The sequence below is a fragment of the Polypterus senegalus genome, chromosome 4, assembly GCF_016835505.1.
Source record: "Polypterus senegalus isolate Bchr_013 chromosome 4, ASM1683550v1, whole genome shotgun sequence".
In the NCBI taxonomy this organism is placed as follows: Eukaryota; Metazoa; Chordata; class Cladistia; order Polypteriformes; family Polypteridae; genus Polypterus; species Polypterus senegalus.
Window position 1 is genome coordinate 97,522,641 of NC_053157.1, and position 72,089 is coordinate 97,594,729.

The following is a 72,089-nucleotide window of genomic DNA, read 5'->3' on the forward strand; positions in this document are numbered from 1 at the left end:
GAAACAATTGTGTGACAGCTTTGCTATTAAGAAATTGAGTACCATGTTTACCATCCACAGACGAATGGATTGACTGAACGATTTAACAAGACTTTAAAACAGATGATCAGGCAAGTCGTTCATGATGATCTGACATGTTGGGACTTCATCCTGCCTTTTGTTATGTTCGTGGTGCAGGAATCGCCACAGGCATCCACTAGCTTGAGTCCTTTCGAGTTGTTATTTGGCTGGCGCCCGCGAGGCATCCTGGATGTTGTACGAGAGGAATGGATAGGAAATGAGAAAACAGCTCAGAGACCGAGGTTTGCAGATCGGGTAATTTCGTTGTAAGATAGAATTACTAAGGTTTCTTCTATTGCTGTGGAGCATCAGCGACGTGAGCAGGAAACTCAAAAATGTCTTTACGATAGGTGCTGTAAGCTCCGTGAATTCAAACCTGGTGATCGTGTTTTGGTACTGATTCCGTCTGACCCGCACAAATTCTTAGCTAAATGGCCATTATTGAGGAGCATATGGGACCGGTGAATTACAAGGTTAGAATACCTGGCCAGTGCAAGACATTTCAGATTTTACATGTAAATCTCTTGAAGGAATGGCATGACCTGCAGGGGGATTACACTTCCTTGGCTGCTGTTTCTCAGACCAATGTTGCCATTGGTAACGATTTGACTGACTTGCAAATGACAGAATTGTTATCTTTGATTGAACGGAACACTGATGTTTTTTCTGACTTGCCAGGCGTGACTAGCCTTGCAGAACATAAAATCACTACTGAACCCGGTGTTCAGGTACAGATGCGGCCATTTCGGATCCCAGAAGCATGACGAAATATTGTGTGTGAAGAAGTCAAGAACATGCATTGGGTGTAATTCAGGAAAATAAAAGTGACAGGTGTAGTCCGGTCGCATTAGTCCCAAAGCAAGACGGTTTGGTTCACTTCTGTATTGATTTCAGGCGTTTGAATAAGGTCTCTAAATTTGATGCTTATCCAATGCCCTGAGTTGATGAACTGTTGGAAAAACTGGGTCAGGCGACCTATATCTCCACGCTAGATCTCACAAAAGGTTATTGGCAGGTGCCTCTAGAAGCTGACAGTTGTGAGAAAACAGCACTTGCAATGCCTGACGGACTTTATGAATTTACGAGACTCCCGTTTAGTTTTCATTGGGCACCTCTAACTTTCCAGCGTATGATAGATCAGATCTTGTGTCCTTAATCTGAATATTCTAGGGCATACCTTGATTAAGTCATGATTTTCAGCAATGATTGGCATATGCATTTAGAACGTCTTCAGGCTGTTCTTGATAGCTTGAGACAGGCAGGCTTGACAGCTAACCCTAAGAAGTGTAAATTGGGCATGTCTGAGACTCATTATTTGGGTTATTCCGTGGACAGGGGTTTACTTTGGCCACAGTTTAGAAAATTAGAAGAGATGCTCGCTTACTCACGACCAAAAACGCAGAAACAGATACAAGCTTTACTGGGGCTTGCTGGTTATTACAGAAGATTCATCCCTAACTTTGCAAATAAGGCTGCTCCTCTTTCAGAACTTACTAGAGGCAGAAAAAAACGGCCTATTTTATGGACAGACATTTGTGAATGTTCCTTTTGTGATTTGAAAACTGCTTTGTCTTCTTATTCGATTTTGCGGAATCCCGATTTCTCTAAGGATTTTGTTCTACAGACGGACGCAAGTGCATTTGGTGTAGGTGCCGTCCTAACCCAGGTATTTGATGGGGAAGAGCGCCATATCACATATTTAAGTAGGAAATTGCTTCCTAGGGAACACAGTTATTCGACTATTGAGAAAGAATGCTTGGTGATTAAATGGGCTGTAGAAGAGCTTCGTTATTATTTATGGGGTCGAAATTTCACATTAGTGACAGATCATGCTCCACTTAAATGTTTATACTGTCAGAATGATACAAACTCTCATCTCATGAGATGGTTTTTGGGTTTGCAGCCTTACAGTATTACAGTCAGGGATCGACCTGGCTCTGAGCACGTTAACGCAGACGTATTGTCACACCCTTTTGAACCTGGGTTGGAGAGTTGCTTGATTCACGAAAATGTGAAAAAAGCTGAGGGAGGGGGTGTGAGCTGAGGGGCTGATCACACCCTCAGAAAATACAGAAGTTCCTGGGAAAACCCCTGAAAAACATTGACAGACTACCGTCACATTGCTCCTTACCTTACTCGCGGCTCTGTCGCGTGATAAGCTTCTCGTGTGGTATTCCGCTTTCTTAAAAACCTGTACGGCACCTGCCAGATTGGGAATTGATTGTTTGCTTTCTCTCTCTCTCTCTGACATTCTCTGCTCCTGGCGGAACTGTCATCTCTGACTCATGGAACATGTTTAAACTTTCGAAAAAGAGACAAATGTTTGTTTGCTGTGTTTAAATAAAGTTCCTGTTTCTACAACCTCCTGTGTTTCTGTGCAAATCTGTGACCCAAGCGTGAAATACTGTACAGATTCACCAACACACGTTTTTTTTTATTGTGGTATATATTCAATTAGTGTCATTGCAGAGGGCTTTAAGTATTTTGAAGTGCATGACACTAGTTTCTTAGTGTCTCACTGGCTCTTTAATAACAACTTGTTTTCTTTTGAATATTTTTAGTTCTGTGTCTCCAAAATACACCACTGATCCGTTTGGTTATGTTACAGACGCCCAGAACCCAAGTGTGTGCAGAGATGCCAGTGCACAGGGCATCACTGGCTGCACCAGTCATGATTCAGGTGTGTCATATTAAAGGGATTGAATAGTTATAGACCTTGAGGTTTTATTATAAAGCACACATTGGAATATAGTGAAATTGTCTTTACATCTCTTTACTATGCCCTATCATTTTATCCCATTATTTTTCTTATTGTTATTCTGAAGATACATAGCTGTACCTGTCATTCCCTCCCAAGGACCACGGGTTATCAGTTAGAATATCTGCATGTCTCATTGATTTTGCAACTTGGATAAAGAAGCACCATCTCCAGCTCAATCTTGCAAAGGTGGACCTTCTTGATATCAGAGCTTATAAGTCATTTCAGCACCTTATCTCTGTTCAGCTGTGCCCATTATCTCTAACACATTTCAAGTCTATATGTAAACTTAGGGTAGTGATTGTTAACCAGTTGACGTCAAGGAAGATGGACTTGCAGATTCAATCTATACAACATCATCAAGCTCAGAATATATCTGACTGAGTATTTATCACAATTTTTGGTTAAGGCTTTTTTGTCACATCTTGAGTACTGCAACTCTTGGCTGGCAGAAATACTGACATGCATCACCAAGGCTCTGCATATAATTCAAAATACAGTCATATGTTTGGTGTTTAACCACCCTTGGCGGGCACATTTCACTCCCTGTAGAACCACTCAATAAGTTCAAATCCTTGATGCTTGCTTCCAGAGCAGTCAACAGGTCAGCACCTATGGAATATGGACACACCTGTGAGGTCCTATGCTCTTTCTCGACCACTTAGGTCTGGTGGTGCAACCTCCGGCATCAAATCTCAATCCAGACTCTTCATGTGTACTAGCTGGAGGAATGAGCTGCTCACCTCCATACAAAACGTCTGATTCTGTCAATGTGCTTAAGAAACGTTTGGAGGCTCTTGTTTAGTGATTTTCTGTGTTATATGTTTGTTTGTCGTCTAACTTGTGTCCTGTCTTCTGTGTCAATATATTTGAAGTTATCATATTTCTGTTTTTATCAATATGCTAGATAGATAGATAGATACTTTATTAATCCCAAGGGGAAATTCAGATACCATAATCCAGCAGCAGCATACTGATACAAAAAACAATATTAAACAGTAATAAAAATGCAAAAAACAGACAATAACTTTGAATAATGTTAACGTTTGCCCCCCACCAGGTGGAATTGAAGAGCCGCATAGTGTGGGGGAGGAACGATCTCCTCAGTCTGTCAGTGGAGCAGGACAGTGACAGCAGTCTGCCGCTGAAGCTGCTCCTCTGCCTGGAGATGACACTATTCAGTGGATGCAGTGGATTCCCCATGATTGACAGGAGCCTGTTCAACGCCTGTTGCTCTGCCACGGATTTCAACCTGTCCAGCTCCGTGCCTACAATAGAGCCTGCCTTCCTCACAAGTTTGTCCAGCCGTGAGACGTCCTTCTTCTTTATGCTGCCTCCCCAGCACACCACCGTGTAGAAGAGGGCACTCGCCACAACCGTCTGGTAGAACATCTGCAGCATCTTATTGCAGATGTCGAAGCACGCCAACATTCTAAGGAAGTATAGTCGGCTCTGACCTTTCTTACGCAGAGCATCAGTAAGCTGCATTATACTGTTTCTTAAAACAAGTGTGCTTCAGTTGTTTTGATATACTGTAATTCTAATGGCCAGATACCCCCTTCTACATAGGAAAAGTGAGGAAAATAAAGTGGGAGGTTTTAATTTAATTAAATTATTTAATTAAATGCAAATCTGCAAATTACTTGAGTGATCGATTCATCTTTTCTATATAGGTATGAGCTCTCTTATGTGTGTTTTAAGTTTATTACTAGTTTGTATTTTCTACTACCAGCTACCCAACATAATCATTTAGACTAAAAATATGGGTATACACAGTAATACATTTAAAAATTGATTCATATAGCTATATCCATAACAAAATACTTATTAATGATATATTGTTTGCCCAAGTGGATGTAACAAATAATATTTTAGGTTTAAGTTTTCAAGTCCTGATACAGCAACATGGGACATTACTGGCAATTAGCTGCCTACTCTCCAGGACATGTATAAAACATACTTTGTACAAACACTTGTTTTGAAAAGGCAAACAGTATTATTGCAAATTTCATATATTCTGAACAGATACTTTTCTCACTCCTCCAAATGATATAAGACTATTAGCAACCACACCAGTAAATTCAGAAATGGTTTCCATCCACAAGTTATAAAGTTAGTGAACAGTCAACTGTAATAACAAATACTGTATGTGTTCTTGCATCCATAGACATTTATGTGGCAGACGACCGGGGACCTTGCCCCACCAGGACGCCTGGAGAAGGGAAGAACCGGGAGAGGGATAATTTCTTCTCCGGGGTGCAAGAAGGCAGCAAGGCCACAAATACGGAGCTTGGAAGTTCAACCCAATGGGGGGCCATGGCCACCGCCAGGGGGCACCTGGATGGTTCCAGAGTCATGGACTGCAGCACTTCCGCCACACCAGGAAGTGCTGTCGGAACAGGAACCAGGTACACCCAGAGTGCTTTTGGGATCCCATGCAGCACTACGCCACACCAGGAAGTGCTGCAGGATGGTCATCAGGGAGCAGCTGGAGCACATCTGGGTGCATTATAAAAGGACCGCCTCACTCCAAACAGGGAGCCAGAGTCAGGTGAAAGAGGACAAGGCTTGTGAGGAGTGGAGTAGAGGCGGCAGAAGAGAAGAAAAGGAAGCAGAAGAGAAGAAAAGGAAGAAATAAAGAAAATGACTGTGAGATTTACTGGTTATTTGTGCATTGTTTGGTGCTGTGTGCATGAAGTGAAAAGAAATTGAGTGTGCTTTTTAGACATCTGGCTGTCTCAGTGTCTGTCTTTATCCGGCCATCTTTTACAATATACAGTATATATATATACACCTGCGGTGGGCTGGCGCCCTGCCAGGTGTTTGTTTCCTGACTTGCGCCCTGTGTTGGCTGGGATTGGCTCCAGCAGACCCCCATCACCCTGTAGTTAGGATATAGTGGGTTGGGTAATGGATGGATATATATACGAAGCATCTATTTAAATGTTGCATTCTATGTTTACTGTATGTTTTTAATAATAATATGTAACAAAACAGACAAAGACAAAAGAAAGGTTTGGGGATCCTCCTTGTATGGAGGAAGGAGGAGGTGGAGGATCTTTGGAGCTGTAACAGGAAGTGATGTCAGGATCTGGACTGTGATTGGAAGTACTGTCTGTGGAGAAACTGAAGGACAGATCTTCATTGGCATTCTATAGGTTGAGCTTTTGTGCCCACAAGTTGCACAAAAATTAGCCTGAGCAGAGAACTGGAGGAAGAATTAGGTGGGTGAGCCAGTGCAGTGGAGAGGAAACAGATAGGTCAGTGGCCGAGCAGGGTGGTTAGGGGAATGGCTCTCCAAGGGCAAATTACAAGGGCAAAGACTTTGTGCCAGCAAAGCAGTGGGTCCAGATGGAGTATCGCCACGACTGCTGAAAGTCTGTGCGTTGCAGCTGGGGAGTCCTCTACAGTGCATCTTGAACCTGTGCCTGGAACAGCGGAGAGTCCCGAGGCTTTGGAAAACATCTTGCATCACGCCAGTCCCAAAGGTATCACGTACTAGTGAGCTGAACGACTTCCGGCCTGCCGCTCTGACGTCACATGTGATGAAGACCATGGAGCGGCCGCTGCTTCACCACCTGAGGCCACAGGTCTGCCACGCCCTCGACCCTCTGCAGTTCGCATACCAGGAGAAGGTGGCAGTGGAGGATGCCATCATCTATATGCTACACTGTACATCTATATGCTGTAAGAATTATGTTTCTGGACTTCTCTAGCACCTTCAACACCATCCAACCTCTGCTCCTTAGGGACAAGCTGACAGAGATGGGAGTAGATTCATACCTGGTGGCATGGATCGCGGACTATCTTAAAGACAGACCTCAGTATGTGCGTCTTGGGAACTGCAGGTCTGATATTGTGGTCAACAACACTGGAGCACCGCAGTGCACTGTACTGTCTCTAGTCCTGTTCAGTCTATATACATCAGAATTTCCATTACAACTCGGAGTCCTGACACATGCAAAAGTTTGCTGACGACACTGCTATCATGGGCTGCATCAGGAGTGGGCAGGAGGAGGAGTATAGGAACGAAATCAAGGACTTTGTTAAATGGTGCAACTCAAACTACCTACAACTGAACACCAGCAAAACCAAGGAGCTAGTGGTGGATTTTAGGAGGACCAGGCCTCTCATGGACCCCATGATCATCAGAGGTCACTGTGTACAGAGGGTGCAGACCTATAGATACCTGGGAGTGCAGCTGGATGATATATTGGAATGGATTGCCAATACTGATACTCTGTGTAAGAAAGGACAGAGCCGACTATACTTCCTTAGAAGGCTGGCGTCTTCAAACATCTGCAATAAGATACTGCAGATGTTCTATCAGACGGTTGTGGCGCCCTTTTCTACGCGGTGGTGTGCTGGGGAGGCAGCATAAAGAAGAGGATGCCTCACGCCTGGACAAACTGGTGAGGAAGGCAGGCTCTATTATAGGCATGGAGCTAAACAGTTTGACATCTGTGGCAGAGCGATGGGCACTGTCAATAATGGAGAATCCACTGCATCCACTGAACAGTATCATCTCCAGACAGAGGAGCAGCTTCAGCGACAGACTGCAATCACTGTTCTGCTCCATTGACATTTATCTATTTATCTCTATTTATCTGTCTACTCCAAATGAGTATTACAGAGAAGCATAGTGTGATCAAGGGCTCCAAAAAGTCCTGCAGACGCAGACAGAGGCAACATAAGCACCCCAGTGGGCACTGCCTGAACTGACTGGGGACAGAGCCAGGTAGTGTGACTAAGGATGTCGGAGTCACCACTGGTAGCAAGAGATAGGATGAGAAAGGTGACTTGGGATGGCAGCATTTAAAGGAAAGAAATGTAATTTGAACCTGAAGTCTGCATAGTTTTCTGGTTGATTTTAAGAGCACTGGATTTTATCCATTTATTTATTTCAATTATTTATTACAAAGCACTGCACTGTTTGCATTTTAGATTTTTGAACCCTTGATGGTGTAACAAGGCACTATATAAGTGCCCAACCCAACACAGATTCACACTGGAGGCACGTATAAAATAAAAAGACTTTTATTTTTCTTCACCTGTTGGGCAAGTCTTCCCCGTAATCCCCACAGGCACAACACAGTCCCAAGTGTGAAAAAACACACCACACACTTTCCTTTCCTCTTTCTCTTCCACCACCACTCCTCCTCCAAGCTTTGTCCTCCTCCTCCCGACTCTGGTCAATGAGTGGTGGTTGCTGGCTCCTTTTATTAGGTACCCGGAAGTGCTCCAGGTACTTCATTGCCGACATCTGGCTGCACTTCCAGGTATGGCAAAACTAGTGCCCAAAAAGGGCTAGCAGCTCCTGCTGTAGCACCCCCTGCCGGCGCCTGCGGAACCCAACAGGGCTGCACCAAACTCCAACCTCCATGAAGCCCTGCAGGAGTCCGAGGCACCGCTGCAACCCAGGGTGGCTGCCATCTAGTGTCCAGGGGGAGATACTGGGTTTCCCATTTTTGCTCCCCTGTAACATATGCTGCAGGGGCATTCCGGCCAGTCATGAGCCCCGGTCATCCATCACAACGGTTATAAATAAAAGTACTTTTGCCCTGCTTCTTGTTGGTTTCTGTGTCCTCATTGTCCTGGATCATCTCAGTTCATGGACTTGATGGCAGCTGTAGCCAACCCATACCATCAGTGTTCCTCCTAAGAAAAAAAGATTTGCACTGTTGCTAAGGTTGTGTCATTATGACAACTGTACCCCTGACATGGGTATGATATTTGTACTGTTAAAACAAGCTGCATGCTATAATAAGTATGTAGCCAGGGGTGCAGTTGTCATTTCCTCTGGAATTCTGCCCCAGCAACAACTCATGCCTTTATTTCTGAAAATGTGCTACTGTGTATTTTATCATGTTATCAAATCACCTAGTGACATTAACTTAAGATATGTACCAACTACCCCCTTAAGTTATTTTCTTGGAAAAAAATGTCAAAACCAGCTACTGTATGCAACTATTACCTGTAACCTTTCACCTACTTCACTGTCCGTATTGCACCCCTTATATTAAATCCTAGAGACCTATTACTAGTGGAGGACTACTTGCCTTAAGGCAACAGTTTTTTAGAGAGGAAATGGAAAACAAAGGACAGCAAAGAATGGGGTAACCAATAAAATCAGAAAGTATCAATATGGAAGGATACAAAGTTTTTTTTAAGGATTCCAGTCTTGACTGGATTAATTATGCATAGCACCATTTTTTTAAATGTGGCACAAGTGTCATTGTGATGTGTGACCACTAAGAACTGTCTCCCTGCAACACACCTAACATGGCGGCACCCACAAGGAAAATAAGAGGGTGCTGTGGTAGAACGTGAACCATTTTAAACAATGTCAAAAAAATAATAACGAAAAGAAGGAACAGTTGGAAAGAAAAAAAATGTGTACACCAGATTATGACAAGTAACAACTAAACAGGGACAATAATTCATTTACCTTTTGTGTAAATATTATATTTATTTACAGCAAACAAGCACACAAAATAAATATGGAGAGATAGTTTCAAGGTTAAAGTAACATGAGTTTATTATCTTCTTGTGAAGTAAGCTGCATGTCATCTTGATAACATTTTGTATTTTAACTCTTTGAGGGCTGAATATTTTTTCCAAAGAAACGATGGTTTCACATTGAAATCAACATAAAACGTCTGTTGCTGCATGCTGTGGCTGCCAATTTGCTAAGAATGTGCAGCAGGCTATCTTTGTATGGCTGGGACTTCAGCAGCGGCAGTCACGGTCGCAGTGCATTACAATCTGATTTTTAAGTGGCAGTCCTCCCTGGCGAACATTGTCAGTAGCACAACTAGCTGGGGACCGATCAGCTGAAGCCCGTGAGCACATGGAATCTCAGTCAAACCAATGAATCTAACTTTCCTTCTAGTAATGAGAGTCCAACATAACGGATGGTTTTGTCACAGTTTACAGTTGATTACCATCGTCAACTCCTCATTTTGACAAAAGTCGACATCAGCCCTGAAAGAGTTAATGCATAGAATAAAGAACATATGGGAGGGAGCACAAAGATAAGATTAATTACCAAATTAAAAACTAATCCAAAATAGATCTTCACCAAAAAAATAAACTCTCTGTTTCTCACCTTTTGTATGTCTTTTTTCAATCTGTCAGACTTACTTCCATCCTCCCATCAGTCAGGTCCTAGCCTCACCTTCTACTCCAAGCTCCTGAAAGTCTGGCTAGAGAAGATTTTCAAACCACTGACGATTACTTCTGCGATCAGGAAAGTCCTCTGCAATTTCTGGGGCTATACTTCAGTAACCCAACTCCAATTATTCTTGCAATTATTTTCCCCAGTTCACATTTAAAAGGTCAATCAACTCACAGGCTGCTGAGCATTCTAAAACACGGTGAAGGGCACTAAATATTATAATTTATTTTTGGCATATCAGAAAACATTAAATTTCCTATAATTTCCTGTTGCTGTTCTCTTAATTTATGACTCTGGAGTAATTGCTTCTAGGGCATTCTGTACTTCTCTCTGGTTTCATTCATTTATTGACACCATACAGCACATCATTACTGCCAGTTTGATTTTTCCTTATTGTCAGGGCCTATTAAGACTCTACATCTGTCTTGAAGCAATCTCTACAGTCTACTGTCTGTGTATATATTTTCCTCTACTGCCGATTTACAGAGCACAAGAGGACAATACAAACATGCATACAAGTATTATGTTTGTTTGGTAGCAGTCGTACTACACCAAACTTTAATTTGTTTTTCTGACAATAGCAGACGTTGCACATTTAGACTTTAAACATTAGACTTTAGCATTTTCATTTTAACAATCCTGCATCTAGGTTTTTATACATTTTCTGAGGCCTGTGAAGTCCAAAGGTTGTAAAGTTTCTCATAGTGTAATTAAAATAACAACCCAACCAGGGAACTTCTGGTGGGTCGAGCACTAATAAGGCCATATTGTTTTTCTTCTAACATATGAAGATTGTCACAAAATTGATGGTTATCCATGCTTGTGAGATGAGTTTCTAGTAGGTACACACACAGATTCTAGTATATAATATATGAATATATGTGTGAATGCATAATACAAAAATGATATATACTATCATACTCTTGGGAGAAAAAAATCTCTTTCATTCTCAGGCATCTCTTCATGATAAGAACATTTCTGATCTTACATTTGAACTGTTTCCATTAATTACTTTACCATTAAGAAGTAAAAGAGCAATACATATAATTAATATCATCATTACCACTGCACATTCTCACAATCTTATGCTGATTATTATAAAGAAGAATAAAACAGATACTCCACTGGCTATTTATTGTACATATATGTTCTGACCTGACTACTCACACTTAGTGGGTTGTCAATTCAGTTATTTTGTTTAAAACAGTGCTACTTAGATAGATAGATAGATAGATAGATAGATAGATAGATAGATAGATAGATAGATAGATAGATAGATTAAATAGTAATAAAAAAACATGTAAAAGGAGACAATAACTTTAAGTAATGTTAGCATTTACTCCCCCGGGTGGAATTGAAGAGTCGCATAGTGTGGGGGAGGGACGATCTCCTCAGTCTGTCAGTGGAGCAAGACAGTGACAAAAGTCTGTCACTGAAGCTACTCCTCTGCCTGGAAATGACACTGTTCAGTGGATGCAGTGGATTCTTCATGTTTGACAGGAGTTTGCTTAATGCCCGTCGCTCTGCCACAGATGTTAAACTGTCCAACTTTACTCCTACAATAGAGCCTGCCTTCTTAACAAGTTTGTCCAGGCGTGAGGCATCCTTCATCTTTATGCTGCCTCCCCAGCACAACACCGCGTAGAAGAGGGCACACTCGCCACAACCGTTGTAGAAGGAAAATTTTTCATTAGCATGAGAGGATAGCAAATTAACATATAGAGCCATAAAAAGTAGTTAAAAGCGTCTAAAACATTAGATTAAGCATAAATTAGAATATTAAGCAAATAAGATAGGTCTAGCAAATAGTTAACTAAAAAATTAGTTATATTGCATTATTTTTTAGGCTTACATTAAAATTTCCAAAGTAAGAAAAGAACAGCTAATTGATACACTAGTTTTGGACAGGATAAGAGTTTGAGAACACCTGTGATTCAAGGCTAGGAAGCGATAGCACAGAGAAGCTGCCTCTGAAAGCAGCAGGGTTGCTGAATCAGCAGAAAGGCAGCAACAGGCTTTTGCTATAAGCAGGGTCACGCTGACCTAATGCGTGAAGAGAAAATCTTAGTAAATTCAGGCATTAGCAAAAATACTATAAGAATATATTAGCAATTAACTTTAGTGTAGAAATTAAGACAAATCAAGCATGCCAAACAATGATCAAATGAAAGCACATACTACACTTCTTTTTAATTAAAGCTTAAGCTTCAGGTCACTATTGTAAAAAGTTTGGAAGGCTTTAGAGAGAAAACGATGAGAGGAAACCCATATATGAAATTGAAGCCTTGGCCAGTGTTGTGATGTGAGATTTTGCATATAACTTGATAAATGTTTTGTATGTCTTTATTTATAATTTAGGCAAACCAAGTGGTGAGAGGTATTTTTACGACTGTCTCTTTGTAATTTTATGACAGGATTTGGGGGGATGTGTCTTAAACCAGTTTGATGAGTATTTCTCTGCTAAAGTCTTTGTCTCATTCCCCATACAAAGCCAGGTTAGCTTAACATATGGTCTTGGGGGGGTTGAGGTGTTAAAATGTACTATTTCTCTCATTGGTCTGAGATATGGCTGTTTGGAATTGGCTTGTCTCAGAGGCCTTTAAGTACCATGATGTCCTATTGGTTCTAGGAATTGGAGAGAACTTATAAATTTGCTTGCTCAACCACATTCTCTCTCTCTAACCAACATATGATGAAGAAGCATCTCTCTTGCTAACCTGTGACGATGAAGACAACACAATGAAGAGCACAGCTCAGCAGCCATATTGAACAGACATGTGGCTGAAAGCTGAGCACCAATGATGCCTTAACTAGAGACATTTTAAGTAACTGCAAGTCTGTGTGCCACCTGAATTACACATCACCATTTAATCAGGTTGTATGGTTGCCAATATTCAAATGTACTTTGCATTTTGTTATTATTTATGAATACTATCAGTAATACATTATTTTATGTGTGACTTAACTCCTGCTTGTCTTTTTACTACATCTAATTGTCTGAGGTTATAGATATAGAGGGGAAGGTGGGGTTAAGTTATACACAGTACAATAATACCTTATAAACAGTGGTAAGTCTGTGAGTTTAGGCATTCTAAGGCTACATATTAATAATACAATAGGGGAAAGTAGAGCAATACATATATTACTCTACCAAGATAAAACAGCCAGTTAGAGAAAATGGGAACAACATAGAAAGATTACAAATTCCATAAGGGGTCAGTAATAGGAAAAGTAAGGAGATAATAAGGGTTCCCATGGAAACTCAAGGTCTGGCCAGACAGGAGTAAAAGGGAGTCAGAGGAGACGGGCAAAAGAGCTCATTAGAGCAAGGTCAGAAAAGATAGGAAATTACATAGAGTAGCCCAAAGATAGTAAGAGGAAGCCTTCTACCCAGTCTTGGACCAATCAAAATAAGCCAAACAGACACCAAGAGGAACAATGGACAGTAAAACCAGGTGCAGAATGAGCTAATTGAACGCAGCCAAAATGATAAGAAATTGTTATAAAAACTTCAATTTTTGTAATGATCAGGGCTCAATCTCATTCGGCCGAATTGGGTTGAGTCCGTGTGGTTGATTTATTGTAATAAAGCCTTAAAACTCTGTCTGTCTATCTCGAGTCCTAATAGCCTTTATTTTTAGGTAAAAAGCCTTCTGATGATGAATTTTTCGCCACGACACCGTCTGGTAGAACATCTGCAGCATCTTATTGCAGATGTTGAAGGACACCAACCTTCTAAGAAAGTACAGTCGGCTCTGACCTTTCTTACACAGAACATCAGTGTTGGCAGTCCAGTCTGATTTGTCATCTAGCTGCAATCCCAGATATTTATAGGTCTGCACCCTCTGCACACAGTCACCTCTGATGATCACAGGGTCCATGAGGGGCCTGGGCCTCCTAAAATCCACCACCAGCTCCTTGGTCTTGCTGGTGTTAAGGTGTAAGTGGTTTGATTAGCTTCCTGTACTCCTCCTCCTGCCCACTCCTGATGCAGCCCACAATAGCAGTGTCATCAGTGAACTTTTGCACGTGGCAGGACTCCGAGTCGTATTGGAAGTCTGATAAATATAGGCTGAACAGGACCGGAGAAAGTACAGTCCCCTGCGGCGCTCCTGTGTTGCTGACCACAATGTCAGACCTGCAGTTCCCAAGACAAACATATTGAGGTCTGTCTGTAAGATAGTCCACGATTTATACCACCAGGTGTGAGTCTACTCCCATCTCAGTCAGCTTGTCTCTAAGGAGCAGAGGTTGGATGGTGTTGAAGGCGCTAGAGAAGTCCAAAAACATAATTCTTACAGCACCACTGCCTCTGTCCAAGTGGGAGAGGGATCGGTGTAGCATATAGATGATGGCATCCTCCGCTCCCACCTTCTCTTGGTATGCGAACTGCAGAGGGTCGAGGGCGTGGCGGACCTGTGGCCTCAGGTGGTGAAGCAGCAGCTGCTCCATGGTCTTCATCAGATGTGACATCAGAGAAACAGGCTGGAAGTCATTCAGCTCACTAGGACTAGGAGGGTGATACAAGATATTTTCCAAAGCCTTGGGACTCTCCCCTGTTCCAGGCTCAGGTTGAAGATGCGCTGTAAAGGACTCCCCAGTTGTAATGCACAGGCCTTCAGCAGTCATGGCAATGCACCATCTGGACCCGCTGCTTTGCTGGCACGAAGTCTTCTCAGCTCTCTGCTCATTTGGGCTGTTGTAATTGTGGGTGGGGATGTCTCACCTATGCTGGTATCAACAGAAGGATGGTTGGAGGATGCAGTACTCCAAGGTGAGAGTGGGTTAGGGTGATCAAACCTATTAAAGAAGTTGTTCATTTTGTTTGCTCTCTCCACTTCTGTCTCAATGGTGGCACCCTGCTTCGAGCTGCAGCCAGTGATAATCTTCACTTCCTTCATGCTGTTATTCTGCAACTTCTACTCCAGCTTTCTCCTGTACTGTTCTTCCGCCGCCCTGAGCTGGACATGGAGTTCCCTCTGCACACGCTTGAGCTCATGCTGATCACGTCTTTAAAAGTCCTTTTCTTCTGGTTCAAAAGGACTTTGATGTCACTTGTAATCCATGTCTTGTTGTTAGCATAGCAGCGTACTGTTCTTACTGGAACTACAATGTCCATACAGAAGTTGATGTAATCAGTTGTGCAGTCAACAGCTTCTTCAATGTTCTCACTATGTGACCCCAGCAGGATATCCCAGTCTGTAGTTCCAAAGCAGTCTCTCAGAGCCTGCTCTGCCTCAGGGGACCACTTCCTGAATGATCGTGTGGTTGTAGGTAGCACCTTCACTCTTGGTTTGTAGTGAGGCTGAAGCAGAACCAGGTTATGATCTGCTTTCCCAAACCTATGTTTTAAGGTGCATAGTTGTGTTTTCTTAGCTTGTCAAACCAGCTGCCAGTTTCAAAGGACTCTGTTACATACAATAACCTGCGCTTATTAACAATCTACATTTATTAACAATTCACTGGCAATAAAACTGAAGTTATTTTTTTCAGCTGCAAATTAAGTTGTATATATGTCTTTTTCTATATGTGATATGCTGAAAAACTTTATTTTTTATATGTATTATGATGAAAACTCTATTTTATTTCTTTTTTTAATTGTTCATTACAAGAATAAATATTTGAGCAGTGTAGAAGTGGTTTAAAGTACATATGTACTGTTTTCAGAGAGGGAAATGAAGTATTTCTGTATGGATTTCAGTACACTTTTGTAAGTTTTTTTTTAAACAGATGGTAGACAATTAGGATTAATTAACATTAAAGTTTTCTGAAGTAAACTAATAATTTTTGAAGCATTTAAAACGCAAGAGAAATTTACAGAAATAAAAAGCACCAAGAAAAGTATGGTTAACAATTGTGTATATTGTAGAACAAAATGAAAAAAAAATCTTTTTATTTTCAGCCTGTTGTTTTCAAAAAGATGATAGTGAAAATAGCCACGTTCACATTACACTTAAAGTGGGGAGTTTAGCAGATGAGTTCAATGTACACTGGAAACTTGTAGAAGTTCAGTTTCTGTAGGTATTTCTTTGCAATTCTATTTTTTCCCTTTTGATAAGTTCTGTTCCCTATAAGGTTATTAGAAAGTAACTTCACTTTTTGACGCCATTAATAGACAGCAGCCACTACTGCAATAATAGGATGGTGTCACCTATTTAAAATAAGCATTTGAAGAACTTTCTTCAGTACCTCCTCATAAAAAGACTAATTTTGTCTCAACCAATAACATGCATAAAAGCAGTCATCTAAAAGTATATGCATTTCAGTCAAATTGGCAAACATTTTACATATATTATGCAATTATTTGTTCAAGTCTATTCCATGAAAGATTAGCCCAGTGGCTCTCATCCATGAATTAGATTAGGTGTGTTTGAAAATTTTATGTTATGTTATATAATATTTTATGGGCAGACATTTACTTTTATTCACAATTTCAAATCCAGAGCTAAATTAAAAGGATAACAAATTAGAACATAGCAGAATGGATGCAACCAAAATCAGAAACATTGTGTTTATACTATAACATGATTTACATCCTCATTGAACACACTTCACTACTTTCTTGTTCAGGTAACCTAGAAAACAAACCATTGATTGTACCAAAACATGTAATATTGTCCTATCCTAACCCATATGTAATTTTATTTCACCCAGCTAGGGTCAGAGATGAGCTCCAATGGAGGAAAACTAACTTAAAAATAAGTTCTTGCAGATTTTCACGCAGTTTTCTGAAGCCGATTGTAAAGTATTTTAGAGCTAAAAAAATCTTCAGTAAAAGGTCAAATGTACAGTATCTCCAAAGCAGAGTGTTTCTTCTTGTGTACATTAACCTTCGTGATTCAAACATTTTGCAGGGTGTATCACTAGCAAATCTTTCCTTGAGAAGCAAGTAAACAATATAATAGTTTTGTTACTGTACTGATTGGCAAAGAATCTCACATAAGCTTTCTCATGGTAGACATAATGAGTACATTTGAATGAAATATATTAAAAGGTCTGGAAATTACTTACTAAGATGTCTATTGCACTTTAATTTTTACAATTAATCATTCTTTAGTTTAAGTACTGTCTTTTATAATGAGTAACATTAGAAACAAAAATGCAATTTTCAAAGAATTTTATGTAAGTTTCCAATTACATAATTTCTCATCAACTGCTGCAGCACAATGCTATTTTACTGCTGAATGTTTTTTTCAACATCATAAAATTTAATACAGTCCATTTTGTCCTATATTGAAATTTAATATAAAATTCTGGCATGCAACTGTATTACGTGGCCTCTGTTAAAAATTTTGACCATTTGCAGAAGTAAAAGAAGAAGATGTCAGATGGGAATTCATATGTCAAAAAGTGTCTTGACAAGGATGGAATTATCTATTTGCCCCAACATATGAACCACCTGTCAGTCTCCAGCCTCCAGGCACTTTATAATGAAATACTAGACTGCTGATAACAGTTTCTGTCTATCAAATATAGTTAATATCAGGCAGTATGCATAATAAATATTTATATTCAAAATTATGAAATTTACAATTCCTTTTAAATGATGCACACACACACGATATATATATATATATATATATATATATATATATATATATATTTGCTGTCTTTATATGAAAAAATATATATAAATATATATACTATACTAATCTCATTAGGAAACCCCCATTTATTAGCCCAATAGTTAAAGGATAATAATAGTCATTTTTCAAGATATTTCCTAACAATCATAATATGTATTAATTTTCCATATTAAATTATATTCTAAATTTTGCATAGCATTTTGTATAAATTGAAAAAATACCAAGCTTGCTCTTCCGCCTTATAATGGAGGTAAAGGACACCAAGGTCCAACATTAAAACAAAAGCCTTTAGAATTAACGAATACTTTCATTTTTCAAACCAAGAATGTTACCAGGTGCACATTTCTGTGCATGGTTGGTCAAATGACACCTGCCTCCTGTCTCTGATGGCTTATGATGTGGACGGACTGGAAAGGGAGGTACAGGAAACAGAGTGACTGCTTTTTCTGGGTTCTGATCTTTTTGGTTTAAAGTGAAAAGAAAGAAGTGTAAGTCTCTAGGACTCTCGCATATCCTTCCTTCTACATCCTCTTAAAATTCTTTCCTTTGACTTACCCTGCATGTTTGATGATAAACATATTACATATACCTACGGGTGTAAAATAAAAATGATAAAAAAATAAGTGCTTAAAACTTTATTATTGACTTTGTAGGATGAGAATGGGCATCCCAGATGAGATGGAGAAAAATACACCAGATTGATGACAAATTGGCCAGTAATAACTTTTTGTCCTGATGACTGGAGATAATGGATGGACCAGTGGAAGCTGAGATTCAGGAGAGGTTCCATCCCCCATATGCAAGGTGGTAGTGGTCCTCATGGGAACCCAGTTGGGATGCTTGGGATATGGTATCTGGAAGTGCAACCCTGTTGGGGTTCCTATGTTCCAACAGAGGGTACTGTCAGGGGTAGAACCTCCATACTTTTACTATGGCCCATAAGTGCATTACACTGGAAGCATTCCCGGGTCTAACATAAAATGAAGCCCGTTCAAACACATAGACAAGTCAAAGTCGCGAGGCAGCAGGTGAAACTCAATGAAGATAGAGAGGGAGGAAGAATTGGCAGTTTATTGTGTTCAATTATTGTATACTGTCATTTTGGCTTGTTACTGGGAGGATTGTGAAGAGGTGCCTGGGAAAGGAATAAAAATTATTTATTTTGCCTTAATTCTTTTGCATTTATATATTGCTTTTCTCACTACTCAAAGTGCTCAGCAATTAAAGGCCTTGCTCAATGGCCCAACAGAGCAGAGTCCCTATTAGCATTTATGGGATTCGAACCGGCCACCTCCCGATTGCCAGTGCAGATCCGTAGCCTCAGAGCCACCACTCCACCCTAGAGCCACCACTCTGACCCTTATCAACGTTTAATGTTTTAAGAATGGCTATTCGCAAGGCTTTATATTATACAGAGACAAGCTTTACTTTGGGGGATATAGACTGAAAAATGGACAGAAAAAGATTAGATGACAAATGAGAAGACAAAGAAAGCCAGTGAGACTTTAGAAAAGACTTAATTTGAAGAATACAGAAAAAAATAAAGAGGATGGAATAGAGAACTCAGACCTTAATGACTGGAAGTCATCAAAAATGCTGCCAAGTGTCTTGATATAGCACTGCCTCCAGAACAAAAAAGAAATACAGTGTCCTTCAATGAGCATATGTAATTAGTGGACCCAACTTTAATGACAGCCGTTTCAATATCAGAGAAGAAAAATGAGAGGAGTAAGAGAAATATGGAGAAAAAATTGTCTTCAATTGGGAACCAACATGGAGAAATATTAAGGAGTCCCAGCCAGCACCAAATTGACCTAAGCATGCGATACAGTACTGATAAGGTAACACCCCCATCTAACATTAATCATGCATTAATGTGTAATGTTTAACCTTTTTTTACTATTCCAAAACAGTCTTAAAAATAAACATCATATCAAAATTAAACTTGAGGATCCAATCCTTTTTTTGATTTACAAAACAAATCCTTCACAAGTTATTATAATCAGTTTAAATTCTTGAATATTACATCTTGCCTGAAGAAGGGGCCTGAGTTGCCGCGAAAGCTTGCATATTGTAATCCTTTTAGTTAGCCAATAAAAGGTGTCATTTTGCTTGGCTTTTCTGAATATCAACAAGTAAAACACTTTCTCTTGTCTCTGTGTCCCACTTTTTTACTCTATCTTCTCACATTTCCACATCAGACTTTTCTTGGTAAGAAAAATATATAATTAAATGCCACTAATGGAACAAATTGTCATGCATTCAATGACATTTATTTATTTATTAATGCACTAGTGAATTGTACTTTATAACTTCATTTTTGCGTAAAAAAATGCATTAGGAAAGACAAGGAGCAATTCTCAGTCCACTTTAATCTGTTACTTAATAAAGGTTTGTCAAAATGTTAAATTTTGGGTCTAATATTTACAATCTGCCATTGTTTTTTAGCGGTGCTACATGAATGGGGACAGCTTAATGTGTTTTGTGCTGAGTCGCGTCTTTTGTAGCATTGTCCCATTTATATAGTGTATGGTGCGCCTCTGTAAATGTTGCCCCCTGGAAACAAAGGGGGAAAAAAGAACGCTGGAGTACCATGACCCTACAAGGTAATTTTCCTGTCCACCCGTCAAGTCTATCCAGATTATTTCTTATTTAAACGAGATGAGGGAAATAAGGAGAAGGAAAAATAAACAGAACACAACATTGAACGCATCATGAGAGACAGAGAAACACACGATCTGGGTTGTCACATATCTATCCACAGCTTGCTGCTCTCAATGCCGGACCTGTAACAATCTTGCCATCCTCACAGAACTCTGGGGTTTAGTAGTATCAGGACATGTCGATGACCATATGGTGAGATTGTTTCTTTTTTATTTTGAAAGAGGAGCAAACAATCAACTGCTTCCATCTTGCAGTTACTGCTGGACAGTTTTTAAACGGTTCAAGGTAATCTCCATTAATGATCCTCTGAACAATTTCCTGGACCTTACATACGTTTCTTGTACGTCATATCTGTTTTATGTTTAGTATAGGGTCAAAGGAGGGTTTGCACTGTATTTTTCATTGCTGCACCGTTTATTACAATATTCTGCCATTCATTTGTGAGGCTGGGGGTGTTAGGGGAGGGGAGAGGTGAGATATTTATACTGTTTGGCATTTTGTTTCACTTCTTTTTCATTAATATATATATATTCACTTTATTATTTTGCATACTGTTTGTCCTTTTGCTTATTTTTTATCACTGATGGGGGAAGTAATTGGAAGTAGTACGGTTTGCCTAAGTCTGACTCTCCTCAGGTTGTCAGGCCACAGGTCTTTGCGATGTAGTTGCTGGTCCAGACAATTGAGCTGTTTCATTTGTCCAGTTTGGACAGTTGTCTCTGACTGCTCTCACAAGGTGGAGTGGTGGCTCTGTGGCTAGGGATATGCACTGGCAATTGGAAGGTTGCTGGTTCAAATCCCGTAATGGCCAAAAGGGACTCTGCTCTATTGGGCCCTTGAGAAAGGCCTTTAACCTGTAATTGCTTTGTCCTGAGTATGATGTTAATCTGCATCCATCCCTGCATGTAGGCCCTCCAACCTGCAGGGAAAAACTTGAGGGCTGGTGGCAGAAATGGCACTCCAACCACCATAAAAAAAAAAACTCACACTGTTCCACTCCATCTGAACTAGTGTGGTGCTGAGGTGTCACCTGTTGCATGGCTGCACTCGGGTCCTAATCTGGATCCTGAGTTGGTTTGCTGCAATGCGCTGTATCAGCGTGTGCTCCTAACCTCTCTCTCCTCCTCTCACTCTTACAAACAAAGTGTTGACAAACAAATGGTACGTAAGCTGTAGGGGCTATTGTGTGTGAAAAATCCCAAGAGAACAACAGTTACAGAATACTCAAACTATTCCATCTGGCACCAGCAATCATGCCATGGTTGAAATTAGCAAGATCACAATTTTCCTCATTCTGGTCTTTGATGTGAACATTAACTGAAGTGCATGATTTTATGCATTGTGATGCTGTCACTTAATTGGATGATTAAATAAATGCATGGAAAACCAGGTATGCAGGTATTTTCCATAATTAGATCAGTGAGTCTATATATAGGATATAGTGTATATGTATATTTTAATGGCACTGACTCATCCACCAGCCACTTCAACGCTGCGTCAGCATCAGTAAGAATTCATAGCTTCAGTGCCATGGGAGTCTATAAACAGGCAAACATGCTACAGTCACAAGATTTCCATTCTAGTGCGGCTAAAATGATCTGAGTAAGTGTAGGATGACAGGAAATGCAAGAAACGCAAGAAATTTTGAACAAATACCTAAAATAGTACTACACCATGAAAAAAGCTTCTAATGACAAAATTTTGACATGGAGTGCCAGATCATTGTAGACACACAACACACATGAATTGCATGTGGGCCAAATAATGATATATCGTTTATCCTATGCAACTCAAGGACCTCACATGCAGATAAAGAAAACTTGAGCTGGGAAAACTTTTTGCCAAGGTTGAGCTCTGGCAGTGGGGGGAATGGGATAGCAGGGTGCTTGCTGCTTGTGCTGATCAACACATTTACAAAACAAAAAGATGCTGATGGAGAGGTGCGAAGGAATTTAAGGTGGGCCGGGATTACAAGTTTTTTTGTAGGCTTCAGGGATAGTGAGCTAACCAAAAGAGCAGCAAAACCTATGTGTAAATAAATTGGTCAGTACTGGTAAGTATAGTGCAGCAACACTTTAGTTTCAGACACGGGTCGAGGAGAAGACATAAGATCCCACCTGGCAAAATACCTGTTTTGATTTGGGAAAATGGTTCAAGGGATTAGAACATAAGTAGGCAAAGAATCAGAGAGAAGAGGTCCGTTACTTAAATAAAATTTACTTATTCAATTATAACATATAAATACATATGAATGGGTTATAGAAATAAATATATATGCTTAAAGAGACAAACTTATACTTACAGTAACATACATACATACAGTAACATACATCAAAAGACCCAGAGCCATCATCCTAGACCAGTAGACTGAGGGAGCCCGCATGTCAGTCTCGTCAGAGGATCAACCCATGTGCCTTTTATCAGATAAGACCGGGCGGTTGCGCCTTTCCCCACGGTTGAGCATCCAAAGAAACTGAGGGCGGAACCTTCCCTTATATACTAATTAGATGTCCTTGCCCAAAAGCGGCCTACGTGGAAGCAGTGTATGCAGAAGTGATCAGTTTCTCACACCCCCTCCTTCCACGGGACACGGCGCTATGTTTTTCTTCTACTCGGCCTTGAGACTAGTGCCTGATACCAGAAGACACAGTAATATGCTTACATGTGAAAAAAGCTTCTCGAAGTGAAAAACAACTCCTTACATAGCCATGGCTGTATCTTTAGAACATTCCCGGCTGTTTCTCCCAAAACATTATTAATGCAGCTGGGTTTCGCGCTGAGCGACCAACGCCCATCTGCTCTCTTGATCCCCCCCTCTCTTTAGAAAAATCCTTTCATTACAATACCAAATGCTTCAGAGATCCAAAATGAACTTGTTGCTATTAAAGAGTCTCAAATCTGACTTCTAGGACCTTGAAGGTCAGCTGTGGTGGCAGCCTATGGGAAAAGACAGGCAAAAGACCATTTCCTCTGCAAAAAAGAGATTCTGCAGTGGGCCATCTTGGGCAGATTCGTCTACCAAGATAAAACTGAGTACAACTGGCTAAGACACAGTAATGTACAGGGGCTTCAAGGTTTTCTTGGTATGGCATCTTGGCATAAACAGTTGTGAGAGTATTTTCAGATATGACAGCACCGCTGCACAAAATCAAAAACCAAGGCAGTGAAAACTTGTGAAATCCAGTGTGTGAGACCATGCCCTTCCAAATTAAGAGGTCCTTACCATCATACACATTTAGCCTGGACACAGATAAAAGTAACCAGGGACCTGGAGCAGTCCTGTCCCAGATGAAAGGAAAGACAAAGTGGGTGTTCAGCTGTTTTATCTTGGTAGAGTAATATATATTGCTCTACTGTCCCCTATTGTATTATTAATATGTAGCCTTAGAATACCTAATCTCACAGTCTTACCACTGTATATAACTTATCCCCACCTTCCCTTCTATATCTATAACCTCAGGCAATTAGATGTAGTAAAAAGACAAGCAGGAGTTAAGTTACACATAAAATAATGTATTACTGATAATATTCATAAATAATAACAAAATGCAAAGTACATTTGAATATTGGCAACCATACAACCTGATAAAATGGTGATGTGTAATTCAGGTGGCACACAGACTTGTAGTTACTTAAAATGTCTCTAGTTAAGGCATCATTGGTGCTCAGCTTTCAGCCACATGCCTGTTCAATATGGCTGCTGAGCTGTGCTCTTCATTGTGTTGTCTTCATCCTCACAGGTTAGCAAGAGAGATGCTTCTTCATCATATGTCAGTTAGAGAGAGAATGTGGTTGAGCAAGTACATTTATAGATGTTCTCTCCAATTCCTAGAACCAATAGGACATCATGGTACTTAAAGGCCTCTGAGACAAGCCAATTCCAAACAGCCATACCTCAGACCAATGGGAGAAATAGTACATTTAACACCTCAACCCCCAAGACCATATGTTAAGCTAACCTGGCTTTGTGTGGGAGATCAAACTGGTTTAAGACACATCCCCCCAAATCCTGTCATAAAATTACAAAGAGACAGTCGTAAAAAGGGGGATGGGGGAAGGCAAACATGAATACCTCTCACCACTTGGTTTACCTAAATTATAAATAAAGACATACAAAACATTTATCAAGTTATATGCAAAATCCTACATCACAACACTATTACACCTGCTGCCTTAGCTGATTGGAACAGTTCTACTGTGTAATACACCCCAAACTCTTATCAGTGGTCTCTAGTCTGAGGCATTACCAGCCCTACTTTTTTGAGATTCAATTTACCCTGGACACAGAACACAGCTTTCCCACCTGGCTGCTAAATTTCAGCGAACCAGAGGACAGGTGGCGAGTTGGATGGAAGCACTGCAGGGGAATGATTTTGTCTTTAAGCACAGAGTCACATACCACACTAGTAGTAAAGGTGCGTCACTATTATACATCATAAAATTTTGACAGGTGTATGTCCCGCCCCCCTGGCATTTCCGGTACCCACCCTATGCCACCTGGCTAATCGGTCATTTCCCTCCCCCCACGCACTGGTCTCTGTCCGTTGTCGGGACGATGTTTGACCGCAGTCGGTCCTTTTGTCAGTCGTGCGTAAGGAAAATGGTCGGCCGATCTTCTCGGGGTGGTCGGCTTTGTAAGCCGAAATGGACCTTTGGTAACCTGTAAGGTGTCAAAAAGGTAAGTCAACAATGGGGCTGAGCAGACATCCTTCTCCTATATGCGTACAGAGCCATTGTGTATACAGAGAGTGCAGAGAGCATGAGTGACCGACCCAGCAAGAGGATGTACAAGAAAGTTTAAGAGAGAATCTATTACACACCCAAGGAGCCTGGCAGTACAACCTAAACACATCTTGGGCACACCGTTACCTCGCTCCACCTTCCAAAACCATGCCCTTTATAAAGGAAAGCATAATGTAGTGGATAACAAGGTGTGTTAAAACAATAACTTTCAGAGATGATGTACAAGAAAAGTTTTTGACAGAATCTATTACACAGCCATGGAAACCTGTCTGTATACCCCAAACACATCATGGGCACCCTGTTACCTCACCCCACCTTCCAAAACCATACCCTTTATAAAGCAAAGCCTAATGTAGTAGATACCAAATGTGTGTTAAAACAATAACTTTCAGAGATGATGTGCAAGAAAGTTTTAGAGAGAATCTATTAAACACCCAAGGAGCCTGTCAGTACTGCCCAAACACATCATGGGCACACCGTTACCTCACCCCACCTTCCAAAACTATGCCTTTTATAAAGCAAAGCATAATGTAGTGGATACCAAGGTGTGTTAAAACAATAACTTTCAGAGATGATGTATAAGAAAAGTTTTAGAGAGAATCTGTTACACAGCCAAGGAAACCTGGCTGTACAGCCCAAACATAGGCACCCCGTTACCTCGTCCACCTTGCAAAAACCATGCCCTTAATTAAGTAAATCATAAAGTAGTAGATACCAAAGTGTCTTAAAAGTTTTATTGAAGCAAATTTCCAAACATAGCAAAATAAGACATGCTCTTCACTTTCAGAGTTACACTTTGTTTGCTATACATTAAAATTGTTTAAAAGTATGAATAAAAGCATGAGAAACAGCAGTAAAATATTCAAACAAGCTTATTTGTATACAGATTAGCAAATCACTTGAAAAGAAACAAAAACACAAGAAATGTAATACATGTATGAGAACACAAATCAAAATTGCAAACCAGGTCCAAACCCATAAGTGAGTCGGTAATACACCTAAAATAAAATGTTTAAGCCACCACATACTTTATATATTTGTATTTCACTAAATTATGCAAGCCTATTTTCTCTGTTTGAAACAGAGCCGACCACATAAAGCTGGTCTTCACAGGCCTAATCAGTTGTGCGTAAGCATCAATGGGTAACTCTCCCTGTTCAAATTCAGCTATAATATCATCCACATCATTTTTGATAGCTTTACAAAAAAAAGGGAGATTATAAATTTTTAACAAAGCACGCACACAGGACACAAGTCTATACTTTCTAGCCCTTTGGAGCATAAATAAGCTATGTTTATATGCAATAAATGATTTAGATAACCAAATATTACAAATGTGTCCATCTGGTATCCATTTGTTCTCTTGACATTCAGCACATTTTTCCCCTAAATGTTCAACAGAGCTAAACACATAAGCCCAGACGACTGAGCGACAAATTATGGTCATAATGAATCTTTTTCTAGAAGATATAATATAAAGAGAAAACCTTCTATAGGTTGTATTACGTGTCATGCTGGACAGGGACCTGGTTTTCCTTGTTCTAGCTGCCGAGTCTTGGTTCCTCTGACAACAAAAACAAAACAAAATACAACAGTTAGTCGACAGAAAATATAACACAAACAGGTCTTGTTTAGCACGGATAATGAATTTTGTTTAGGTTTCTGTAAATCGATGTTGGCTTTAAAAAATAACTGCAATGGTGATTAGAGACAAGTTCAAAAGCTTCTGTCCAAATCTTGGGCTTTGTTGCACGGTGCATCTTTTGTATAAGCTGAAAAGTGTTTACTACAGCAACAAACTGCTTCAGACAGTTAAGAATATGAATTTTATTCAGTTTCACAATTCTTAATCCACACAAGGGTTTAACCATAGAAAACACCGTTTGTATTAATCTTTTAATACTGATCTGTTGACAGATGCTGGAAACACAAGGGTGCATTTCCTCAGAATCAGATTCTAGTAAAAGACAAGTGTGCCCATTTTGAGATTCGTCACCCAAACGGCATGCTAAACAAGACCCTGTTAATACATCTCTTACACAGGTGCTGACCATGTAAGCTACAACAGACTTTACACAATGCTTCATTAAAATCAATCCGGCACTGTGACTGCGATGGCTGACAAGTGTTTGGGAAATTACACACAGGTCTTGAGACTTCAGACTTGAAGTTGAACAATCTTTTACAACGTGTTTAAAGACCTCACCAGCCATCTTAAAGTCAGCCTAATATGGGAAAAAAGAAAAGTTATATTCCCACACGAAAAATACATATTCCTAACAAGCTATCAGTAAAACATAAGAGAATTCTGGACAATATTTCAGAAGCCAACTGGATAGCTATCTTAACAGAATCGTCATTACTGTTGGAGCAGATATAAGCCACATGTCTTAAAAGGCACAAAAATGTATTACGTGTCATTACAGGAACAGTATTCCCTATTGATCTATAGATATTTCTAGTCACGCGTGAAATAGCCATTATGGTTTTTAAATCGGCCCTTTTGTCCGAAAAAAGAAAACACTCCACTAAGCCAGGCATTCTTTCAGCAAGCCTTTCAATGTCACGAATTAATTCTTTAACTTCTGGTTTTAAATCATCTTTCTTTTTATCGATAAGACCTTTCAAAGTTGCTGAAAATACTTCTTTCGCATATTACTTGGCCTCCCCTCATGCAATCTGTCAAGTTAAAACAAAATAAAATGAGAACCTATTTTGTACCACCATGCAAATAGACTTAACAAAAATTTCATAAAGTCCAGATACACCATGTCGAAGGTCGTGCCATCTAGGTCAGGTGTGTCAGTCTTTTTCTCGTCAAAGGTCGTGCTGCATCCAGCAGGTGCTTCAGTCTTTTTCACGGACTGGCGAGTTTCTCTTTTTGGCATCTCCTTTAAAGAAAAAGTAAAATAGGTGTGAAAGTCAAGAAAAGCAATAAATCTGTGAAAGCCAAGAACATTTTTAAAAAGGTATACATTCAAAATTACCTGTTTAGATTTATCTGGTTTAGCTTAATTTTCTACAGACTGGTATTCTTCTAAAATTATGACACCAGCCTGCTTTTGTTGTAGGTTTTGTTGTTGCAGAATCCTTGTCTTTGATTCTTTGTAGTAAAAGAAAACAGATAATGGTGTGTCTCTGCGATGGACCAGCACGCTCCGATGCCGCGATGCACCAGTAAAAACGCTTGATTGGCCAAGCCACACACGAACACGGGTAAGCTGGGGGCAGCAAGCTCCGATGCCGCGATGCAACAACGAGAACGCTCGACTGGCCAAGCCACACACGGACACGGGTAAGCTGGGGGCAGCATCCTCCGATGCCACAATGGACCAGCGAGACCGCCCAACTGGCTAAGCGACACAGGGACTATGGTTAGCATGGCTGGTTAAAACCTTGCCAAGTGGTGGTCTCAGCCAACCTCCTTCACATCGGTGAAAAAGAATTGTTAGCTGTAAAACAAGCGTTGGTGTCTCCTTTCTGACTTTAAAAGCGGCAGACACTGCCAGCTTGCTAGGTCTCGGTCATAAGGAGATGGCCACCTGCGCTTACCACAACATATCTAATTCTTGTTATTGAGGAGGCCAGGGGCGTTGGGTCCAATTACCCCTCTTTAAATATGCTTTGTGTGAAGCTTTTACAATGCCCGGGCCAATCAAAACGTTTAAAGATAAGATTTTTTTTAGATAACCCGCCAACATAATTTTAACCAATTAACTTACACAGTCCTCATGTTAAGCTAGCCAATGGAGTTACACCATACTGGTTCAGGCATGCGCTGACTGCATCGAGTGCTTCCCATGTTCATAACAGCCAATCAGGATACAGACAGGGCGGCGGGAATGTGAAAAGTCTATGGGTGAAAGACAACATGGCGCATTTTAACAAAAATGTATGAAGTGCTATGTCCATAGAAAATTGTATTAGCATAAAAAATTAAACAGTAACAGACAAAAATATTGTAACGCATACAATGCATTAATATATACATGTGTAATTAGTGAAAAAATCTACTGGTTTGCTCCCTAACGGGGTATAAGGACATTTGTATGTACAATGTTAATTTTAAATACAGCCACTACAATGGTGTTATTATTATTATTTTTAACAATGATTTTCAGCACGTGAGAAATTGCTTGAATCCTGATTAACGACTGCCTCGCCCAAAAAGAGCACCACAAAGCCACCAAGACGTATTTCAACCACCTTATTAGGAACTGTGACGACGCCTCGGCAGACTACAGGTATGAAAAATAAAAAGAAAAAAAAACATTTGTTGTTTAACAAATTCTTTCATTGTTATTATCAATATCTGTGCTCTAAGTATTTTTGCATTCACATAACAAGCAATAGGGCCTGTAATCTGCAAGCCATGTTGTCCATACATAGCGCTCAAAGAACCTTAGCGTCAGCCAAGTGCATCACATGGGCGGCTGCTCCTTTGCTTGCCACTGTGTGCAAACCAGTGATGAGAGTTTTGCTGGCCAACGCCCTGACGTGGACCATTGCCCCATTGCTTGGCTCTGTGACCAACTCACCGATAAGAGTTTTACTGCCCAAAGGCCTCAGAAATGGGCAAACTGTATAGAAAAAAGGTTGGGCGTGTGCCACTATTTCGGGGGGCCCTTTGGGGATCGGCAAGCTTAATGAATAGATGTACATATTAGTATTTATATTATATAGCTATTAAGATTGTGGTTAATTTAATTTTTTTCAGATTTTGGGCAATCCGTTTGTAGCATTTCCAAAGGAAAGAAAACAGAGAAAGCAACAACCAAGTCTGGAAAACAAACCATTCATTCACATGATAAAGCTGATAACTATGTGTATCATTTAATCGAGAAATGGCTGATGTGTGCTATAAGAATTATTAATTCATTTAGCCACAGACATAAAGGTGTACAGTTTTTATCAAACTTTATCAAGGAGATATGTCCTCAGAGTAATCTTTTAAAGAAATATCTTCTGACGTCCATTTTATCCATTTTTGATTCTGAACACATACCAGCAGATGAACTTCAGACAGGTTTCCAAAGGTTGTATAGGCTGGAACGTGTTATCTTAAAAGATTGTACAAGTCTGGGTGCAGGTTCAGGTACAAAATCTTTATGACTAAGGCAAGATAAAATGAAACCTCACAACACATATAACACAAATACGATCAGAAAGATCAAAAAGAAAAAATAGGCTAATATGGCAAGAGATCAAACAAATTCCTTGTCTCTTAATGCCCATGTTGAAATTGTAAGGGAATCTGAAAGACAGATGAAAAGATTTCGAGCTACAGAGCGTAACTATGAATTCTGTTTTATCAATTTGGATATATACGCATTTGGCATATACGCATGACATAAACATTGTTCTTCAAGGTATTCAGGGTATTTTAGATGCATTATTCCCAAACCTTGCGCCATGTGATTTTGTTCAATTGCATCTTATTTCCCCGAGTTTGCAAAACAATCTTTATTCCCAAAAAAAGAATCTTGACAGTTTTGATTCTATAAGCTTTTTAAACTACGTGTCTCAGATGCTGCAAAGTAATACAGAAATTATTACAGATTCGTCTCTCCGATATGTAGTAACCATTGTGAAAAACATGCATGGCGGAGCAAGGATTAGAATCAACACATTGCACTTCAGTAAAATTATTAACACTAAATGACGTCTATTAGTGGATTTCTCACATCGGGATAATTTTGTTTTGCAGGAGCTGTCTGTCACTTAATCAGTCAGAAAGACAGATCGGATAGTGAAATCCTGCAAAAAGTTAGACAAATACATAAGCAATTGGGGTTTTTGGAAGACAAGAAAATATCTTTTTCAGATGTAGAAAAATTTGAGTGTCTATTAGATGTCTCTATAAAGGTGCTATACATGCATGAGAGTACATGGAAATTCTTCACAACGGGTCCTACGCCGCCACACTCTAATATGATTTTTCTTCTATTACATAGCGAACATTATTTCAGCATTTTAGACGTGAAGAAATTTATCGGGGCTAATTATTTTTGTAAAATTTGCCATGCCACTTACTCTCAAAAAGATCTTCATGATTGTCTTAGCATGTGTCGAGCATGCCATGATGTTTCTTGCATTGAAGTAACAGGCTGTTTGATTAGATGTCCGATATGCAAAATTATCTGTCTATCAAACGAATGCCTCGGTAAACACCAAAATAAACAAACATGCCAAAGGAAAGAATACTGCACTTGTTGTCAGTGCTAGGCAGCCCTTACCCACGTTTGCAAACCTAAGTTATGCCCTCATTGTAAAGAAACAATCACAATCTGCGACAATCACTTATGTTATATGCAATCTTTATTAAAGAGCCCGGTATCAAAAAAATATATATTTTATGATTTTGAATGTCGGCAAGACACTGGTATACTGTACACAAACCGAATTACATATACGCTTTACACATGGATAATGCCACAAGCTGGGAGTTTGCCGGAAACGATTGTGTTGAAAGATTTATATTAATGTTTATAGATAGAAAGTTTAAGAATTACACTTTTATTGCACACAATGCAAAATCCTATGTCCGTTATTTTGTAATTAGTCAACTAATAAAAGAAAAAAAGAAAATTGATTTGTTATCAGTGAAAGGTTTAAACATTAGATTCATAGACTCTTTGAACTTTCTAGCATCACAATTGTATAAATTACTGCAGGCTTTGGGTTTTAAAGGGGAAAAGGATACTTTCCTCACTTTTAACACTGTTAAAAACCAAAATTATGTCAGGCCAGACCGGCTGTAGAATTTTATGGTGTGGAAAGTATGATGCCAGACGAGAAGAAAGATTTTCTTTTATGGTATTCTAAACACAAGAATGACATATTTGATTTTCAAAAGAAATTAAAAATGTACTGTACTGTCACTTAGATGTAGAGGTTCCAAGGTCGGTTTGTATCTTGTTCAGGCAAGAGTTTATGGAGATCACCAAAACGATACATCTGTATTTAGACAAGCAGTTTCAGGTCAAATACAAAATATTATCTATTGATCCTTTTCAATATGTTACTTAAGCAAGCGTATGTATGGCTATGTTTAGACTTACATTTTTGCTTGAGCAAACCATAGCTTTGCAATTACAAGACAGTTATCACAGAAAACGAAAGAGATACTCTACTCCGTCCATCCAATGGCTCATGTATTTAGAGGCCTATGAAAAAATAGACATTAGGCACGCGCTAAAACCCAGAGGTGAAATGTATATTGGAAAATATTATCTAGACGGGTATGCAGAAAATAACAGTGTAAAGATGGCTTTTGAATTTAACGGATGCTTTAACCATGGTTGTAATGTCTGTTACAGTGAAAAATCATGGAATAGTGTTACAAACACAACATTCGTCTCGCTTTATTCAAGAACTATGGAAAACATTAACTACTTAAAAATGCAGGGTTTTCAGGTGCATGAAATCTGGGAACATAATTGGCGGCGAATGGTTCGTGAAAACATCCATGTGCAGAATTTCCTGAAAACCGCCCGTCTCCCTGAGGCTTTGAACCCTAGGAAATCTCTCTTTGGCGGTTGAACGAATGCAGCATGTTTATATTACAAGGTGTGTGCTGGGGAAAAAATCCATTACTACAATTTCACGAGTTTATATCCTTATCTGAATAAAACAAAAAAAATATCCAATCGGTCATCGAAAAATTATTTATAAGGATTTTGAACCACTAGAAGTGTATTTCGGATTAGCCTGGGTGACTGTGTATCCACCTATAAATTCCCTATTCCCTGTTTTGCAAAATAAACAAAAAATTATACTTTACGCTTTGCCACACTTGTGCTGTAACACAGCAGCAGACCCAGTGTATGCACTCTCACGATGAAAGAGCATTTACCGGTTGCTGGACAATACCTGAATTGTTTGCAGCCATTCAGCAGAGGTACAAAATTGAAAGCATATATGAGACTAGCAAAATACCCGCGCTTCACAGCGGAGAAGTAGTGTGTTAAAGAAGTTATTAAAAAATAAAGGAAACATTTTAAAAATAACGTAACATGATTGTCAATGTAATTGTTTTGTCACTCTTATGAGTGTTGCTGTCATATTTATATATAATGTCGCATGCGGCTGGGGGTGGAGCCCAGCCGGGACGCCCAGGAGGACCGGAGGAGGGTTTGTGCCTCCTCCAGACCACTAGAGGGTGACCGCCCTGGTTGTGTTGGGGGCCATGGGCAGAAGGCATGGAAGCCCAACCCTGTAGGGGCCCGTGGCCACCGCCAGGCAGCGCGCCGGTGCCTGAACAACCCTGGACCTCAGCACTTCCGCCACACCAGGAAGTGCTTGGGGAAAAAAAGACTGGGGACACCAGGAGTGCTTCTGGGTGCGCAGCCAGCACTTCCGCCACACGGGGGTGTGTCCACAAAGGATTACCGGGAAAGCAGCTGGAGTCCATCTCTGTTGCTATTTAAGGGGCCGCCTCCCATCAGTCAGCAGCAAGAGTAGGGTGGAAGTGGACGGAGAGAGGAGTGGAGGTGGCCATGAAAGGCGGTAAAGACTGTGAGGCCTGGACTTTGGGGGATCGGTGCTGGAGGCACTGGGATGTGCACTAAAACAATTGTAAATATATTTGTAAATAAAACGAGTGTGTTGGGTGAACAAACGATGTCCGTCTGTCTGTGTCTAGGTCTAGTTCAACAGTGGCGTAGTCAGCCGGATTCTCCGTCTGGTTCAAGGTGGGGACCTGCAGAAAAAAATCAGTCTGTGGACAGCCCAGCGCAGCAGCGCCATGTGCACAACCCCGCAGGGGCAGTCCTCCCCATGGACCGCCGCCAATCCGCAGTATGGCCAAGCTCCCCAGGTACGGAGGAAGGAGAACGGGCGTTGCCAGAGTGCAGCGGGCTCCGAAGGACGTGCTGCCATGAAGGATGCATTGCAACAGAGAAGGCCACACCGAGGCAGGCGCCTCGAAGTGACGGGATCCGGGAGGTAAGTGCCCTGCCCTGCGGTAGCCGGTTCTTCGGGGTCGGACTCACCTTTGTTTCCTCAGGCAGGGATGATCTGGATCCACGTCCGTGGCAGGAGCATGCCGGTCCACACACCGTCGGCAGTGCGAGGGCGGCAGCAGGACACGCTGCAAAATCGGAGCCACTGCAGCTCAAGAAACCACAGCAGTTGCGAGGCTGCCAGGTGGCACGCCACCGCACCTGGAAAGGGGGAGACAAGATAGCTGCGGACCGGATGTCCCTCCTTGCGGCAGGCACGGGAGTGGGCGGTGTGTCTTGTGTGCCCGCCAATGATTGGTTGAATCCGGGACCAAGGAATGTCCATCCCGGGCCAGAGAGAGACCCGATTGGGCCAGAGGGAGATCCCCGCAGGATGCAGAAGATGCGTGCAGCTGACAGACAAGTAAGCCCACCGACGCCTTGTCCTTGTTCTTGCTGGTGGCTCTGCGCGAGCCAGAGGAGTGCCTTCGGCCCGTAGAGTCACCTTTGTTGCAGGGGCTACGTGCTCTCTCTGTGGAGCTGGAGAAGCTGAGGGGGACGGCTATCACGTCATCAGAGACGCCGCGTGCTGCTGAGGAACGGCGCGATGCTGGAGCCTTTGGCCGGAAGAGCACGGCCGGGAGGGTGAGTACAGCCCTCCCCGTACAGCATGAGGGAGAATTCGCCGAAATTGGCCATGATAGTAATGACAGGCAACAAGTACGCAATTCTCAAACAGCATACGCGGTGGTGCAGGCTGCGCGCAGAGTGAGGAGAGCGAGATCGCAGGGGCTGGCAGGACAAGGGCTGATAAGTGCCCTGGGACCTAGCGCCCTGCACTCCAAGCTTTCTCCAGGGATGCAGACGGGGCTGGATTTGAGCGTTCACCATGCTCAGACCCAGACCGTCAGAGCGTCCAAGACGAAAAGGATGAATTGAGAGGTGAATGCCGGTTCCTCCGATAGGATGGGATGTGTCGCTGGGTGCGCACGTCCAGTGAAGGGCCGTCGTCTGCGGAGGCAGAGGGAAACCCCTGAGCGGGTGGAGGAGCCGCCTGTGAGAGCAGTCCTGGTAAGGACGAACGGATGGGCATGGAACCTGCGGCGGAGGCGCCGAACAGGCAAGTCGCGGGCTGCCGGTAGGATGGGAGAGCGCTGCCGGTACAGAGATCTGAGGGACACCCGGTGCAGGTGTTGAGGCAGTGCTTCTGGCCCTCCCTTTTGTCTCTTTATAGGACCGAAGCCCCGACGAGCAGTAGGACCTGCCCCGTTGGAAACCTGCCCTCCTGGAATGGGCTGCTCTGCGGGAGGACTCTCCACCGGCGACCGGATGGTGCCCCGGCTGGCAGGGACTGTGGAGGCGAGAGTGGCACAGACCGGAGGGGCGCAACAGCAGCGGAAGGGGTGCCAAAGTGGTGCGTTCAAGGGTGCCGTGATGGGCCCTGGGTATGTAGTAGGACCCACTCCAGGGACATGCTGCCCTCTCGGGATGTGTCGCTCAGACCGACATGTCTTTGCTGGCAGTGGGGCACTGTCACATGTGGCTGGGGGTGGAGCCCAGCTGGGACGCCCAACAAATTATTTCAAAGAAGTATCGGGCGTGCTAATTGATAATGTTCTTGACATAGTAAATTCGTCATTAGATACGGGGGTCTTCCCAGACTGTCTTAAGACTGCTGTGGTTAAACCCATACTTAAGAAACATAATCTTGACACCTCGGCTCTTGAAAATTTTAGACCCATCTCTAACCTGCCTTTCTTAAGTAAAGTTCTGGAGAAGGCAGCCATTATGCAGTTAAATGACCACCTAAATAAACATGCTATTCTTGATAAATTTCAGTCGGGTTTTAGAACAAATCACAGCACAGAAACTGCACTCGTTAAAATAGTAAATGATTTGCGAGTGAATGCAGACAGAGGCCATTTATCTGTTCTCATCCTCTTAAATCTGAGTGCTGCATTAGACGCCATTGATCATAGTATTCTTAGAAATTGCCTTAGTCAATGGGTGGGCCTCTCTGGCAGTGTCTTAAATTGGTTTGAATCCTACCTGACAGGGAGAAAATTTTTTGTTAGTTGTGGTAATTACTGCTCAAAGTCACATGATATCCAATATGGTGTTCCACAAGGCTATCCTGGGTCCGCTGTTCTTCTCAATCTATATGCTTCCGTTAGGTCAGATTATCTCAGGGCACAACGTGAACTACCACAGCTATGCTGATGACACACAGCTGTATTTATCAATAGCACCTGATGACCCCGATTCTCTTGATTCACTAACATAATGTCTGACTTGTATCTCAGAATGGATGAATAGTAACTTTCTCAAGTTAAATAAAGAGAAAACTGGAATCTTAGTGATTGGAAATAATGGATACAATGAGGCTTTTAGAAATAAACTGGATACATTAGGATTAAAAGTCAAGACGGAGGTAAAAAGCTTAGGGGTAATTGTTGACTGTAATCTGAATTTTAAATCGCATATTAATCAGATCATTAGGACAGCATTTTTTCACCTAAGAAACATAGCTAAAGTTAGACTTCTTATATCACTGAAAGATGCTGAGAAATTAGTTCACGAATTTGTTTTCAGTCGACTAGATTACTGTAACGCACTCCTCTCAGGACTACCCAAAAAAGACATAAATCGTTTGCAACTAGTGCAGAATGCAGCTGCTAGAATCCTAACCAGGAAAAGAAAATCCGAACACATTTCTCCGGTTTTAATGTCACTACACTGGTTACCTGTGTCATTCAGGATTGACTTTAAAATTCTGCTTATGGTTTATAAAGTCTTAAATAATCTCGCCCCATCTTATATATCGGAATATCTGACACTTTATATTCCAAATTGTAACCTTAGATCCTCAAATGAGTGTCTCCTTAGAATTCCAAGAACAAAGCTTAAAAGAAGTGGTGAGGCGGCCTTCTGCTGCTATGCACCTAAAATCTGGAATAGCCTGCCAATAGGAATTCACCAGGCTAGTACAGTAGAGCACTTTAAAACACTGCTGAAAACATATTACTTTAACATGGCTTTTTTATAACTTCAATTTAACTTAATCCTGATACTCTGTATGTTCAGTCCTTCATAATAACTATTCATGGTGGCTCTAAAATCCGTACTGACCCCTACTCTCTCTTCTGTTTCTTTTTCCGGTTTCTTTGTGGTGGTGGACTGTGCCACCTCCATCTACTCAAAGCATCATGATGCTCCAACAATGATGGATGGATTAAAAGGCAGAAGTCTAAGTGACCATCATCATCAAGTCCTTCCGTGAGAACCCTAAATCCAAAAAGGACTGTTTCATTTATGTTAAGTAGAATGCCCAAAGGGGACTGGGCAGTCTAATGGTCTGGAATCCCTACAGATTTTATTTTTTTCTCCAGCCGTCTTTTATTTTTCTATTCTTTATTATGTAAAGCACTTTGAGCTACTGTTTGTATGAAAATGTGCTATATAAATAAATGTTGTTGTTGTTGTTGTGCCTCCTCCAGACCACGAGAGGGCGACCGCCCTGGTTGTGTTGGGGGCCATGGGCAGAGGGCATGGAAGCCCAACCCTGTAGGGGCCCGTGGCCACTGCCAGGCAGCGCCCGGTGCCTGAAGAACCCTGGACCTCAGCACTTCCGCCACACCAGGAAGTGCTGGGGGGAAGAAGACTGGGGACACCCGGAGGGCTTCCGGGTGCGCAGCTGGCACTTCCGCCACACGGGGGTGTGTCTGCGGGGTATTACAAAGAAAGCAAGCAGGTTGCTATTTAACTCTTTCAGGTCTGATGTCAACTCTTGTCAAAAGGAGGAGTTGACGATGGTAATTATCTGTAAACTGTGACAAAACCAACAGCTATTTTTTAGTTGGACTCTCGTTGCTAGAAGGAAAGTTAGCTTAATTGGTTTTGACCAAGATTTCCTGTGCTCAAATGAGAAGTAAGGTGCAAACAATGGCAATAATGGTGCTGACCTCACCAAAGATCAAAGCGAATGTGTAAAGCAAAATACTCCGTGGATGTTGTTTTACATTGATTCAAGTGATAGAAAACAAATGTGAGGTTCCAGCTTCAGCTGACTGGTCCCCAGTCGTGGTGCTGTACAGGTTCATGTAGCTGACACGCTGGACTTTGGGGAATTGGTGCTGGAGTCACTGGGACATGCACTAAAACCACGATGTCCATCTGTCTGTGTCCGGGTCCAGTTCCACAATATACACACACACAAAATAAATATATATATACATTGCAACAAAGGCGCTATATAGGCGCCTGACCCGACACAGATGGACACGGAGGCACGTATAAACAGCACAAAGACTTTATTAGTTTTCTTCGGCTGTGGGACACGTCTTCCCCATGCCACACAGCCCAAACACAGTCCCAAAAGCACCAAACACAAACAATTCTCCACCTCGCTCCACCACTCCTCCCAGACAAACTTTGTCTCCTTCCTCCCAACTCTGGCTCGTCGAGTGGTGGTGGCTGGGCCCTTTTATAGCCCACCCGGAAGCTTTCCAAGTGATTAACCACCTGGTTCTAATTGCACTTCCAGGTGGGGCTGAAGTCTCATCCAGCCGGGCTGTGGGAAGCAGACAGCCCCCTCCAGCGGCCACCCCAGGCCCCAACCAACCTGTGGAGGACTCCATCTCCCGTGGAGCCCTGTGGGCGGTTGGGGAATCACCGTTGGCCAGGGAGGCTGCCACCAAGTGTCCTGGGGGAGGTATTGGACTGCCCATGGCGGCTCCCCCAGAACATAAGCAGCAGGGGCGTCTCTGCCGGGCATGGGACCCGGCTGTCCTTCACAACATATACATATATACAGTGTACATATACACACATACATACATACATACACACATATATATATATATATATACATACATATATATACATATCTACATATATATATACACATACATACATACATTCACATATATATACATATCTACATATATATATATACTGCTCAAAAGAATTAAAGGAAAACTTTTTAATCAGAGTATAGCATAAAGTCAATGAAACTTATGGGATATTAATCTGGTCAGTTAAGTAGCAGAGGGGGTTGTTAATCAGTTTCAGCTGCTGTGGTGTTAATGAAATTAACAACAGATGCACTAGAGGGGCAACAATGAGATGACCCCCAAAACAGGAATGGTTTAACAGGTGGAGGCCACTGACATTTTTCCCTCCTTATCTTTTCTTACTGTTTCTTCGCTCTTTGGAGCTCTTCCTTGTTCTCTACGTACTGTGTTCACAGTCAGTTCACGTGATTACGTGGGAGGTGTGATGATGCGAGACACAACTCCACCTCCCACAGCCATCGAGCAGCAGTCTATTACAGTGTATGGACAAAAATAGGTTCCAGTTATGACCATTACGCATTGAATTTCAAAATGAAACCTGCCCCACTTTTGTAAGTAAGCTGTAAGGAATGAGCCTGCCAAATTTCATCCTCCTACCTACATGGGAAGTTGGAGTATTAGTAATGAGTGAGTGAGTGAGTCAGTCAGTCAGTCAGTGAGGGCTTCGCTTTTTATTAGTATAGATGTGGACTTTTTTCAGAGTATATTAATACCCATTTAAAAGCAAAGCAAGAATCTTCGCGTTTTCCTGAGAGCTGTCTAAATACAGAAGAGCGTACACAGTATGTATCCATGTTTTATGAAAAGGAAGGTGTACAATTAAGCGAGCACCTAATTAAAAAAAATCTTGCCAGAAGACAAATTGTAAAACTTTTTTTAAATTCCTTATGGGGTAAGTTTGCACAAAGACCTAATTTGCCACATACATCTTTAATTACAGATCCAGAAAAACTGTTTGAATTATTATTTGCCCCAAACTATGAGGTATCTACTTGTAATTTTATTGATGACTATCAAAATACCCGCGCTTTGCAGCGGAGAAGAAGTGTGTTAAAGAAGTTATGAAAAAGAAAAGGAAACATTTTAAAAATAATGTAACATTTGCTTTCTATTCATTTGCATAAGCACATTCCTTCATCAGCAATTATTTAATGTTAGCTCAGACCCGGCACTTAAAAATTTCTGTCGCACTTTTGCCGAGTTTGTGCCAAACACATTCTTTCATTAAACTTGTATCTCGCAAATATCGTATTTGTCTTAGGCATGACAAATGCCAGCGGCAGCATGTCTATGAACTTCATTTAAAGTTAAGCTTTACACCTTCCTTTCCTATTTGTTTGCATAAGCACAGTCCTTCACCAGCAATTTTAACTCAGTTACAAAGTGATCAAAAGTCTCGTTTATACCCTGCGTCCTCTCAGTAAACTTGTATCTCACGAATATTGTATTTGTCGTAGGCATGACAAACGCCAGCGGCAGCGTGTCTATAAACTTAATTTAAACTTACGGTTTACACCGTGCTTTGTTTCCAAAGTAGCTGCACTTATGAATATGCTTGTATGCGTCACTCGCTTCATATTCTTTTGCTGCCTTCTCAATTGTGCAATGCGTTTTTTGTTCAGCGCTCTTTGGAGCTCTTCCTTGTTCTCTGCATACTGTGTTCACAGTCAGTTCACGTGAGCCGCTTGGAGTACATGCATCGAAGGCTCTCAGCTGTGCTTGTGCTATCTCGTGCGATGTCCACGGCTTTATTTAATGTTAGCTAAGACCCGGCACCTAAAAGTTTTTCTCACACTTTCGCTGGGTTTGTGCCAAACACCACCCTGACCATCTTATCTTCGTTTGCATAAGCACAGTTGTTGACCCGCGAATATATAGCGGCAACCTTAAATGGCCAGGCACTCAATTATGTGGGAGGCGTGACAATGAGGGACATAACTCCGCCTCATACGGCAACCGAGCTGCAGGCTATGGCCGTATATTTGTACATAAGTAGGTTCCAGTTATGACCGTTACGCATAGAATTTCGAAATGAAACCTGCCTAACTTTTGTAAGTAAGCTGTAATGAACCTGCCAAATTTCAGCCTTCTACCTACACAGGAAGTTGGAGAATTAGTGATGAGTCAGTCAGTGAGTGAGTGAGTCAGTCAGTCAGTGAGGGCTTTGCCTTTTATTAGTATAGATGAATGTATCTGTGTGACTTGGACATATGATAAAGATCATTAAAGCACACTGTCCAATGTAAACATATTTATTGCAAGTTTTACTACAGCTTATACATGGTTAAAGTTGTATAATCTTTTAAACAAACTGAACGAAAGAATACTATACTATGACATGGATTCAATTCTTTATATTTCCAGAGCAAACAAACCCAGAAACGGGGTGCTATTTAGGAGAATTGACGAGCGAGTTACCAACGAATGAATACATCACTGAATTTGTAAGCAGCGGGTCCAAAATTTATGGCTACAAGGTATTCAATGGTGAAAGCTGTCTAAACGTTAAAGGTATAACATTAAATGTTAAGAACTGTGAAAAGGTGAATTTTGAAAGCTTAAAAGAACTGGTCTTTGACTATGCATAAAATATAAACGTGTCTTCACAACATAAAAATATTAAAGTTGAAGATTTTTGTATTGTAAGAGTAAGGGCATATAGAAACCAGAAAAACAAAAAAAAAAAAACACAAAAAGTTGTCTATGACAAGTGTATTAACTAAACATTTTACGTTGTTACCTTTTGGCTATTGATTCTGAGAAAAATAAAATAAATGATAATGGACGTTCGTTTACAACACCCATTTTCTTGTATCTTAAGCGGGCCGAGCAACAGTGGAAAATCTTTTTTTGTGAAAACATTACTAGAATTGGGGATGAAAATGATGTCTCACCAACCACAATATCCTGTATTGTTATTCCGTTTAGCAACCTCTCTATCCAGAATTGATGAAAAAATTCAGATGTATAAAATTTATAGAATTCTCCCTGACTCCCTAAATGATGATGCATTGTTGCCCCGTGATAAAACAAAGTTGGTCGTCGTCGATGATCTCATGCAATGAGAAGTAAAGAGTTGGAATTGGTATTCACAGTATGTTCATCATAGAAATTTCAGCGTAATCTATATTGTTCAAGAATCTTTTTTTGCCAGGGAAAACAGAGCCGTACTATAGCATTAAATGCAAAATACTGTACATTGTTTTGTTTAAGAATCCGAGAGACAGGCAACAGATATTGTGGACGAAAACTCAGACCAGACAGCAGGTGCGGTTATAAAGCAGCTTTATTTTTCAGAGTCACAGTGAGAAAAGTTTCAGAAAAACAGACAATCAATACATAAAAGCGTCAGGGCTCTTCGGAACCCCGTTTGTTGGGTGGGGTCCAGTTTTATACCCCTAGAATGCGTTATTTAATATCAATATAAAATGCAACAGTCAATACATTTATTATAAACAATCCTTGAGCCCCTTATAAAACTTGATTTCTTGGCTCCTTTTGTTATCGCGTTCAGATGTAAGCTAAGGAACAATGTGATAAGGCAGACTCGTGTGGAATGCATAGACCTTGAGCACTTTGCATAAATACTTTTCTGTTTGCTAAAACAAAACATGCTTTTACAGGGTTTTGCAAAACTTACTTCTTAGACATCAATTAGTACAAGGGAACGAAGAGAACATTCGTCTTCCACAATTTTTGCTAGACAGATCAGAAAATGCCCAGTCTTTAGAAAAAATCCATTATTTAAAAAACACACATGGCCCATCAGATGTACCCCACAAAGTGGCGCTACTTTCTTGAGGCTTATGAGGATGCCACTAAGCCGGCATTTGGCTATCTACTGGTAGATTTAAATACTAACACACCAGGTGACTTTCGTCTCAGAACAGCCATATACCCATTGCAGCACCCAGAGGCTTACGTGTTTAAAAAGTCAAAGGATAAAAAAATGCGATTTTAGCGACTTTTGTCATTTTGTAAAAGACGTCATCCTGAACACCATGTCTAACCGGATTAAACGAAATTTACAACTCATTGCTTATAAAGGCAAAACCAAAACAGAGAAAGTCCATTTTGTGTGCAACTTCTGATGATTTAATTCTGGTTATTTGTGAAATTGCACTCAATGCAATTAAGGGTAGCCTACCTTTAAATTCCAGACAAATTGGCATTCTTAAAAAGAAACGCATTATAAAAAATCTGAGCAATAAAAAAGTTACTTTTAAACGAAAGAAATGTATTATAAATCAGTCTGGTGGATTTATCGGTCAACTTCTCGGCATAGCGATCCCTTTATTTACTGGTCCAATTGCGAATTGGTAAATGGAGCACGCTGAGAAAATGTACCTTGCACCAGAAAAACAACTGGAGCAGATCAAAACATCTGCTGGTGAAGAAACAGATATGACAAAAAACACTATGCAAATGCTTGACCATGAAATGAGGAGTATTTTACAAAATAGCACCCTACCACCGCATGAAAAAGTGGAACTGTATTTTCATACTTTGCAGCGACATCTGAGTCTATCGAGACAATGGGAATCATAAAAGTCTACATTGACTCTCATTCTACCAGAAACTGATTTGCCCTCTGAGATCATGTCGCTGCAGCCGACCACTGACAGTGGTGATATTGTCATAAGAGACATTTTGGAATCCATCTGTCAGAGACACCGGAAAAATATGGAAATGCTAATTCAGAAAATGACAAAACCCGTCCACAACGTCCTGGAATAAAAGAGGGGAATTTTTATATAGAGGCACACCGGTTATTTGCACAAATATGGTTGATCTGATCAGGTTCGCTACCCAAACATGAGCATTAAACAAGACTGGAAAACCAAAAGGTTGGGATTTATTCTTTAACACAATTGCCGAAATTAACGTGCCCGGGTCCATTTTTCCGAACATGGGCATTTGGGCTTTATTTCAAGAGATTAAAAATGATACCAATGCAATTCAAACCACCGGTAAACAGCTTCGCCTGCCTGGATCACGTGATTTTCCAACAATGCTCGACCTGGCCTCTGGTTCTGTAACTAAAACACCCAGGTTAGCTAGACAGATCAGAAAATGCCCAGTCTTTAGAAAAAGTCCACTATTTAAAAAACACACATGGCTCACAGTATTAATAAAAGTGTTTTAAAAATAAAATGTAGAAAAATAGTGTTTTAATATGGCTGTTTATTAGTATGTATTATTGTTATTATTATTATTTTAATTTAGATCGTTTTGTTTGATTGTGTCATAACTTTGTGAAAATACTTTTACACATGCATTAATGCTTAGAAAATTAAGGAATCAACTTCTTAAATGTACAGTGTTTTATTAATGTGTATTATTACTAATATTTTCATTTAGATCATTTCATTTGTTTGATTGTATCATGACTCTGTTAACTCTGTGAAAATACTTTTACAACATGTGTTATTACCATGTGAACATTTAAAAAATAAATGATAAATAAATAAAAAATATATATACATGCAGACACTTTAATTTTTCTCTATCTGATTATTGGATTATTCACTATAATAACCACAGACACATTTATGTTAATATCTCATTTATTTATTTTCAATCAAAGAGAATACACTGTGACAGATTGGGGGCGCTATCGCTCCCTTGAACCCCTGTCCACGACTCCAGACACCAAATAAAAGTCCAATAATTGACTTTATTGTCACAGTACAGTGCACAAAGCACTCTCTCCTCCACTATACTCATAAATAATCACAAATACACAATAATAAACAATTCCTCCACTCCCAGACGCATTGCCCTCCTACCACCCAGCTCAGCTGAACGCTCTGGTGTCTCCTTCAGTCTTTTATAGTCCTTGCCGCGGAAGTGTTTTGCCCTCTCTGTCCACGTGACTAGGAACACTTCTGGGTCAGATAAAAACCTTCTTCTTTACCCCAGAAGCACGCCATTCCCCTTGTCCAAGTGTGCTTCCAGGGCGTAGGGAAAATAGTCACTGTTCCTCCCTGCAGCGCCTTCTATTGGCCCCCATGGTATCCAGCAGGGCTGTAAAGGAAAACTCCAACGTCCATAATTCCCTGCTGGTGTTTGGGGCACCTCCATGCTGCAGGGAGGGCTCCACCTGGCGGCGTGGGGGTATTGGCCGGGATGAACGACTGGCCATCCTTCACAACACATAGTTGCAACATTTTTTTTTCTGTGTATAGTATTCAGTAAAAGCAAACACATGACTGTCTTATTTCTGATTTCTGGGTAAACATATCCAGTTTCATATTTCCAGTTTGTCTCCTTTTTATTTGATGAAAATGTCTAACAACCATCTGGTCATTTAGATGAACATCTCCCGGATACATGGTAAGTCCTTTGCTTTTTTGATTCAATTAAAAACACAATGGTGACCACAGCTAGTGGAGAAAAACTCCTGTAACTGAATGCAGTTATAAGTGATGCAGTTAGCATTAATCTTCAAAAATTTCATAATAACTTCAGAAAATATTTCAGAATCTGGGGGAATTCCATACGAGTCAAAAAATTCAGCTTTTCCATGATCTGCAAGGTAAATTGCAATCCAGTGCTTTCCGGGTTTATCATGGGGGTCTTTACGATCATAAACAGAGGTCTGGCAACCAGGGACTACATACAGAAAATGGATGTGGGTCAGTGGCCCAGATGCAAGGGTGGTCCTGAGCTGCTCAGTGTCCAGCGGCTGCATGTTTAAACTTGTCTACGGCTTAACTGTAGTTGTAAATAACTTGCCGACGCATGTTAATTTCACAATCATATTCACTGTACCTTGCAGCGGTTCAGCAAATCTTATTTCAGTCCTGAGGTTGCCTGTTTTGATGAGTGAATAGTGTCCTGTTGATTCCATATCAGGGCTTAGGCTAATTGCAAAAAGTGAATAGCCTTTAGCAAGCTCTTCATGATCATCAAACAGTGCCTTATCTTTTATCCTCTTGTCTGCGGTTTCCACCAGTTGAAAATATTCTCTGACACAGTGACCATTAGCAAAATCAGGCTGCAGAGGCTTGCTGGGTATCTACAGTACTCTCCATCCAGGTAAAGAGCCATGAAGTTGATGTTGTTATGTTTAAAATTAAATTGGTTGTGTGTAAAGTTGCCACTGAAAGCTGCATTGTCAACAAATCCCAAAACAACAAATTTTGGCAGCTGTCCCAGAAACAGGTTTTCCTGGTTGCAGACACGACTACCGGTAGGTATGCTGAACACCTTCATCTGAAGTCGATTGGGTATTTTGCATTGCTGGTCGTCAAGGCCTCTGCATGACCCAGTCTGACTCCAGGGTTGACTTGAACTCTTTTCACAAACAATGATGCTGATAATATGGTGACCTTAAATTGATCACCATTGCTCATCAGACAAAAGTCATCCTTATTTCGTACTAACTTTATTTTTACATCAACCCCATTAATTAATAATTTCTCTATAAAGAACAGATCTGCATGGATATGACCAAATAAATCAACCCTGCGGCTTCTGGACAAGTAAGCAGCCCTTTTATTGAAACCCAAATTTGGTCTATCCAGAGCAGTGGCTTCATGTTGACCAGGTGTGTCTTTATAGAACAGGCCAGCTGAAAATTGTGTTTTCAGGGTCTCATCTCCATAATTTAGTCTGGTTTCAATAAACGCTCCATATGGGTAACAGTTATTGCTCTGGCTGATCAATCTGTCCCCGACGGTGATATCCACCTGACTGAACACAGAAGCAATCGGATAGTTTACAAGGGCAACACATGCATCTGCAGCCAGATTTGATCCATCATTTCTATTTATTTTACAGCTTAAGTAGAGGAGTGTGTTGTTGAGGTCCAGGTATTGATCATTTACAGCAATCGAAAACTCAAGTGGAGCACTTTTTGACAATGCTGTGGGAGGCGGCATAGTAGCTTTTTTCAATGCTGGTTTGTGTTGGTGACAGCTGAAATACGTCCAGTTCCGATTTTGCACATTCATCTGATGCACAGTGTACAAAAGCCATGTTTAGAATATATCACCAGAATCTTGCTTAGTTCTGGATCTTCTCTTGCTTGACTTTCTTTTTCTTTTGGCAGAGTGTCAAGCTTTATTCCTCCTTTTTCTCTTCCAGGGCCATGCAGGTGGCCCAAGCAGTGCTAGATGGGGTGTGCATCTTTTTCTTTTAACACCTCTCTTTATAACAATCATACCCGAACCTTCTTGTTGTGGCGCTGCAACTTTATTCAATACAGCACCTGCCACGTGACCCATGACATCATTATAAATGCTTTTCGCTGCAGACTTGACATGAGGTTTAGCAATTTCTAGCCACGCCTAAACAGAGGTACTGCTTTTCTGAAAAGAGTTTTAAAAATACCACCAATACTGCCACCATACTGTACCGGGAGACCATGAAACCCTGTTAGACCATTGCCAGCTTGTGTCTTGTAATAAGATGCGTAGGTGTGTGGATATCCATAGTTTTTGTTACAAGCATGTTTAAAAATTGATAGATCTTGCTGGACGAAAATGCAACTTGATTATTACCTTACAATACTGGAACGGAACTGGTTTATTCTGGGCTGTCTTCATTTCAATCCTTATAGTATTGAAGCTTTGCACGGCAAGAGGTATGTAGTGTGGCTTTTCAAAAAATATGGTGACATTTGCACCATCTTCACCTTTTATGTTTACATATCTCAGTAATGGCACATGCGTATTTCCAACAAGTTGTGGTTCGATAATATTTGTATACACAAACATGGTGGAAAAACCACCTGTGATATCAGCCGGGTGAAGTGCCTTGTTAGACAGCTTCTCTGGATCAAACCCAAGAATGTAAGCTAGCTCCCCGGTCACTTGGAGCAAAATGCTTTTATCACCCATCAGGCGAACGGTTCTACTGGCAGGATTGTATTTAAGTATTGGCTTAGGTGATGATGGGTTGGTATTAATGACATGATTCATTTCCAACAACAATGTTTCTATATTCCTGAAATAGCCTTTGTTTAAAGTGTATATCCATTTTGTTGATCTTGTTTCCTCATTCATTAGTATAAAAGATGCTGGCTGAGTGATGGAATTGAACGTTTTTGGATAAGTCAGTTCCACCAATGCCACTTCCCAGTCTCTGGACAGTACTATTGTCTTGGCTAGCTAATGATGATGGTAAATGATGCTATCGTGTTGTTGGGAAAAGTCCTGGCCGATGAATTACTCGGCAGTGTCATATAAAATCCATTTCTGACTGTAGACATTTATTTTCTTGCTTTCTCAACTCCTTATGTCTTTCACTTCTGAAGCCTTGACTTAACTGTTAAATTTCTTGTCCCAGCCAAGCCATTTTACCAATAAATGCTTGTTTCTACCACGCCCACGAGTGGCTAGAATCTTCTGGATGTGGTACACCTGGTTAGCATTGGGGTTTATTTTTTGTAACTCTTCTGCATAAAACGTCCCTTGAATTTCATCACCTGCATAATCTTTTAGTTTATATACAGGTTTGATCCATTTAAAACAGTCCATGATAATAAATATTTCATTTGTAAATGACTGCTCATAGCCTTTTTTGAATACTCCTTTTAATTTTGAAACTCGGACATGATCACCTATTTTCAGAGTGCACGGAGCAGATTTTCTTTGCCCGGCCCTACCATAGACTGTTTTCCAAACACTCGGAGCATTTCCTGGAGTCACATCTACAGGTCTTGTTTTAATCGTGGTGTGAAAATTGTGGTTATAACTCTGCAGAAAGTCTGACAGGACATCTATATACCGAAAAGTATTGGCATACGTAAAATATTTCCACATTTTGGACTTTAAGGTTCTATTGAACCGTTCTACTATGCTGGCCTTTACATCACTGTTAGTGACAAAATGTACAATATTGTTCTGTTTTAGTAGTTTTTGTACTGTGTTATGAAATTCTTTGCCTTGGTCTGTCTGTTGCTTATTAGGAACTCTACCTTGTCTGAAGATCAAACTTAAACCCCGAGAAACTTCTTTCCCTGTCTTGGTCTTTAATGGCACAGCCCATGCATATTTTGAGAGCACATCGACACACGTAAAGATAAATTTATGGCCATCATTGAATTTTGAGTAATAAGACATCTCTACCAAATTTGCCTGCCACTGGTCATCAATCGTTGAAACAATTGTTCTGTTTCTCTTGAACCTGAGCCGTGCTGGTTTGTGCACACTGTAAGTATATTGTCCACTCATCTATTCCAACACATTTTTTCGCTTAACATTTTTCCGACGACTTGATACATTTCTCAAGGAGCTGTTAATACCACCAAAACTGCCAGGCTCCTTGGGTGTGTAATAGATTCTCTCTAAAACTTTCTTGTACATCCTCTCGCTGGGTCGATCACTCATGCTCTCTGTATTCTCTGTACACACAACGGCTCTGTACGCAGTTAGGAGCAGGATGTCTGCTCCGCCCCATTGTTGACTTAACTTTTTGACACCTTACAGCTTACCGAAGGTCCGTCTCGGCTTACAAAGCCGACCACCCCGTTTTTAGGACCAAGGCCAAGATCGGCCAACCATTTTCCTTACGCACGACAGACAAAAGGCCCGATTACAGTCAAACATCTCCCCGACAACAGACAGAGACCAGAGTGCGGGGGGGAAACGACCGATTAGCCAGGTGGCATAGGGTGGGTACCGGAAATGGCAGGAGGGCAGGACAGACACCTGTCAAACTTTTATGATGTATAATAGTGATGCACCTTTACTACTCACACTCGGATGTTGATGCCTGTCATGATGTGAATTTAGTTTTAATTTTTTATAATTTTTCCTTGGCACCAAAAATGAGCATGTTCATCATTTTGGGCTTTTCGAAATTAATGAATCCAGTGGTCTCCACGAATCGCCACCTTATTGAGGCTGAGAGGTTTGGGTGCCCCTGTGACCCTGGGAGCTACGCTGTCCAGAGCAGAAGCCAAACATGGGATTACTGTGTCTTTCTTCTGGAGCCAGGTCTGTGAGAAGTGTCTGTAGGCAAGCGCCTGGTGGCTGGGACTACCATAGAGCTCAGTCAGGCACAGACCAAAACCGAAACGTGGGACTGCCCTTCCTGCAGGAGGAACAGGGTCCAAGTGCAATGTGACCTTGGTGGTTATCGAAGGTAGAGGCCTTCATGGACTAGAACCCAGGTGCAGAAATGGACTCTAAGGATGTGGTATGTTATCTTTCTTGGGGGGAAGGAGCCAGAGTTGTTGGATGAGGCAGATAGCTAACAACTAGATATAGTTGGACCTATGCCCACCCCCTTGCTTGGTTCTGGAGTCTCTTTTACTCTAGAGTTTCGAAAGAGGAAAGGTGTAGGGTAGGAGTGAGCTTCTTACTGAGTCCCTACCTGGTCAGTGCCATGTTGCAGTTTCTCCCACAGAAAAAGAGGAATGCCTCTGTGCATCTGAAAGTCACAGACTGGAGGACTCTGAATGCCATATGCGCCTATGCACCAAATGCCAGTTCGGAATACCAGGCCTTTTTGGATTCTCTGGAGGGGATCCTGGAAAGAGTCCTAGCTAGGGACTCCATAGCTATGCTGGGAGACTTTAACACCGAACATGGGTAATGATGGAGACACCTGGAGAGACGTAATTGGGAGGAATGACCCTTCCTGATTTGAGGTGACCTGAGTGAAATTTTGTTATTGGAGTTCTGTGCTAGGCATGGATAGTCTATAATGAACACCATGTTCAAATATAAGGTGGCTTATAAGGCCAAATATCTATAATTGATTTCATAATCATATCATCAGATTTGCAGGCATATGTTCTGGACACTCAGGTGAAGAGAAGAGCAGAGCTGTCAACTGATCACCACCTGGTAATGAGTTGTGTCAGAGGGTGGGGGAGGCAAATGGACAGAACTGCAAAGCCCAAACGAGTAGTGAGGATAGACTGGGAACATCTCAGGGAGGCCCCTGTCCAGAAGACTTTCAAATTTAACCTACCAAACAGCATTTCCTGCATGCTGTGGTGGGAATCTGGGTACATAAGGTGCAAATGGGCTTTGTTAAAAGCCTGCAATGTGGAAGCATTGAAAGAACTGCAGCCTGAAGGCCATAGGTGCTTCTTGAGTTTGCAACCCAAGGATTTAATGGTGGACACCAGAGGTGAGGAATGCCATCAGGCTGAAAAAGGAGGCCTTCTGTGTATGGTAGACCCCCAAAGCAGAAAAGAGATACCGACAGGCAGAAAGGACAGCGGCCTTGACAGTCAGGGAAGCAAAAACCCAGGTGTGGGAGAACTTTGGAGAAAGCATGGAAAGTCACTATCGATCAGGCTCAAAGAGGTTTGGCAAACCATTAAGAGATTCAGAAAGGGAAGGCAGGAATTCACCCAGGCTGTTCTCAGCAAGGGCAGAGAAGTGCTGACCCGGACTAAGAGTGTTGTCTGATGGTGGAAGGAACACTTTGAGGAGCTCCTGGACCTGATAGAGACCAGAAACTGATGGGGGATCTATGCCCTTTTCACTGAGGCAGTTAAGCAACTTCGTAGTGGCTGGCAATAAATTAGATCTGCCCAGAAAAGATGAAGGCTCTTGCATGGTCATTGAGAGTTGTGCCTCTGCAGTGGCAGACCGGGGTGGTGGTCCCCCTTTTTAAAAATGAGGATGGGAGGTTGTGTCCCAACTATTAGGGGATGAAACTCTTCAGCCTTCCTGGAAAATATTGTATACAACTGTTTCCATGCACATTTTGTGAGATGTATAAAAATTAAACTTGGAGTACTGCCACACACAACTTCACAGCAGCCTCACACCAAACATATGCACATTTCTGCTCAGTTTTGCAAACGGGCAGCACCCAGCACCAAAGCAGTGCTGCTGTTTCTGTGTGGTGTCCCTTTCTTTTTTACATTTGCATCCATGACATGGGATTTATCAAAAACACCAAAATGAATTGCATATTGTTTACAAATTTAATTAAATTGATTGTAATCATTCTGTAACTATATAATGATACACAGAATGACCAAACTATTTTAACTGCTACAGCTGCTTTAGTGTTGTCAGAAGACATCTCAAAGTGAAGAATTAGAAAAGGGTGCATATTTATAGATGATGATGACTGGCTTCTAAGTCAGTTTTAGTTTCCAAGAGCTATCCTCTTGTAGCTGTATGCTGAACTGGAACCGGCTTTACAAAGGCAGACTTTGAGGAATTGTACTCTACCTCCTCCTTTGCAAGTTCTGTCCATCCTCAGGTTCTTGGCCAGAGGAGGTTTTCAACATGAAATTGCTGACCGATCTTTTATTTCACAATCATCACTGAGTTGTGTCATGTCAGTTGTATGAGATGGTATTATGCCTAAGATTACCTTACACTGTGGTAGAAATGGCAAACATAAAAACACAATTTACAGCAATGTCCAGTTTTCCAGATGTAATTGGAGTGGTCAACTGCAAGTACATTGCTATTGCAATGGTGATGGACAAGGTACATCAGGCAGGAATGAATCACCAAAAGAATGAGCTGACATGGCATCATCTATAGCAGGAGAGCCTATAAAAATGGCAACTCAGCACAGTCACACATGCCGCAAAAGGCAAGCATGCAGCATAATGTGGCACACAATTGTAGCTTGCCCATAACTGAAGAGATGCGGTATGTTGAAACTGACTCTGACCCACCAAATGATCAGCCAAATCAGACAGTGTTATCATTTTTTAATGTAAAAAATGCAGAATGCAGAATGTAAAATTAGGTAATCAAATGCAGTTTTTATTTTTTAACCAATTCATTTAATTTGTGGTCAATATCACATAGCACAGCCCTTAAATGCCTTAGTGCATCAACCACATCTCTTACAGCATCCACTATTACATTGTGTGGCTCCAGAACAGTGTCAATCACCACATGGCCAGATAGTCACCCAGTGGCTGCCATAGCATAGGTGTGTGAGCAGCCAGCAGCACCATCACCTCCTGGAGTCACATCTTTGGCACGGGAGACAGCTTTTGTAATATTGTCTGAAACAGAATATACAGACAGTGGGCTGAGACTTGCCATTTCACGTCGACTTTGATATCTGACCACTTCTTTATTTCGGATATTGTGTGACTTTCTGAACGTGAACTTTCGAGTGTTGTTTATAGCACCGCTTAAGCCAACATATGCTGCATTTGTCTTTGCCTCCACTTAGAATTTGCTGAAATTCTTTGTTTTTCCATTGGCTTTTGCCATTGTCTTTTAACAAAACACTGAACAGAAGGAGTTATTTTGTATTGATTTGCATATTCAAATATGCATAATTCGGGGAGGAATTAGGGGCCTGTAGGTGCATGCATGTGCATTAAAATTCACATTAATTTGGATTATTAAAGGGAAAGTGGGTAAAACTTTGCTTACACACAGTTTTATGCATCTGAATTTTTTTGTGCATATTCACATTTCTGTTTTGTCCATATGCCATTGTTTTAGTGTGAATTCTACGCACAGTGTTATACATGAGACCCCTGATCCTTCTAGGACAATAGAAAGCTGGGGGATGTGTGGACACCAGGTAAAGATGAATGGAGTTCTACCATGCTGTCTCTAGAACAAATTGAATGCCCTCCTGACCCCAGAAGTTAATCCAACATCTGAGCAAGAGACAGAGAGGATGACATATAAAAAGAAGAAGATATGAAAGTTAGAAAGTAAAACCTTGATCATAATACTGTGGTGGACAAGCAGGCAAGGGTCTTTACCAGACATGCTGCAGTACCTGTGAGTTAGGTTTAAAGGGGTTTTGTACTTTGTGCTATTGATTATGTTTATCCCTCCATTTATCTGTCATTTTTCTTCATTTATGGTCTTCTCAGTGTTATTTCTGTGTATGCAGGGCTGCAACACAGGCTGCCTTCTTTAACAATGCTGCTTAATCATTATTCATTATTATTATAGAAAGAGTTATACATGTAAAAATGTAAACATGATACACATTACAGCATAAAATACATGGTACCTAGAACAAGCATTTTATACTCCGGATTTTACAAACATAAGATCTGTTGTTGAAACAAACTGCTTGCATTTTATGACATTTGAAAGGACTTAAAATAAAACTAAACTAAACATAATTGTAATTTATATTAAAGTTTGAAAGTTGAACTGTGAAGCTTTACTAGTAACTAAGGCTAATGTTATGACATATAGCAGCTCATCCTTTCAATGAGATATGTACTATGTTCACAAACTAAAATATATTCAAAATCGTACATATTTAAAATGCCTTAAGGCAAGAATGAACTTAATTTAAAATCATCACATTTTCTTCTGAAGTTGATAACCCCTATGTATGACTGCAGGGGTAATATTAACAACATTCAAGTATTTGTTACAGTGCACAACTACTCTTACTTTTAACAAAGAACTGAATTATACTGTAGCTTATGTAAGATTTTTGCAGTAGCCATATTAAATTACTTTTAAATGAGCAAGGACCTCAAGCGCAGAATGCAGCAAATCATTATATTATAATGATGAGTGGAAAGAATTTGTTAGAATTATTTTTAAAAAATCTTCCTACAAAAATGGTGTATACATGCTGTATTTCAACTTCTATGGACATTGTTAACTACTGTATAATGTCAGCATTTTCATAAACAGACAAACAATTGATTTTTAAAAATTATCAAAATATAGGCTTTATCTTGCTTTACTCAATTTTCAGTTGTCGAAAATATATTACTTGGGAAAATTGGACTGAAATGATGAGAAGCCAAGGCTTACAAAGGCAACGAGAAAAAAGCTGTATCTACATTATGCTGACAAACTTTATCTTAAAATAATTATTCACATCCAGTTATTATGAGATGTCCTAATTCATTACTGACAAATTAATAAAACACATCCTTAAGAAACATATAACTTTAAAATTATGTAAAACAGGAAGACATAAGTTTAGTGTCTTGAGAAATAATATGGAACAGGTATCTACATCAAAAATAAAAACATCAGCTATATTTTTTGCCAGGAAGGATGTAGCCCCAAGGCTGCATAAAGATAATGAAAGCATGTGTTTTATAAATTGAAACAGCTGTTTTCAGCAAGTAAGCTCATCACCTTAGTAAAAGATGAATTCAGTCTAAATTGACAGTGCCTGAAGTAACATTCAGTAGATAATTTAAAATTATTGATAAAATAGTTTAATATATTTTAAGTTATAAATTATTAATAAAACTAGAACAATTTACAGAGCAAGGAATTTGCATCTTGTAAATGACAATCCTTAGAAATACAGTATTGTTTGAGTTATTTGTTGCTATCTGAAATTCAGGACAAACTCTAAAATTAGTTGAAATTTCATCATGGATTTAGACCATACCGCATGTAAGCTCACAAGTGCAGTTGTTTGTTTTAGTGATGTTGAGCTTGTCTGTAATGAGTCAGAAGACAGAGTAATCTGCTAAAGCTAATGTTAAATTATGCAACTTCTGGTCATAGGGTATATCAGACTTTTACTGACTGCCATTGGTGATCTTATCTGTGGACCTTGTGAATTTACATGAGTGAAAATCACTGGGCATGTAAAATTTAGCATCTGTGTGATACTTTCCAGCACAATCTTGCTCACCCCTTTATCTAAGAGACAAACGGCAGCCAATCAGAACTGTTTCTCTACTGTTTGTGAGGCTCAAAACACCCATATTCCTTATTCCTCATCACTGCATTATATATATTATACTTTCAGATAAGCATTAATTTGTTTTCTGCTTGCTTGCACATGGAGCCTCCTCCCCTTCATCTAAAGACAAAATCGGGTGATTCACAGGCCAGTGAGAGTGATTTGCTGGTTATGTCAGTTTATGAGACTGGCATTCATGGGAGTGTGCTGCCAACTGCCTGCAAATTGCTAGGATTATGTAAATGAAGGCTGCAACTGAAAATTGCTGGAAAAGTCATCTAATGTGACATGGCCTTAAGATTGACATCTGGCAAGTTTACTTAAATAATACTCTTATCTATACTAATAAAAGGCAAAGCCCTCACTGACTCACTGACTGACTCACTCACTCACTGACTGACTCACTCACTCACTGACTCACTTATCACTAATTCTCCAACTTCCCGTGTAGGTAGAAGGCTGAAATTTGGCAGGCTCATTTCTTACAGCTTACTTACAAAAGTTAAGCAGGTTTCATTTCGAAATTCTACACGTAAGGGTCATAACGGTCGATAACGGTCGACAACGTCCGCCATGTTGAACTTTCTTATTTATGGCCCCATCTTCACGAAATTTGGTAGGCGGCTTCACTGCACTAACCAAAACCGATGAACGTACTTATTTCGGTGGTATGACGCCATTGTCGGCCGCCATATTAAATTTTCCAAACATCACTAATTCTCCAACTTCCCGTGTATGTAGAAGGCTGAAATTTGGCAGGCCCATTCCTTACAGCTTACTTACAAAAGGTAAGCAGGTTTCATTTCGTAATTTTACGCGTGACGGTCATAACGGTCAACAACGTCCGCCATATTGAACTTTCTTATTCATAGCCCTATCTTCACGAAATTTGGTAGGCGGCTTCCCTGCGCTAACCGAAACCAATGTACATACTTATTTCGGTGGTATGACGCCACTGTCAGCCGCCATATTGAACTTTCCAACGTCACTAATTCTCCAACTTCCGGTGTAGGTAGAAGGATGAAATTTGGCAGGCTCATTCCTTACAGCTTACTTACAACAATTGAGCAGGTTTCATTTCGAAATTCTACGCGTAACGGTCAACAACGTCCGCCATGTTGAACTTTCTTATTTACGGCCCCATCTTCACGAAATTTGGTAGGTGGCTTCCCTTAGCTAACCGAAACCAATGTACGTAATTATTTCGGTGGTATGACGCCACTGTCAGCCGACATATTGAATTTTCCAACATCACTAATTCTCCAACTTCCCGTATAGGTAGAAGGCTGAAATTTGCAAGGCTCATTCCTTACAGCTTACTTACAAAAGTTAAGCAGGTTTCATTTCGAAATTCTAAGCGTAATGGTCATAACGGTCAACAACGTCTGCCATGTTGAACTTTCTTATTTATGGCCCCATCTTCTCGAAATTTGGTAGGCGGCTTCCCTGCACTAACTGAAACCAATGTACGTACTTATTTCGGTGGTATGATGCCATTGTCGGCCGCCATATTGAACTTTTCAACAGTATTTGTTACTTATGGGCCCATCTTCAAAAAATTCTATCGATCAAAGAACTGTCACTTACCGAGTGGTTTCCATGCCCGGAGATACCACCTACCTTTTCCATTCTCTTTGTTACATATTGCACGGCCATATCAGGCTCACTCTTGATATCCGGAGGAACATTGTGTCTTATGTATTAAATGACTGGGACAGGTTCAAGGTGCGGACTGATGACGGTACAGGAGATAATTATACTACACAGGAGCACTAGAAAAGTGAAATGCTTAAGCCCTTCACCTATGGTTCTGCATGTGAGTTGATGGCTGCCGCTGAATTGTTCGGTTGTCGCTTTCAAGTGTACCGAAATAGCCAAATATTTTACAACTTTCGACAACCGCCAATGCCTCTTAAACATCTTAGATTCACAGGTGACGATTTCAGTAGTGGACACTTTGATGTTTATGAATGTTTAAACTCTCAAAAGCTGAATGTGATTTTATCGATGAAACTGGTTGTGTGCTTACAACGCTTGACAGATGCCGAATGTCACTTCAACACAACAAATCCTGCAAATAATGTCGTAATTGAAACAAACCATGAAACTCAAACCGATTATGACAGCAGCAATCCAAGCTGTGAGATTTGAGACAAGATTACTTTTCACATGGCCAACTGTAAATTGCATGCTCAAGAGTAAGCTCAGTGCACAGCTTGGTCATGTTACAACCGGAGGGCCGAACTGACAACGTGGCACACAAAGAGATCCTTAACAAATAATTATTGGCCTATTTTCCCTCAGTTTAAAAAGGTTTAATTTTCTTCTTAATAAAAATTTTAATGCAGTACTTCGCCGCTGCGAAGCGCAGGTATTTTGCTAGTTTGTATAAATAATTCTACGCAGACAGGATATAGTTGAGCAAATTAGTGAAACTGCAGATTATTAATAAAACTAGCTATACCCCGTGGCTGCGCCCACATAGTAATGAAACAGGACAATCTTTAAAAATCAATAGACATTGGCACTATATCTGATCGTGTTCAGCTCTGATGGGAAAGCGTTCCCTGCATGGGGAGAAAAGCGCATGGCCATGATATCTCTGGCAATCAGAAGCTACCTCTAAAACACATGGAGCTCTGATCTCTCTCTCAAAAATGTCAAATGTTACTCCTTAACAATCTGTAGATGATAATGACTATTGAACAAACAGGTATCGCTAGCTAAGTGGAGGCAAGGTGTATTCCAACACATGGCGAGACATAGACCAACTCAAACAGAGGCTGGCAAGTGAATGATGAAGGTTGCGACCCCCTGCTGTCGGCCCACAGCCATTCTCTTGGATTTGCATAAATACATTGGTACCGCAAACGAACTACGGTACTTAATACTATGAGAGAAGTCGCAAAATCAACCAGAAAGTTCAAGTAAATTACAGAAAACAACCAGATCTAAAACCATTAAGTAATTCTCTCATGAAAAACGGACAGACATACAGACAGAACGCACTTGGACCATAAAACTTTTAAAACCATTTCTTAGCAATCACCTATGGGCCAAGAGTAACCTACATTCCAAATTTTAAGTCCCAAGTCCTTATGGTTGAACACAAAATAGCATTTAAATAGAAAACAATGTCTGTAAAAGAGTATCTTTCAAAAACAATAGGTTACTTTTCAGTGCCATGGAAAGTACTATTCAAAAAGTAAATATACTTGCAAGATTAGGGATGTCCCATAATCTTGCAAGTATGTTTATTTTTGGATATGTCCCATATCCGAGAAAAACATACAAGTACCACAACAGTTAATGTTATTATTGTGTAACACTGTGAAAACCAAAAGACAAATAAGGCAAAGTGCAGAATTCAAACAAAAGCCCTAAACAAAGAAATTCAATAGCAAAAAATGGTGCAAAATGTGCCCAAAACACAGGGATTTCAGACTCAGCCATACATATTAAACTTTATTTATTGTTTATTATCACATAGTAGATCTTCTTTTACATTATTAGCGGAAACAGAGCATTTTCCCCTAATTCACCTACAAAATTCCTCTGCTGCCACCTGGGGATCTAGGACACTACCTCTAATAAAATATAGCACTACCCCCTAAAGGTGTAGTTCCTTCTGTGGTGTGCATTTTCACCTTCTCCCAGGTTCTTGCTGTTTGTTATACCTCTACTGAGCCCTCCATTCTTATTTAAAAATCCATTCTACACCATGCACACAAAGAATGATTTTGAATTTGTGCACTTCCAGCATCATTGTATTTGTGGAGTCTCCACATTCATCCCATTTTTGTATGGACAGTTTTCTTTGAATGCTTCAGTTTTTCCTTCGCATTCAAAAGATGTACCTGTTAGATTTTTTTTTTAATTTTATTGTATTTATTAAAATCAAATAACATTCCATACTCATAACTCAAGCTTTACAAAAAGAAAATAAGGTTCAAAACCAATCAACCCCCACCCCTGAGAAAGATAGCTAGGCCAGCAGTGTAAGACTTTATGCTAGTAAAGATAAATGAATAGATAAAATAATAAATGAATAAAGATAAATGGAGTAAAAGAGGGGAGAGAACTGGCTTCCTCAATTTAATTGCTTATTCTAAAATGTTATTGATTAGATTCTGCCAGGTTTTGTACAGATCCTCTAATTGTGAATTAGACTTTTTCCAGTTTCAAATAGCATATAACATCAGTTACCCACTGACTTAGAATAGGAGAGTTAGGATTCTTCCAATTGAGCAAGACAAGTCTACATGCCAATAGTGTAGTAAAGGCAATTAAAGTTTGTTTGTCCTTCTCCACTTTAAGCCCATCTGGAAGTACACCAAACACAGCTGTTAGTGGATTAGGAGGGATTGTGACATCCAAGTTGTCTGAAAGGCATTTAAGGATTTTGGTCCAAAATGATTATAATGTGCAGGTCATGTACCTGTTAGATTGAATGCTGAGTCAAAAGTTGCCCTTTATGAGTAAATATGGATATGAAAGTAAATGTGCCCTGTAAAGGGGTTGGAAATTTTTTTTTGCTACATTTTGCTTGATACATTGGGTATTGGCTCTGACACCAGGAAAGATGCAGGTCTTGATGGTATGTCGTGTTCTGAATGCAGGTTGTGTTCTGAAGGCCTAAGCTAACCAGTGAGCACCTGTGTTTACCACTATGTTTAATACATCTCTGGCCTATCTGTAGTCTCAGCATGTTTCAAAATGTCCACCATCGTTCCTGTCACTATGGACACCTCCCCATATAGTCTGAATGACTACTGGCCTGTAGTTATGAAATGCTTTGACATCCGATTAAGGGCCACATCTGCTCCTGCCTTCCTAAAGACATGAATAAATTTCAGTTTGCATACCAAGCAAACAGAACCACAGATGATGCCATTTGCCAGGTTTTACACTCCACTGTTTCTCACAGAGACACTGTTAAAAATGGCTATGTTATTTTGTTGTTTTTTTTTATTGTAGCTTAGCCTTCAACACAGTTTTCCCCACCAGATTAGAAAAAATGATAGAATAAGTGTAAAAACACACCTCCAGCTCCATTGCCCTGAACATCTGCACTCCGTAGATGTGTGTTCTTAGTTCCCTGCTTTATTCACTATACACACATGATTGTATAAATCAAACACCATAGTAAAATTTGCTGACAACACAGCTGTGGTAGACCTCATCAGCAGCAACAATGAGAAGTCCTACCTAGAAAAAGTGGCTGGCTTGTCACTATGGTGCCAAGGTCCATCAACGTCAGCAAAACAAAAGATCACACACACACACATTCTAGTGAGAAAGACGGGCCAGCACTTATATCATCTCAGACAACTTAAGAAAATCCTCCTATCACGTGGCCTTTGAAGGCATACTGGCAGGATGCATGACTGTGTGGTATGAAAATCACTCAAAAAAGACCACACAATGTAGCAGAGAGTTGTGTACTTGGCTGAGCACATCAAGGGAATATCACTAACATCCTTACAGGACCAATATACAAAATGTTGCACTACCAAGGTAACAAAGGTCATGAAGGACTACTCTCACCCTATTTACAGCCAGTTTAAATGGTTACAATTGGGCAGTTGCCTCAAATCATGAACAGAAACACTGAGAAAGGTGATAAAAATAACTAATATTCATTTTGTCAGGTATTCCTTAAAATTGTAAAAACAGTCATCTATTATTTGTACTTTTAACTGTTATTTACTGTATTGTTTAAACATTTTTATACATCTATCTGCACCTTTTAATATTTTGTATCTATTTTAACACTAGAATTACCAGAGCCTAAAAGAAAACCCGTAAACCCGGCCCACCTTAAATCCATTCGCACCTCTCCGCCACCGTCTTTTGTCCTGTAAATGTGCCGATTAAGACAAGCAGCAAGCAACCTGCTATTCCATCCCCCCACCGTCGCAGAACGTTCACCAACTTCTCCCAGCTCATGCCTTGTTTGATTATCTTGGAGTGAAATGCTGCAGTTTTACAGTGGAAGTAATAGATCGCTATTTGGAACACATGCATTTCACATGTGTTCCATTTCTACAGTAATCTGTGTAAACACATTGTTAAAACAGAATTTTTTTTTATATTTTAGTAATAAATGTTACAAAATGTAGGCATAAACTATAAAATGTGTGAAGCCTGAAGTCTAAAGATTAAATAAACACTTTCACAAAAGAAAACAGAGACGTAGGTATATATATTTGGGATTATTCATTTTATGACCTTATATCAGGTCAGTTCAGCACTATATGCAATCATCAAATTCAAATTTTAACAGTTCTCACACACAAAAGGACAGTCCTTCCTCTCTATGCTGTGTTTTCTATTACACACCTGAAAGAAAGAGACAATATATGTGACATTTTGAAGAAATAATTTTATGACCTGAATAGTACCAATCAGAAAACATCCACCAATGCAATATTATTTGAAAACAAACAGCAACAGATCGGGTGTGAATTTACGCTGGCGCTGTAACTTAGACTCAGATCAGTAGAGACGGGGGGTGTTAGAGCGTGATCGTGATTGAGAGAATAAAACTGAAAAAAGCTAACTTTTACAAGTACCATAAACGTATACCCAATGTCCCATATATTTGTCTCTTTCTTTTTTTTCTCCGTGTTGCAAGAGCCGTCTTTCCTACATTTACGACATGTGTACCTGTTGCAATGTGCACACTGTTCTCTATTCTCCTGTGCTGCTTTGCGCAGTGGTTTATCGTCCACCAAAGTATAAAAAGGATTTTATAAGTGACTTTTCTGACTTCTTGGCAGAACTTATGCCAAAATATGACCAAGTTTTAATTGTTGGGGATTTTAATATTCATGTCTGTTGTACTGAGAAGCCTTTAGTGAAGACTTTTTTTAGATTTAACACTACCAGAGTCTATGAAAAAACTCGTAGATCCGTTCCACCTTAAATTGCTTCTTAAAACCATTCTCACCTCTCCGCCAGCCTCTTTTGTCCTGTAAATGTGCCGATAAAAACAAACTGCAAGCAGCCGGCTATTCCATCCCCCCACAACTTAGAACATGCACGAACTTCTCCCAGCTCATGCCTCAATTATCTGGGAGTGAAGTGGAGTTTTAGAGTGGAAATAATAGATTGTTATTTGGAACACACGCATTTCATGTGTGTTCCGTTTCTACTGTAATCTGTGTAAACACAATGTTAAAACAGAAACTTTTTCATATTTTAGTAATAAATGTTACAAAATGTAGGCATAAACTATAAAATGTGTGAAGCCTGAAGGCCAAAGATCAAATAAACACTTTCATAAAAGGTTCAAGAGTTTTACAACAATCTCAGTGGCGTACTGGTAAGATTTTGTCACTTTGAGCGCAGCAGACTTGCTGTACCTCAAGAGAGTTCGATTCCCCGCTGGGGAGAAAATGTATTTATTTTTAACCTTCGCCGTTCTGCCTGCCTGAACTCCCTGTCTGTCTATATAGTAATAACAGTAATTTTATAATTATATAGGAGCTTCCCTGTCTGCATATCATATAGTGCCTTTCCTTCCTATCTATCTATATATCTGTCCCCTTAGCTGTTTTTTACATATCTATTATACAGTGCCTTCCCTGTTTATTTATATATCTAGTGCCTTCTCTGCCTGTCTGTCTGTCTGATTGCATATAGCGCTGAATTTACTGCTCTGTACTATTCTGTCCTCTGCATGTCCTGGAGTAAAAAAGAAACACCACCATACAGCAACATGTGCGAACTGGCAAGATCGGGGAAAAAAAAACATGCGTCACTGATTACAAACCGCACGATAAATGAAAGAGACAATATATGTAAAAACATCATCGCACTAATGCAATATTATTTGAAAATGAACAGCGTCAGATCGGGCGCATATTCAAACCCGATCTGACGCTGTTTGTTTTCAAATAATATTACATGTACAGTGTGTTGAAACTGCTGCACTGAATAAGCTGACGCCTTCTGTAACAGCGTTAGTGTGTATTCAAACCCAAACTGATGCTGTTCGTTTTCAAATAATATTGCATGTACTGTACTATTTTAGAATAAAAACATACATTTGATTTCAGTCAGTCTGTAAGAGCCAGTGTAAATGCATGATAATTGTAAAGGTTAGCTTTTTTTTTAATTCCTTTCCATTCTCCCAGTCGCGTTCACGATCCCCCCCCTCCCCATCTGACACTGCTGTTTTCAAATAAAGACGCGCGCCATAGCTCAAATGTGATTTATTTGGAGACGCGCTATAGCTCGAATGTTATTTATATAGGGAAGAAAGTACAGTGTCAGGTGCTCATTCAGTGTAATAAGAACCATAGCACAGAGAGATGTGTACTCTGCAACAAGTACACATGTCGTAAATGTAGGAAGGGTGTGTGGGAATTGTTAATATTTGAATGTGATGATTTTATATAGCACGGATCGGAAATCAGCAGTTCTTAGCATTGCACCACGCAAGCTGTCATATCAACCGCCTACTGTAACTTGCTTTATTTTTTCTTCACTTATAGTGTAGAATAAAAGTGTACTTGTTTTATTATACTTGTACACCAACATATGTTCCTGTGTTTGAACGACACGGGCATGCTCAAAAAATAGACTTGGAGTGCAATGAAAAGTGCATGCAGGCACTTCAGTTCACAGGCAATGGTACGAGAATGCAGTCACAAGTACACTGCAAAGCTATAGCATGTCTTTATGTGAAAACAGCAGTGTCAGATGGGGGGGAAGGATCCTGAACACAACTGAGAGAATGAAAAGTGAATAAAAAAAAAAACAAATAACCTTTACAAGTATCATAAATTACACTGGCTGTTACACACTGAAATCAAATGTATGTTTTTATTCTAAAATAGTAAGAATAAGAGCAGTTTACTTCTCAAGACTGAGTCATACAGGATCAAACTCATGACCTTTTGATTACTAGTCAACAGCTGATACCATTACACTACGGTAACAGTTATAGTAAGTATGTCAATGTGGCATGCTAAGGCGGCTTTTTTTCTGCAGTTATATTTTTGAATAAAAGCATACTTGTTCTGTTATATTTGTACCTTTTGTGAAAGTGTTTCTTTGATATTTGGACTTCAGGCTTCATACATTATATAGTTTATGCCTACATTTTGTCATTTACTACTACAATATTAAAAATCGTTTCTGTTTTAAAAATGTTTTTACATGGATTACTGTAGAAACGGAACACACGTGAAATGCGTTTAGTCCAAATAATAATCTATTTCCAGTCTAAAACTCCACTTCACTCCCAGATAATCAATCAAGGCATGATCTGGGAGACTGTGCATGTTCTAAGTCGGTGGGGGATGGAATAGCCAGCTACTTGGCAGCTTTTCTTTATCAGCACATTTAGATTAACAAAAGACGCTGGCGGAGAGGTGGGAATGGTTTTAAGAAGCGATTTAAGGTGGGACAGATCTACGAGTTTTTTCGTAGGCTCTGGTAATTCTAGTGTTAATGGATTCTTTTAGTCTAATTCAGTCCGTAACTGGTCCCACTCAGGAATGTGGGTATATGCTGGATATTGTCTTTTCTCATGGTGTATCTGTTCTTAATCTGGAAATTGGTAATTTGTGTTTTCAGACCATATGCCCGTTTTATTTGATTTTGTTCTTCTTTGTCTATTTTCTAAACCGTACGCACCTCTTAGGCACTGCCGTGCTCTTAAATCTTCCACTGCTGCTCAGTTTTCTGCTCTTTTTAATTATGAAGTGACCTCACAGCCCTTGGTGTCTTCCAATACTGAGGAGCTAACACTTCAATTTAATTCTACTTGCCAAACTGCTCTGGACTCTGTGGCACCATTAAAAAGCAGGCAAATAAAGCCCAGCTCCAAGCTGTGGTTAAATGCTAATACCTGTGCATATAGGTTGCAGGTTTCTTTTGAAATATTAAGAAAAAGTTGGTTGTGTTATCAGAAAGTTTTGAAAGCTGCAAGATCAAAATTATTTTCTGAGGTTATTGGCTCTAACTCTCATAACCCCTGTGTACTTTTTATCACATTGAATTCTGTACTTAATGCTCATGAACCTGACTTTCTGGAAGCCTCTAGGGAAACTTGTGATAAATTTCTTTACTTTTTTTTGAAGAAGGTTGTAAGCACTAGGACCCTCATTTCACCACCTTTTCATGATCCAACCATTTGAATACCCTGTTTGGCTGTGTTTGATCACTTCAAGCCTATCCCCTTTTAAAAGCAGCTGGTTTCCAGCATGAATCTGTCTGGCTCCCCCTTTGATGTTGTACCTCCTCGACTGGGTCCTTCTATTCTTACAATTATTAACAGTAGTTTAACCTCTAGTGTGGTGCCTAAAAATTTCAAACATGCTGTTGTGCAACCACTGCTGAAAAAAATGGGTCTGGACCACTCTGTTATGTCTAACTTTAGGTCTATTTCCAAGCTACCTTTTTTGCCCAAACTCTTGGAAAAAGCCATCTTCACCCAACTGAAGTCCTTTCTGGACAAACATGCAATTCTGGAAGTGTTCCAGTCTGGGTTTAAAGCTCATCACAGCACGAGTCTTCTCTGTTAAGGGTTTTTAATGATATTCTTTTAACAGTGGACTCAGGTGACTGTGTACTACTTATGCTTTTGGATTTAAGAGTTGCCTTTGACACGATAGACCATGAGATCCTCATCTCCAGGCTGGAGCAGTGGGTGGGCATCACAGGTTCAGCTCTCCAATTGTTTAGGTCCTATCTCTCAGACAGAGGTTTTTTTGTAAGCATTGATGATTTTACTTCCAACTCTGTTGACCTTCTCTGAGGGGTACCACAGGGTTCCATCCTGGGACCTCTTCTGTTCTCCTTGTACCTGCTGCCACTCAGTGCTATTTTTCAGAAACACGGTATTTCCTTTCTTCTTTATGCAGATGATTGTCAGGTTTATTTCCCTCTGAAGCACCAAGGTCCATGTTCTGTCCAGCCCCTGCTTGATTGCCTTACTGACATAAGGAGTTGGATGGCATTAAATATTCTAAATTTTAATGAGAATAAGACAGAAATCATGCTATTTAGACCCAATAGCACCAGCCGGACTCCCTGCATTGACCTTTCCACTGTGGCTCAATTTGAGAAATCCATGATCACAAATTTAGGGGTGAAAATGGATTCCACTTTAAAACTTGATAGCCATGTGAACGCAGTAGTAAAATCTTCCTTTTTCCAGTTGAAAAATTAAGCCTGTTTTGTATAAGCGCAACCTTGAAACAGTGATCCATGCTTTTATAACATCTCGTCTAGATTACTGCAATGTGCTTCTTTTTGGAATTAGCCAGGCCTCCATTGCTCGCCTACAGCTGGTGCAAAGCGCTGCTGCTCGATTTTTAACTGGCACAAGAAAGCATGAGCATGTTACTATTAGCATAGCATATTAACAATAAGAGTAGCTCACTACTGAAAATGGCAAATATAGGAGGCAGTGGGGATCGAACAGGGGACTCTTGATTACAAGTCAGCAAATCCTACCGCTACGCCACTGAAGCTGTTGTATCATCCTTGAACCTTTTGTGAAAGTGTTTATTTGATCTTTGGACTTCAGGCTTAGTTTATGCCTATATTTTGTAACATTTATTACTAAAATATGAAAAAGTTTCTGTTTTAACAATGTGTTTACGCAGATTACTGTAGAAACGGAACACAGATGAAATGCAGTTATAGGCAGGCACCTTCTGTCAAACTGTCAATCAAAATGATTAATGACCTTCAAGCCCCGCCCCTATGACGTCACACCGGAAGCCCCGCCCCGATGACGCAAGGCCGGAAGTCCCGCCCCGTCGCTCCCTGATGATGTCACTATGGAAAGTCCCGGCCCCTCACGTGACCTCTCTCCACCCCTTTGGCACCGCCCCCTGGTGGCAGTTGGGTGAAGGGCCCCCTGTCCCCGCCCAGACTCCGCCTTGAACCCTCCCCTGGCCCCTGATTGGTTCTCCTTTCTGTCAAGGGGGCTTTGATGGATGTCTGCCCCCCTGTTTGAACCCGCTCCCACCCCACACCCACCTGCATGCCCAGGAAACTGTCAAGGGCAGTTTGATGGATGTCTACCCCCTCCTTGAACTCCCCACCGGCCCCCACCCACTTCTTAGCCCCCCTCTCCCGAAAGACAAGCCCGGGCAGGTGACAGCCTTTACCTCGACAAGCTCAGACATGCCCGGGGCCGGTCCTGACCAGCTCAGACATGCCCGGGGCTGCCTCGCCTCCGCCCTTTGTCTAGCACAAGCCCAGACATGCCCGGGACGTGTCCTGACCAGATCAGACACGCCCAAAGTCGTCCTGCACCAGTCCCAGCACGTTCACGAAATTAAAATATGTATCTCATCTTGGCTTTATGACTTGCAGCTCCAGGCTTTTTTGCCCATCTCACAGACAAACTGTCATCTGGAAGACACGGTCTGAGCCAGCCAGTGCGATCGCACCCTGTTTCGGGCCCCCTGGGTCAGGCCGCACCTAGCGGCCGGTCTCCCCACACTTCCCAGCCACTTCTGAAAGTGCTGTATAAAAAAGCGAAGCATTTTCTTCGGTTCTATCTATGATTTTAATATGAAAACGCAATTAAACTATCTCATCTTGGCTTTATCACTTACAGGTCCATCCTTTTCCATCTCTCAGAAATTCCTCAAACGACATTGAATCAGGTTTCTCAGTGACAGACTCTGCAGTAAAAACATTCTTAGCAATGAAGCAGGTTTCTCAGAAAGAAATCAAGCAGCCCAGCTTTTAGCCGACCCCATGCGAGCAGCCCCTGCTCTCTCTCTACACACACACGCAAAGTAAAGTCAGGTATGGGAGGACTCTGTGAGTTTGCTTGCAAACAACTGAGCCCGCCCGCTTTGAGCACCCATCCCCTTTGAGACCATAAAGTCATGAGCTGTACTTCATTTTTAAAGTGAAGTTTAGGTTCTGGCAGGGATGATTGCATCCTTGAGCTGTGCAACTCATAGGATGACTCCCACGACGATGAGGAATTCTTTTGAGGTCCTTCTGGGAGTAAAGAAAGGCACTTTGAAGCTGCTTATTAAATTTTTTTCATCTCTTTTAAGGGAGTTTAGGATCATCCTTTATCTGGGCAACTCAAGGTCTGGCTGCAACAATATTCGGATCTAAATAGAGAAAAGGACGCAGGCCTGTGTGCTCTGTCTCTCTCTCTCTCAGAGTGCAGACACGAGCTGAGACAGCCCCTGCTGCAGCATGGGGCGCGATCGCCTTCACATAGTTGTGTGCTTCGAGCACCCATTCCCGCTGGGTGAGCCCCTGCGAGATCGCCCGCTTGTCAGCAGCTGTCTGTAAACTCCCCTACCCCCATATGTCAACGGGCTCGAAACCGCGCAGACCCTCTGTCGATGGATCTTTTAAAGTTAAGGGATTTTTAAAGCTTGAGATAACTTCTAGTTCAGCCCTTTAAAAATCACACATAGTTAAATAATATGCCACAGTTCCCTTTTAAATCACGTTTGAGACGTCTAAAAAATCTAGCCTGGACTGATTGGTGGCTGATGTCAAAAATGTTCACATATATACAGAGCTTAACCTTAGGGCTTATTTTCTGGGTTCTGTCTAAAATCAGACAAAAGAAACCTCTCTAAATACACTTGAGCATTTAAACGGATATTTATAAGAAAGCAGGTTTTCTACCTTATCCCAGTTTTGTACGTGCATGTAAAAGCACTTACTGTTACACTAGCGCAAAATTTCGATATTTTCTGTCTACTCAAAAAACTGAAATTATTTCTATTTACACAGGTGATAATTAGAAATCATTTTACTATTTTTAATTAAAAAGTTAAAAACAGAAAAGCCCAATTATGATTTTTGTTTTGTCATGGGAGGGCCCTAGGGTGACACTTTTCCCCTTTATACTCTTACGTTATGTAGACCTTAAAACATATTCTTACCAAAATAGTTCATCACTTCCCAATTCCTGTAACTTCAGGTAATTAGACAGAGCTCCATGACAGGCAAGAGAAGATTATAGGTCAAATACACAGTGTCATAAAATAAAATAAAGTGTGAACACCGCGCAGACCTTTGCCCATGACGGATGGATCTTTTAAAGTTAAGGGATTTTTAAAGATTAGCTTGTAAAGCTTGAGATAACTGCTAGTTCAGCCCTTTAAAAATCACACATAGTTAAATAATATGCAGCAGTTTCCTTTTAAATCACGTTTGAGACGTCTAACAAATCTAGCCTGGGCTGTATAATTTGTAATTATATTAATTAATATAATTATAATTTGTATATAAATCAATCTAAAACAAGCCTTTTTTCTATTCAAACTCACCCACATTCTAAATACAGGTATCTTCAGCTGACCCTAAGGAAACATCTTGTGGAAGCAAGCGGCCCGCATGGCTCAGGGAGGGGGTGATGGTTCCAGCATGGGCCGATTTCACACTTCAGCTAAATCAGGTTTCTCAGTGACGGACTCTGCAGTAAAAAACAGTTTTAGCAATGAAGCCGATTTCCCAGAGAGAAAGACCAATTGGCAGACCCAGTCAGCTTTTAGCCAACCCCCTGCAAGCAGCCCCTGCTCTCTCTATACACACAGAAAGTAAAGTCAGGCTCTGCAAGCACCCCACTCGTGGGGAGGACTCTGCGAGTTCGCTTGCAAACAACTGAGCCCGCCTGTTTCGAGCACCCACCCCCGCTGGGTAAGCCCGGGCGAGATTGGCGGCTGGTAGTCTCAGGAATTTGTTAGGATTAGGTCATATACAAACCTAAACTTTGATTTATCACGTTTAAAGACATGGAGCAGTCTCGTGCTACAAACGCATTGTGTCTCTTTTTAACACTTCTGCCTGTAAAAGCTCTCTATTCCTTCCGTGGCCTCAGGTTTAATAGGGGCTTGCACCCAGGCTAATGAACAAGGTCCTGTACATGTCGAGATGCCGGCCCATGCCTGCCGTCCCTTACACTATATAACATGTTTGGTTATTCATTTTTTATGTATAATATAATGAAGTTATTTTTAACCCCACACCGCACAAGAGAGACATATTCCACGTGTGTTTTAGGATTTGCTGCGATCAGTGATTTTTAGTGTTTTGCTTAGCTCATTTCTATCACCTAGGAGCCTTTGGACAAAGGAAAACTCTGTAAATACACTTGTGCATTTAAACGGAGATTTATAAGAATGCACAGGAGGCCATAGTGAGGTGTGCTGGTTTAACTATAGTCAGGGGAGGTAAGAAGCCCTTTTTGCCCCTCCGAAGTTCATAGAACTAAAATCATGTTTTTTTTTTAAATCAGCAGCTTTAGCTCGTGCTAGTGACCTCATAAATGGGAGCCAACAGCTCAGCACGCTTGTATAGCTCACAAAATAGCAGAGCTAATTACTCTTTCTTCTTAAACTAATGATCAGATATTCGGGTAATTCTTAATGAAACACTAAAGCGCTAGTGAACAAAAATAAATGTTCAGTACCCAAGTAAAATGACCGGTTGCTTTAACATGAAAATAAAGCATCTAAAAGCATCTTTGTAAAGGTCCGATTGTAAAACATTATAAGAAAAATCTTTGTTTCCAAAAGAGTTCTGCCCATTTTTTCCAACAGTTTTCCTGACTGATCTTTGGAAGCATCAGTACCTTTCTGATCACATCCACACCAAACATAGCATAGAACTTAATTTTCTTGCCAGCTCAAATCATTCAGATTCTGCTTACAACACAAATGTACGATTATTTTTTCTCAAATGGCCAGTTCTTTGGCCTGCTAATCATGAAAAAATCAGATTTTATTCTCATAACACTTTATTTGCATATTTTTTATTATACCTACTTAAATTGTATCAACATTTATCTATCTCTATATTTATTTGTCTGTATCAGAAGGTAGTTTAAGTTAATTTGTTTTGGGTTCAATAGATGTATTTTTCATATTTTTTCACATCTCCGAGCCCCCTTTTTGTTACTTTATACCCAAGCGTGATGCACAGTTTGAGAACCACTGTGTAGGGTTTTATTTTGTAAAACACTCTGCGGCATTTCAAGCTAAGTTAGATTCCCTTGTTTCTTCAGCCGTCCATCAGTGTTCCATTTTTGTTATAAATTGTATTTAGTCTCTCTTTATTTACTAAACATTTTATATGATGATTAGAAAACAGTTATCTTGTTCAGGCTTTAATTTAAAACAGCATTTTCATCAACAGGTTATAACCACTTTGGTACTCAGGGGGCTTTGTATAATACAAAGTTTTAGAAATTCTGTGAATGCTTGGTAATAGCCTTCCATTTTACATCAGTTATGAACCCCTGGAAATAAGAATGGTTATAGGAGGTTATAGGAGCCTATACACTGCAGGGCTGATGATGATTAGGCTTTGGACACGTTACACTAATCAGGATGGAAAATGTTTTTAGTGAATAGTTACATCATATCTATTATATGCGTTAGCACAAGAATTACAATTTTACTAAAACTGTGAGGTTTATTCTTTCTTTTAGGTAGTCCAGGTGACATAGGACAGCTGTCATTGAAAACTGCTTTTCCCCTCTGTTTGTAAAAAAGCACCCTTGGATTTAGTAGCATTCAGGGTCAAGGGATGTAAATTTGAACCGTGATTCCAAGTGTCTGCAAACTTCTTGAATACGAGTCCAAGGACCAGGGTGTGTGCAGGGATCATAGTCAGGGGCAGAATTAAGCTAGACATTATTATTCCAAAATGAAATATTGATTCGCCCCTATCACAAAGATAAGATAGGAAAAACTAAAATGTACA